The 72,089-nt window shown below is 41.7% G+C and overlaps 2 protein-coding genes across 2 annotated transcripts; both read right to left on the bottom strand.

Annotated features, from left to right (window-relative positions):
- Nucleotides 1–57,009: 57,009 nt before the first annotated feature.
- Nucleotides 57,010–65,399, bottom strand: dhx35 (DEAH-box helicase 35). The gene is made up of 21 exons (XM_070909954.1): nt 65,360–65,399; nt 64,818–64,945; nt 64,582–64,674; nt 64,125–64,202; nt 63,889–63,993; nt 63,733–63,794; nt 63,355–63,424; nt 63,127–63,186; nt 62,471–62,583; nt 62,285–62,381; nt 61,974–62,132; nt 61,146–61,356; nt 60,835–60,959; nt 60,521–60,575; nt 60,164–60,354; nt 59,986–60,063; nt 59,711–59,840; nt 59,443–59,524; nt 59,243–59,314; nt 58,944–59,055; nt 57,010–58,745 (listed from the first exon to the last, which is right to left on the bottom strand). Exons 1-21 carry the CDS (start codon nt 65,397–65,399, stop codon nt 58,707–58,709), a joined length of 2,100 nt encoding a protein of 699 aa, XP_070766055.1. The 3' UTR covers nt 57,010–58,706.
- Nucleotides 65,400–66,490: 1,091 nt separating this feature from the next.
- rab5if (RAB5 interacting factor) lies at nt 66,491–70,518 on the bottom strand. Its single transcript, XM_070910200.1, has 4 exons — nt 70,341–70,518; nt 69,292–69,395; nt 69,041–69,170; nt 66,491–68,149 (listed from the first exon to the last, which is right to left on the bottom strand). The coding sequence occupies exons 1-4, from the start codon at nt 70,446–70,448 to the stop codon at nt 68,108–68,110; spliced, it is 384 nt and encodes a 127-aa protein (XP_070766301.1). The 5' UTR covers nt 70,449–70,518; the 3' UTR covers nt 66,491–68,107.
- Between the last annotated feature and the right edge of the window lie 1,571 nt (nt 70,519–72,089).

Below are 72,089 nucleotides of genomic sequence, written 5' to 3'. Positions count from 1 at the left end.
TTCCTCTGCTGCCCAACACTCCAACCAGCTAATACTTAATGACCCTTACGTAAGCAGGAATTGTGGGAAACGCATTTTAAGACCTGGTTCCCTATAGAGTCCAAAGGTGACACAGAATAGAAAAAGGATATAATAATAATAATAATAATAATAATAATAATGAGCAATAAAAAGCAACCACTTTATCATACAGAGCAAGTGTTTTACAGCTGTTTTGCAACAAACATGGCACCGCTGTGGCAGATGATTTTTCTCTGGCAAGGTGCGACACAGTGTGAGCCTGTGTGAATACATCACTCCCCTGCTTTAATGTCTCAATCTCAGGAGATTAAAGGCCTAATCAAGCCAGCGTCTGCCCTAATGGGGGGAAATTGAAAGATAGATATGGTAATTTACACAGCTGATTAACCAGCAAGCTGTGTGTGTGTGTGTGTGTGTGTGTGTGTGTGTGTGTGCTTGTATGTGTGTGTGTGTGTGTGCGCAAATATCTTTCACTTCAAGCTCATTAAGCTTGCCATGTTTGTATTTTTATCTAACAACAGAATAAACTGAACACTTTATTTGTCTGAGGACATTAATAAATAGATCTACACATATTGACAGTGTGTGTTAACTGTCAAATGCATATGTAGATTTTAGTGTAGCAATTCTGCTGCTTCTGCATGGTTGAATGGTTGATTATCGGGAGCTATTAGCTTATCACAGATATATTGGTGTTAACATCATTTATGTTAAAAAACTACAATCTAAAATCAGTCAACATATCATCAGATTTTTAAACCCTCAAATACAGTTTGAACGGTACTGGACTTTTGAGGACAACACTGATAGATATTTGAGAGTTAAAAAAAAGTGCTTATAGTACTTTTCTTTTCTTTTTTTACATAAATACATAACATAAGAAATCTTGATACAGATCCTTTAAATCAATTGTGACCAAGACACATACTGAGTGAGACATTTTAAGTGAAACCATTTCTGTACTGAAATTTTTTGTTACTTATCAGCCGACATTTAAATTGATACCGATATATCTACAATAAGCTATTCATATTGGCTGATTTAACGGTCTAGCTTTACTCTCAAATATTAATATTGGTATCAACCTTGAAATTGCATTGACCAGATTGGGTGCCTGTCCACAGATTTAGAGAAGGGAATAATGGCGCTAAACCAAATATGGCCTCAAGCACAACAATCTTTTCTATATTTCTTTTCATTTTAACACATCTGTTTAGTCCAATTAGCCATTGAATAACTTTCTTCAGAGCACATTGCAAACAATCAGACCTAAGGGCTCTCTGGCAATATCTGAATTATGCATTGAATGTTTGATTGATGGGAGTGGGCTCCAAAATGGTATCTTGATTGAGCGATAACTGCTGTGTCAATAACAAGTGTTTGATAGATTGCTAATAAGTGCTACTGAGCCTGTAACAAGTGAGCAGTGGCTGTATGTGCGTCTCCGCAGGGACCTGTCAACCCATCAGCCTTATCAGCTGGGTGAGAGGTCTGCATGGCATCGCTGAATATCTCTTCACCTTCGGTGCAAACACAGTGCTATCGCAGCGTATCTCCTCTCCAGGGAAACGCAGAGGGGCTAAAGAGGGACCTGCACACTTTATGAGGCGAAATAAAGAAACATATGGAAAGAGGACAGGCGAGGAAAGTGTGTATGCGTATGTACATGAGGGTGGGAGTGTGGCAGGGCAAGTGCGAAAGTAGCAGAATGTGCATATAGGTGCGAGGGGGTGCAAAAATAAAGTGTTTTGTGTCAATAGGTGCTGAAAATGTGGCGAACAGAGTGGGATAGCAAAGGGTGCATGTGAAAAAAAAGAAAGCTTGTGTGTGCATGATTGTGTTTGTGTCTATGGGAGTGTGTGGAGGACACACACAGAGAGCAGCGGCCTATGCAGTGTGGTGGAACTTCTTTCATCTCAGCGCATTTGGTTTGCTCCCATTCTTCATTAACTCCATTAACAGATGAGCCGCGGCGATTAGCGAAGCTTCCCGCTGATTCAGCTCTCACACCCCCACCCGCCACCCCACCCCCCCCCACCCCCCCACCCCTCTGTCGCTACCTCGTTCCAACACTCCTCCTCCTCCTCTTCCACCTCATGTCTGGGGGGCTGTAAGACAATTCAAACCAAAGTCACAGGGAGAAATATACTGTACATACATTCACGCTTAAGCTGGCACACGTGAAGAAAACATCACGCAAAAATAATGGGCACTTCCTAGGATTTTAATCGCAAGACCGTTCATATTTTGTCACTTAAGCCACAATAAGTTAAACACCCGGGTGTGCGCAGAGTGCCATAAAGCCGGTCTATCCCTCCCTGCAGTGCCTCTTTATTCAGCTAACAATTTTTACTGCTCTGTGCCATCTTAAAGCCCTCTGCTCCTCCAGCGGGCAGTGCCAAGGGGGCAGTCTGCCTGCCGTACACTGTGCCATTAGCCACGGCTGGCTCTTTAGCCAAGAGGAAAAGGGAAAACAGGCACTGATTGCCAAAAGGTACTTTAGAAGAGGGAGAGGGGAAAGTAGAAATAAACAAAGAGACAGACAGGCGAAGGAGATTTTCCTTTTATTCCCCAGCATCTGTTCTATAATAGCCCCAATTAACAGATTAATTGGACTCACATTCCTCTGTTATCCCTCCTCCCTGCCTCCTTCCCTCCCTCATTGTACCTATACTCACAAGGAGCTAAAAAATGGGGGAGTATCATGTTGCCAATGACTGACTCTTTTGGCCCAGCAGTGATTTGGATCTACTTAACGGCTGTTTCAGGTGCCTAGACACGCAGATGTGTCACAGTTCAGATGACAAATCTCTCTGACAGAAGAAAGACAGCATTTGTCCACCTGAGAGTCACAGAAGACCGAGGCCTCAGTTTCAACTTTTGATCGGTAATAAATCATGCAACAAAGAAGCTGCCACTCAGAGATCTCTCCTCCTCTTCCATCTGAGATCTGAAAGGTCGTCGCAACAGTTTTGGCGCGTTGGAAACAACAACAACCACAACAACAAAAAGACTTTAGAATGCATAAACATGGGTTTATTAAGGGGCTTGGTGGATGGATCAGGACACACACGGTTACACACCACGCTATTTTTTTCTCTCTCCACCTTCATCTCTAGTGTTCTGGTTTTGCATCATGAAATTAATGACCTGCCAGTTGACTGAAGTGAGGCTGTTATTGTGGTGTGCATGTTTGTGACTGTGTGTCTGTACAGCTGTGCACACGGGTAAGTATCTGTGAATGTGTGTGTGCATGTGCAAATGCTCATTTCCATATGCCTTTGGTTGTCTGTGTGCGTGTGTGTGTGTGTGTGTGTGTGTATAGAGTGTGCATTTTTGTGTTAACGAGAGCCTGGGCTCCAAGCATGGTGGCCTGAGGATCCCAGGGTAGAGCTCTTTTTGCCCTTTCTGTCGCAAGGCACCTGCTATAAATTATTGACACTCCCCACCTATCTTGTCATTTCCCTCCTATCTATCTCTCTCTGCCCCCCGCACTCAACCCCTTCACCGCTTCAACACACTAACACTTAAAAGGGGAAATCCACCTATGTTTCCTTCCACAAAGCCATGTGTGAGGCAGAGAAACAGGAGGCGAGAGGCCTGCTGATTACACGATACTCCTTGTCTTGTTACTCTCCCTGCAAATCACAGCGGTGACTCCGAACACCTAACATAGGAAGCTCATAACATACATTCTCCCGACAAATTAATTTTACCTCTCTCCGAGCCTCAGTCTCCATCACCCTCTCCCTGTTTCACCGACTCTCTCCATCACTCTTCACGCTGAAGACGAGAGGAGCTGTGCCATCTGGCCACGTGTCAAAATAATATCATTTAATTTGTTACATGATTAAATGGCTTCTTTTCACTGGGAAGCTCTGACTCCTAAAAAAGTACTTCTAGGCTCTGTGTATCATCTGTTTAACTCTCGCTCGCTGTTTTCCTTAGCGACACTATAAGCTTTCTTTGTCCTGCTGTACACGACAAAACGATCACTCTTTGTCTCCCTCTTCTTTGTCTTGTTCTGACTGTCTTGTCTCAGGCCATTTTCAGACAGTCTAACCTTCTCCCTTCACACAGGCTCACATTATTAGGATCCTAAATACAACAAAAGGCCCATACAATAGAGGGAGAGAGGCATATTGGACAGTGTAAGAAAATGGAGCAGGCTTCCATTCTTCCAGTGACTCTTGCCTGTCTCCTACATGAATAAGAGGCATGGCTAAACGTGCTGCATAATTTGTACTTTTAATGGCAGAGCCTTCCATTCCTGTGACATGACTTAATCAATAACCAGGCCTGTCGCAGTCTCAGCCTAGACTCGGCTGGCGTTTTATTAATTTTGAACAGGCACACTAACTAGGCGTCTGCTAGCGAGAAGCATTTCACACGGGATAATAGGCACCCTGGATTGATAGGTTCATTCCATGTATGCTCAAACCCTCATCCCTCTCTTTTTCCCCTATCTATCTCTCTACCCCCTTTATCTCTATCTCTATCTCCCCTTTCTTTCCCTCTTTCTGTCAAAGAGTGATTTAGGGAGGACTCTAGGACGTCTGCGAGTGTGTCAGCTGGGGGAGGAGGGAGAGATGGATAAATAAGACTGGAACAAGGGATAAATAAAGAAGTGGAAAGAGTGAGACCCAGGTTGTGACAGAGAGTCCTTGTCTAGATAATAGAGAGCCGTGACCTACGAGTGTCCACAGTATCGCTGTATCTGTCTCTCAGGTGGATCAGAAACACACACACACACACACACACACGCACACGCACACGCACACGCACAGCTGCACCTCAGGGGTCAAGCCTTAAAATAGAAGATGAAATAAAATGCACTGCACATCCAGAAAACACATACAGATGAAATATGCACAGAGAATACATTAGCCAGCCAGACACCCTGATCTGTCACCCTTTGACACCGATCAATTCAACAGTGTGCACGCCCAGAATGACATCACTTGAAATGAGCTATGCACAAACAGTAAGACACACCAGCCAAATATATGTAATATATTTCACTAAGGGGAAGTTTAGATACTAGGACAAATACACTATGAGTAGATATCTCTGGTTGAATACTTCGGTTATGTGAAATGTACTTTTAAGTTCTCCACTCGATTCTCAGATGGCCTCAGTGTGTTTGTGTGCGTGTGTATGTGTGTGTGTGTGTGTGTGTGGCCTGGAGATAGATCAGAGGCACAAAGACTCAACACTCATCCTTCTGAAGAACCCGATAATGATGAATGCATACACGGACTAAAACTGAACCAGTTCACCAGTGAGTCTTATCGTCTGGCTTCAGTCACAAGGCAGAATCTCTTCATGGGATGACAACAAGCCTAGTTGACATCGTGACCATCTCTCAAAGTGAGTAATAATGGGCAAGGTGAACTGATTTGTTACTAGTTTTACAGATTCTGAAGTGTCTTATGCCTGCAATAATCCAAGAATTGACCACAACACTGACATGTCATCATTATTTAAGTTGATACTGCAAACATTATCATTCATTTAGATTCATGTTTCTGGTTCACCTGGCGAATGTCCAATAATTTTTTTGCTTCGTTTTTGGTTTCTACCAACTCAACTCAATAACGTATTTCTGATTCTGATTCTCCTGAGTGAAATATCTTGCACTTTAGCTGCTAAATGCTCCACTGTGTTCTCCAGCTGGTCACTAACTGTGTCGGTCTGCTGTTTGGTGCTGAGCAGGTAATGTAGAGTGAGAGTGAACCAAAACAGTAAAGTCGCAAGCAGGACAACTAAACAATGAGTTGAAACTCACTGTAAAGTTTCTTCAGGCTAAGGGAACCTGCAGATTCAAGAGATAAGCCCTTTCACATACTATTATATTTTTTATAGCCACTTTAAGCATTTTAAATCACATATATATATATATATATATATATCAAATATTTATGTCTTTACATAAAAGGTTGTTGTTGTTTGTCTTGTTTGAACAATAAAGCAATGCCAGCGGGATCATCAAAAGCTGCTGTTTAAGAATCAAATAATCTTTGAAATCGTCAAGCACATGGTCGACAGACAACTCCATCTCTATTTCCTGCTAAACGTCATTCATTGCCCTTATCTCTTCATGTGGCCATGAGGATCATCACATCCACAATAAGCACAAAATGTCTCCGCTGTGTTGTTGACACTGTGTTTATCTCTGACCAAATACAGCATGGGACTGCTCACGATGAGGGTGGAAAGTTCCAGCACCATCATGTTTGGCCAGTTTGGATCGCTTTTCGCTGTGTATTTGTGCTTGGACGGCTAAAAGCAGAGGACTAAACATTTAGCCCCTGACACGGGCAGGCCTGTGACTCATCTTGTTGATAGGCCCAGGGACAGAGGGAAAGACAGATGGATGGAAAACAGCAAGGCGGGTTGAGGGGAAGGAGGGTGCGATAGATACTGTAGGTTTTGGTGGGAGGGAGGAAGAGAAAACAAGGATCATGTGTTTACCAGAGAGGCAAGAGAAAGAAGGAATGCATCTCTCGAGATGAGTCAATATTGTTGACAGCCTCTTCATTCTCCCCTTTCCATCATGACCAAACACCAGACAATGAGCAGCTTATCATACTGGCACTACACAATAATCACACATAATCACAATAGTCAATAACTCTGCACGCAGTAAACTATCTCTTACCTTGCAACGCAGATTACTGGAGGCAATATTTTGGGTTTCGGCATAATACAAGTTGTACTCTGCTGCTCTGTTATGTTCGGGTAAGTTATATCTGAGAAGAAGTTGCACAAAGATTGCCATTACGAAAGTGCATTCGTTCACTGTCCAAGAATTCCTATCATTCCTCTGCCCATATGAGATGTTTGTGACCTTTGTGTTCTGGTATGTACCACACAAAACACCCACAAACTTGCCAACACACACAAATGCACACACAATGGGCATGACTCTGGTTGTTCTGTGCTAGTATGAGTCACATTCAGCTTGTTCTCTCTCTGTGGAATAAAATGTCTCGGCCCTGACCACTCCGATTATTGCGCTTTTTAATTGGGGCAAAGTCAAGGTTTGTGTTGCTCAAACAGAACAGTCCATTCTCATGGATACTGGAGGTTTGCCACTTTCTTTCACATAGGCACTGATCCATCTCAACACAAATTACACTTTAAGGGTCAGTTCACCCAAATTACAAACAGGATTACCAGTGATATCTAGCCATGCAGAGAGTTTTGGTTCTATTTACAGGTTTTGAGATATCATCCTCTGAGATGTCTGCCTACACCCCAATACAATGGAGGTCAATGGAATTTCTGTTGTGGTGCTCAGAGAAGATTTGAGAAAATTCAACAACCAACAATGTCTTTCCAGAAACAGTCTCCTCGTTGCTCAGGATAATACATACAGTTCAACAGTTTTCACTGGGACGCTTTCTTCTGTAGAAAGTAGTTCCAATCAAAATTGTTCACAGTGAGACCTGTGGACTATCCAGAGTAACAGGAACACTGAACTTAATATTTCAAGGTTTTGAGTAGGGCCAATTTTAGATATTTAAGTGATTTATTAAGCACAAATACCAAACATTAGCTGGATAGGGTTAGCCTCTCAAATGGAAGGATTTGCTTTTCTCTGTTTTATATCATTTTAAATTCAATATGTAGGGGTTTTAGATTGCTGGTCAATCAAAACAAGCTTTTTGACGATGTTACCTTGGGCTCTGGAAAATTGCAATGGGACTTTTTCACTACTTTTTGACATTTCAAAGACAGGGTAATGAATGATTGTGTAAGTGACAAAAACTGTTTCTGACCACTTGTAACTGAACTCCCTCCTGTGTCTCCCAGCAGTCCTGAGACTTCATGTCTTTATTTAAGCCTCACCTGGCCTCCGCACACAAATGACACCCCTCCTATTCACACTTGGCTCTTCCTTCCTTCACCGGCCAAACCATTTGATCTGTCCCCAACCAACCCTTTCACTCCCCATCTCCCCATCTCTCCCTCTCCCACCATCAATATTTCATAAACGTACAGTGACAAATTTATTTGAATGCGGTCTCCGGCGCAGACGCGGAGATGGATGGGCCGATCGGGGTGGTGGTGTGCTGGTGAGCGGCATGGTAGCGAGCAGCTTTACCGCATACATTAGTCACACGCTCGCAGACTGCTGGTGGAAGAGAGGGGGCCTGGGAGAGATAGTGTATGGGGGTTTGGAGAGAGGAGGGGGGCATTGTGTGTGAACTGCATGCATGTCTATCAGAATGTGTTAGTGAGAGAGAGAGACAGAGAGAGGAGGGGGCTACTCGGAGAATTGAAGGAGTAAATTTATCATAGTTATGGCTTTCTAAGGCATCCATTTTCCTGGGGTCTGTTGACAGCTAGTAGTATCTGCATACTCCCCCCCACCCCCTCACCACCCTGTGTGATTCACAGCACTGGGCTTCAACCTAACAGGCCTGGTTCCACACTTCAGCACTGGACACACATGTGCACGCACACACAAAACCCGAGATTTCTACTGACTCTCAATATTCTGGGATCAAATTTACTGTGCGGGTCATTCCTCCTTCTCCTTTCAGCTACCACTGAGTCAAAGATGCAGTTTGCCTAAAACTCCTATGGCCTTTGATTGACACTAATTGGATGACAAAGTAAAATGTGTTGACGTGCTTATTTATTTATTTATGTTTTCATATAAGAAACATCATTATTCATATTGGCACAAGACTAATTAATTGTATATATTTATTTATTTCTAAGTTTTTGTAACAGGAATGGTGGACTTGCAAATAAAAAAAAAAAAAATCACGATAGAGAAAGACCAGCATGGTGTGTATGCATAGAGGTGACTATGAGTAAAATAATGACCCGATCATGACTTTTGCATTGTAAACAGTGGGCTGACTGCCCCAATAACACATTTTTACACATTTGAAGTTGTTAGATAGTTGAGTTATTGTCCAAAAGCATGAGTGACAGCATATATAAAGAGGTGATTTTTTGTTTTCCTTTGTTTATACCTTGATGAATTTACAGAACACATGAATAGACACTAAATCTGCAGCTACACAACAGCCTCTGTGAGACTGTAAGGTCCATTGTACTGAAAGCCAAATTGTTAGATGAATCAAAGTATTGGGCAAATTGAAATTTTGATGATGATGGTACTAAATGAAAAGTCAGGATTACCAAAGTTCACAAAGACTATGAATGTCTGCTCCAAATTGCATGGTAATCCATCCGACAGTCAAGTCATGTACCACCAAAGTCAGCAGGCTTTGTCCTCGGGGGCCCATGAATGTCTGTACAACATTTCATGGCAATTCATCAAATGTTTGTTGTTGAATTTCAGTCTGGGCAGAAGTGGTGGCCAGACCGACCAACTGACCGGCTGACCGACTGACAGACATTGCTAACAACAAAGTTTGTTAACTCCAGTTTTAAAAGAGTAGTTTAACATTTTGGGAAATAAGTTTATTCACTTTCTGGCAAAGAGTTAGATGAGAAGATTTATAGCCCTCTCATATCTGTATGGTAAATATAAAGCTACAGCTAGCAGCCAGTTAGCTTAAATGACAATGAAAACAACAATTTGCCATTTTATGTGGAGTTATGTGCAGAACTATTTCTTGGCCAGGACCCGCAACCTCCTGGAGTCTCCAGTGGTTCCCTGGCAACTGTTCAGAGCCAAGAAATATTTACCGTACAAATATGAGAACAGTATCGATCTACTTATCTAACTCTCTGCCGGAAAGTGAATAAAGTAAAAAAAAATAATGTCAAACTATTGTTTTAACATGGAAAGGAGTACATACCTCCATGACACATGGTGTTGCCAACATCTTTTTTTCACATGCAAGCAAGGAGCACCAAGAGGGCTTTGTGCAATGGAGGTTCACATAAACTCATGGATCTATTACTCAAACTGGCCTTCCTGGATTGTGTGTGTGTGTGTGTGTGTGTGTGTGTGTGTGTGTGTGTGTGTGTGTGTGTGAGTGTGTGTGTGTATATATATATACACATATATATACAGTTTGAGCAATACATCTGTGAGTCATTGTCTCACTGGTACCTGAGGCAACAAGCCACCACCGACGCAGCTCCTAGCATTTTTGTAACGCAGGGCTGTTTTCAGTGAAACAGAACGCTCACTGAGGTATTGACTGAGTGTGATAGGATGAGATGATGGAAAGAAACATCTGGCTGAGGAGAGGATGGACAGGGACTGAACAGGGTAGAAACAGTGACATCCAGACAGCGGTGGGACAGTTCACTGTGGAAAAGAGAGAAGGAAGCTAATTGTTATAATAATTATCATGACTACTGGGAGAAAAGAGAGGAAACTGATTAGGCCTATACCCAAAGAGAGAGGGGAAGAAAGAGAGAAAGAGAGATAACCTGCCTGTGAGTAGACTGTCATTAACCTCACTTTCCCTTCCTCACACACTCTCCATCTTGTGCCGTCTCTCTTGTCCAGTGGAGTGCCAATCCATATCCAATTTTTCCCCTCGTCTCTCCTGGACCACACTAATTGAAGGCAATCTGAACATGCTTCCAACAGACTCCTATCTCACATCTCCCTCATCCTGAGCAGGTACCCACAAAAACACACCACAACACCTGCACATATATACACACACAACTACAGTCTGCTCTAACGCAGAGCGCAGAATAGGCCTATATGCAGCTATTATGCCTCCAGAAAAAAAAAGTTGACCAATTAACAACAAAGGGTCAGAGACAGATACTAGGAAAGTGCCCTTCCTTGTGCTGTAGGGTCATATGTTTCACAGTAAAAGATGAATACAGTAGGAGATACACTATATTGCCAAAAGTATTGGCTCACCTGCCTTGACTCGCATATGAACTTAAGTGACATCCCATTCTTAATCCATAGGGTTTAATATGACGTCGGTCCACCCTTTGCAGCTATAACAGCTTCAACTCTTCTGGGAAGGCTTTCCACAAGGTTTAGGAGTGTGTTTATGGGAATTTTTGACCATTCTTCCAGAAGCGCATTTGTGAGGTCACACACTGATGTTGGACGAGAAGGCCTGGCTCTCAGTCTCCGCTTTAATTCATCCCAAAGGTGTTCTATCGGGTTGAGGTCAGGACTCTGTTCAGGCCAGTCAAGTTCATCCACACCAAACTCTCTCATCCATGTCTTTATGGATCTTGCTTTGTGCACTGGTGCACAGTCATGTGCACAGTCCTTTCACTGGAACTAAGGGGCCAAGCCCAGCTCCTGAAAAACAACCCCACACCATAATCCCCCCTCCACCAAACTTTACACTTGGCACAATGCAATCAGACAAGTACCGTTCTCCTGGCAACCGCCAAACCCAGACTCGTCCATCAGATCGCCAGATGGTGAAGCACGATTCGTCACTCCAGAGAACGCGTCTCCACTGCTCTAGAGTCCAGTGGCGGCGTGCTTTACACCACTGCATCCGACGCTTTGCATTGCACTTGGTGATGTATGGCTTGGATGCAGCTGCTCGGCCATGGAAACCCATTCCATGAAGCTCTCTACGCACTGTTCTTGAGCTAATCTGAAGGCCACATGAAGTTTGGAGGTCTGTAGCGATTGACTCTGCAGAAAGTTGGCGACCTCTGCGCACTATGCGCCTCAGCATCCGCTGACCCCGCTCCGTCATTTTACGTGGCCTACCACTTCGTGGCTGAGTTGCTGTCGTTCCCAATCGCTTCCACTTTGTTATAATACCACTGACAGTTGACTGTGGAATATTTAGGAGCGAGGAAATTTCATGACTGGACTTGTTGCACAGGTGGCATCCTATCACAGTACCACGCTGGAATTCACTGAGCTCCTGAGAGCGACCCATTCTTTCACAAATGTTTGTAGAAACAGTCTGCATGCCTTGGTGCATGATTTTATACACCTGTGGCCATGGAAGTGATTGGAACACCTGATTTCAATTATTTGGATGGGTGAGTGAATACTTTTGGCAATATAGTGTATATATCATATATTATAGAATATTATACTGTATATCAGGCTTTGTTGTTTAAAAAAAACTGACACCTGCAAACATACATCAACTTCAAACCATCCCAATATAAAGCTATAAATAGATACAAGGGTGTTCACCCACTCTACAGCTGAAGACCTGCATCTTATGAAGATATATCAGTTTACCATATTTAATATAAACACCAGTGTCTGGGGTCCCATAAGGGTTAGTTAATACACTGTCATAAAGGCATAATAGAGGTGTGGTGTGATCACAATAAGGGCGATATTATTAAAGTCTGAGAATAACGACTGATGTCTGACAGAGTCTGCAGAAAAACCTGCTTTACATATGACTGTATGATTCAGAGTCATGGGGAGTGAACTCCAGCGAACTATGGGAAAGGGTGACTCAAGCAATGTCACGCACAGTTCCCCGAACCTCACTCTTCTAGAAGAATGCACACAAAATGGTTTAACATAACAAATAATAACTCTTGCTCTGGCAACTTGATAACTGTAAACATATACACTGGTTGGCGCACATACCCACAAACACAACCTTTACATTTATCATCAAACTATGTGTTTCACAGCTAAATACATGGCAACAATACAAAATTACGTAATTAGAGGTGTAACTAGGTAGGTGAATACTTGGAAACGAGACATCAATAAAAGATAACTATAATAAATATAACTTTCACTTCAAGCGACTCCATTATTGTTACAGGTTTAGGATGGAAACGACCTGAATTTAACATCCCAGGGATAAAGACAAAGTTTCTTGGACAATTATCTATTTTTCCTGTTAATCCATGGAATCGAATATTGAGATTCATAACAAAGTGCCTATCCAGTTATGGTGTGACCATAGGCATAGATTTCGGGGGTGACACAGGGGACACGTCCCCCTCAATATTTACCTGCATTTGTCCCCCCCCTAATAAAACATTAGAGTTGCAGAAGACTAACCGCTAGAGCGCGACTCATAGACACAACAATGCCTCTGGTAAAGTAGGTGGTGGCAGTATGCAACCTCAAAAGCAGCGGTTGCAAGCTGCCATAAAATGGAAAGAAGAAGAAGCAACTATGCACGGTTGATAACCATGGAGGAGACAGAAGGAAAAAGGAGGAGGAGGTCTGATATTAGGAAAGTTTTTTTCTCAAAAGGCTCACAACTAAGTAAGTTGTGAGGGCAACTGATGAGCTACTAGGTAATGTTTTTTATGTTTACTTTTAGAAGTGTTGCTTGCTAGTTTGCTAACTAATACAAAATGCCTGAGAGCCTTAGTGCATTATGATCCATCATTTTTTAATTGTCACCTGGCACTTGAAAGGAGTTTTCCTTTACATGAATAAAAACGACATTTCCACCATAAATTGGTGCAAATAAATGACCCAGAAATTAAGTGTTTGACGCTCAAACTTTCCTAGGGGATGACCCCTTGACCACCCGCATAATATGTTTATGTTTACTGAACTTAACGTAGTAATATACTACAACCAGTAAAAGGCTAATTACACCCTCTTCAGCTCAAGCCCGAAATTGAAAACAACTGTACTTGTTTACAGTGAGGACTCTTTTTTTTCATAAGCAAGCTACTGAAGATCACAGCTAAAGAGAACATGTTAGTCAGCTCATCAAGTAAGATTATAGTTATTATTTATAAATGGCAAATTTGGTCATACCAAAAAGAACCAACAGAATGCTGTTAGAGAACAAATAAATTACTCTCGTTTCTTGTCAAGTATCTGTCTACTTAGCTTTTCCAACAGTTATTTCATTACAGCTGAAATTAGAGTCATTTTAGTTCTACCAAGTATTGTTTACCGGGTAAATAACCAGAACTTAAAGAGGCAGTGAGAGGAAGGGCTACACACAGATATTATCAGCTATCCAAACTGATATAATTGAGAGAAAGAGTGAAATACACAGAAAAAAAGAACAGTAAGAGATAGACAAAGAGAGGTAGCCTGTGTGCCTTGGTGTAATTAGAGCACAAGAAAACAACCACTGTGCTGGGAAATTAACTAAACACACACACACACACACACACACACACACACACACACACACAGTAGTTGGACCACTGAGGATAGGCCGCCCTCTACTGACGGACGAGAAAAGGTCAGCAGCACATCTGCCCAATCTTAAACTCTTTTCTAGGCCGCAAAACACACACGGGGCTTATGACAAATACATTTAAAAAATATTTTTTTTTAGGTTACGCTCTAAGGCAATCACAGTGACAAAATGTCTTTGAAATCATTCCTGTGATTTTAGTGCACTTCTCTGCTCTGGACAGCAGATGACTGGAAAAGCTCCTGATGTCATCTTCAGGGGTAATTTAACTCTGGATTCTAGTTTGTTCCTGAGGTCAAAATGTTGCTTAGTTTTACTTTTGATCTAAATATTTTGCCAAATATTGTAGCCAGACGTGCAAGTTAAATGTTCAGGCAAACCAATAGTGACAAACAGGATTGAGTTAATTTATCATATTTACCATTTTCTCCACAGTGGGTACATCACGCAGTATTTTACAATCACTGTGTTGTTAAGTTCCTATTTGAGTGACTGTGTCTCCTATCTTTATTGTCAAATAACCTCATTGTGGGACACCGCAGAGACGGCCAAGTGGCACAGACTGCCAACTGTTGACTGTGAGAGGATGGATGTATGTGTTCTTCCTGGACATATTGCTGCATCCCCTCACACCTCTGCTTGTGATGAGGCGATAGTGTGACCACTTGGGTGCCAGAAAACGCAGGGAGCGTTTGGAGTGTTGTGTGGTGGTGGATCAGGTTGCTTTAGGGTAGGATGGGGTCTTGAGAGGAAAAGCATATTGAGAGAGGTGATGGAGATGATGTGTGGGTGAGAAACAGACCTCATCTGATAAGCGAATACTGACACATGGGCCTTTAACATTAGTATGTGTGAGTGCGCATAAGAGCACTTCTGGTTGCACTTTTTTTGTTTTGTTTACTCTTCTTGCCCTACTAGTAAATGCACAGATTCAACACCAAGGCCTTGGTGGGTACGTGTGCGTGTGTGTGTGTGTATGCAGGCATGCACGTGTCACGTTTAAGTGTGTGTGCGTGTGCAAATCGATATGAGGCGTCATCGCGGGTTCTCTGCTCGTCTGAGAAAATCACACTTGCTTCCAACCCCCTGCCAGGGACAAGACCTGCTGACAGCAACGCATTGTTATTTCTTCATGTTTGTCAAATGTGGCGTCTCGATGCACACACACACATGCAGATGTTGTCAGCAGTTCCCATCTTTTCAGACACCTCTCACTCCCAAGTGAGACAGAGTTTGTCAACTCGGTGCAGACGACCCCCATGGAATCCACACACTCTGTTTCACAGTCCCATCTCAAAACCACCGACTTTCTTTCTAATTAATCTCTTACGACTCTTCACTCTGTTAAACTTTTCTTGTTTGATAGGGAGCGTTTACCAAAATTTCAACAGCCTTAAAAAGAGGATTGCTTTGGATCACCACAGGAGCTCTATTAGCACAAAAGCTTTGCAGGCACACACTTTAAGAAACAAACACACACATACACATTCGCAGGGTGGAGGAGTATCGTCAGTCCACCTGCGCTCAGACAAGCTACCTCCTGTTCCTCCTGCCTGCAGCAGGCTGGCCCACCGCTTGTGTCTCCGTCTGCAAGCAGCCACCTTTTCCAGCTCAGCAGCCGAGAAAGTGCCAATCCCACAGTTTAAAGGCCCCACTGGCCCTGCCAGCATGATAGATAGTTTAGAAATGAGGACGCGTGTTTAAAAAAGAGGAGAGGAGAGGGGGAAGAGAGGGAGGGAGAGAGAAAAAAGGCACGCGGCAGCAGCTGTCAGACAACACAGAGCCCAAGCTTCCATGACCAGGCTCTTAACAGAGAAAAAATAAAAGAGAGGGGCTTCTGAGAGGTGAGGCCTAAGCTGACAGGTACGAAGTAGGAGAGGGCTCAAATGGATGAGAAGATAAAGACATGCAAATACAAATTGCTCGGTAGATGAAGAGATTAGATTACAGAGGGTACATGACAGAGAGGGGGCCCCAACAGTTCTCTACAGCCAGTACACCGACATGCACACAGCAGCCTGATTGCTGTAGTTTAAAACAGATTAAGATTAAGTAGCAGTTGACAAATTCTTCATAAGGTTTGTTTGATCTGGTTAATGTCTGGAAGGATGTGTGTTCACCAAAAAATATCAGAATGAAAACTGACATTAATTGGTGTTTAATATTATTTTCATTGGAATTTACAGAGCACCACAACACATATGATGTTACTTGAAATGCTAGATGTAAAATCTGCTGTCACTGCCCTGTTTTTACTCCCACCACTCAAACATCACTTTGCATGCATTTGCCACATTTCTTTCTAAAGTACAGTAGCAACCACAGTAGTTCAAAAAACTGATGAGTAATCAAGGTCTGTTATCGGAGTTATGTTCACTCCAATCTTAACATCAAGATAAAGATGTTCCCATGACATCTGCAATTCCTGTAACATCTGCGAGTACTGCATTAATGTAGATGTATATGCACTGATTGACATGAATGTGTTAATGCCATATGTACAGTACATGGTTATTAGCAGGTTGTTTGAGGTGTCACCTCTGTCTGGGTTATCTTGACAGACTGTCAAGTTGACTCCTAATGTTCACACCTCTGACACCTTCAAACCCTCCCTGCAGATTCAACAGGTGAGACCACACCAAAAACCTGTCATATGATACAGTCATGCATATCAGTTGACACACAGTTGAGATTAAAAATGTATGTTTGCACATTTAAAAAAGACAAATTTTCCTCAGCCTCTGCCACATCCCAACACTATACCCCTCTCTCTGCGTTTTTCTGTGCTCCCTTCTCTTGGTGAGCAGTGTAAATGCGGTCAAATGGGCTGTAATTCAGGCCCCAGTGAGTTGGGCTCCATTTGCAGATATGTATATGCCTCCTTCTTCCCCATTGCTCTCACAGGGGCCCTGCCTAACACTTATTAAACAGATCTTAAGAACATCTCCATTCATCATTGCCACCTCGCTCATGCATCAATGCTTCTGTGTGTGTGTGTGTGTGTGTGTGTGTGTGTGTGTGTGCGTGCGTGTGTGTGTGTGCGTGTGTGCGTGTGTGCGCGTGGCCCCAAGAGGCCTACTGTCGGTTCAGAGAGGGGGTAATGTAGGAAGATTAATACTGGTGTGACGGCAGAACCATGCCAGGGAGGAAGGGTCACTCATTACCCATCTGACCAGCCATCTCCAACCCAAACACATAAAAAAAACGCACACACAAAACACACACGCAGATGGCAGCTGCAATAAGAAGCTTCTGTAAACTTTTCTCTCTTAATTCACTGTCCCCTTTTCCTGCTTTTGTTAACTTTGTCCACACTTTCCTCTCCTCCTTTTCCTGTTTGTCTTTCGCCTGCTTCTCGGATTTTATCAGGACTGATGAAATATATCACTATAGTCTTGTTAAGTTTAGGGGGAAAATGCCTGGTGTATAAAATGAATTGACTGTCTCCAGCTCATCTTTATGGTCAGAGTGTGGAGGATGTATGGACAGAGAGGAGATGGGATGTAGTGGAGACAGGAGAGGGGTCAAATACTGCAATTACCGCCCAATTGATTTCCATTGGTGTGACGGAGAGAATAAGTGTTACTCCGTCAATGTTCACTCAACCTGGCAGAGGATGCTCCTCTGAGAAAGAGGAAGATAGGAGGGAGAGAAAGGGCGAATCCTTCTACCAGTCTATTCCTTCATTCAGTCATTAATTTGGCTGTTCATTCAATTTCTTTCATACGTTTGTATATTCATTCATTCAAGTTGCAGTTGATGATCTGTAACAAGCCTAAAATATCTGGACTACTATTATTTAAATGCATCCTCAGATCTCTTCTTTTCAAATTTTGGATGTACCTCTCACTGCAGCCGGACATTTCCTCAACTGGGCAAACTGTGCAGCAATGAGCCTGAAACCACAGCTGAAAATGTCGGTCGAAACATGTCATTTAGTCTGATTTAGGAATTCTCTTAAATCTGCTAATGGGTGGCGATAATGACACTTGCAATTTCCCATGTTTCAGGATATATATATATTTTTTAATACATTAGTGTACATATCCTGAAACCAGACGGAACAAAACTGATCACTGTACTATTAAGAAAATTACACTTGATTCTAGAAGAGTGGAAATGTGGAAAATTATCTCACCCCACTGGCAAGATGCAATTTCAGGACTTTAAAAAATGGCTTGGGAAGGAGGACTTTTTCTTTTTGCAGTGAGAGGAAAAGCGGAATACTTGGAAGATGGAGGGGAGGGATGGTGCTATCAAGCCAGGCTCATGCTTTCTCTGAGGTTTTACAGAAGGTACTCAGACAGGCTATCATAAAGTGAGTGAGTGTGAGCAGGTCCCACATACACCGCCAAGGCTCCCCATGAAAAAAACTACAACCCACACATACCCCGTCACTCCTCTCAGCTCCTCTATTCTTCTAGCACATCCTCTTTCTTCCTCTCCTCTCTGTTGTCCAAGTTCCTCTTGTAGTCCCCCCCCCCCTCCCCCGAGTTTCCCTCTCTTCTCTTCTGTCTCCTTTCTTAAGGGCCAGACTGTGGTCTGTTGATAGAATCAGTGGAAAACTGTTTGGAAACCCAAACCTCAGAGAAATTATTTGATTACAACCTCCCATTACTTGCTGGTTTGGAGGCATTAGAAGCTCGCTGAGAAGTAATGATTTCCATTTTGTGTTTGAGTTGTAATACAATATTTGCTGTGGTTTTCTTTCCAAGGACAGCGTGTAACAGTTGCTTGATTTTTCAGTTGTTTGGACATTTTAAAATTTACATTATCTCCATGGAAATACAGATAGAGTTGAATGGGTGAAAGAAAGAAAAAAAGAGTCGTGCCACTGTTACGCAAAAATGGAAAACTTGTATAATTATTTACCAAACTGCCTAAACTCGTCCGCTCGCCAAACCAAGCGCAATTCCGATCCTATGGGGAAAGTATGAGTTACGGCAGCAGTTGACTAATTAGTCCAAAGTCACGGAATTATGACCCTGCAGAACAACAGGAGTGAGACGAGGACTAATTAAGGCTACCTTGTCTCTCACCAGCAATTAAAAAACAACAAAGCTCGGCATTTTTTCACCCCAAACCTCTCAGTCTCTTTGTCTTTTCCTTTCAATTTATCCAATTAATCCTTTTCATTCATCTCCAGAAATACATGTTCCATGATTTGTACGTCAATAAAGGTTATGAAAATCACGAAGCCGTGGCAGAGGGGACTGGGATGTGAGAGACCCGTATAAAAGGACTTAAAGAGGAGGAGAGGATGAGGGGCGTTTGATGACGTAGTTCATCTGGTAGCAAGGGATATTTACAGGAGGTTGCGTTTGTACATGTGCATATACACTACCGTTTTTGTGTGTATATAAACACACTCATTTATGTGTCTATGTATATGCGTGCATGCATGTGTATGTGTGTATGAGTGTGTGTGATTGGGCTGTTTGGCAGGTAGAAGGCTGTGAGTGCAGCCTGTCACAGCCCAGCCCTGATTACTCTGCACCATTCATCAAAGTGTCACCTCCCTGACAGCCGCTAATAAATATACTGCCACAGACCCCCACTCGCACCTGGCAGCGCACCACACTCATACACACACACACGCACCATACCCCCCTCACCCCCGTACACACACACACTTATACTGCCACCCCCAGCACCCCGATGCAGCACCAAACACGGCTCGAACAGCAACACATCCTAGAGCTCATTTGCTAATTGCTGCATTTCCCATCAATTCTGTTTCTGTCTTGTTCAATGTCAACAGGAGCGAGAGGATTTAAATAAATTAATGAATTATATAAATAACCAATGGGGAAACATTACATTACTTCCCTCCATGTCTTTTTGCCCCGTACTTTTTACTGTCATGCTATGACATGATATATCTTCCCCGTTTTTAAGTGTGAGCACACACACACAAAAAAACAAACGCACTCACAAAAGCATAGTTTTTTTCTAGCAAGACTTAATGAACTGATGTTTAATGCACTGTATCCCAGCTGTTCCACTTTTTGCTTGAAAACTTCTCAGCATGTATCCACACTTTCTGTATCACACATTCCAAAATACAACTACATTGTTTTTGCTCTCATGTTCTGTATCAATATGTCTTAGTCCCAGCCACTGAAGATGTTATTGCAGTGCAAACTTCTGAAATGATTTTACAGGGTATGGTATTGCAATGTTTCAACAGGCCGCAAAAAAAGCAGAGATCGTCGCCTCAAAAATGTGCATTTGCATGTAATTGCTGGTTTGCTTTCTCTTATTTTACTTCATTTGTAGTCAGTGTGGAACACACACCCATGTGGTCATCTTTCCTCTGTTTGTCTATGATTAGGCAGTATGTGACTGCTGTAATGATTCGCTCTCTTACTGTACGAGCAGCCTCTCATCTCCAACTCCTGTCTCGGCTCCGGCAGATGCTCCCCGGCTCCCCCTGTTGGGAGACAGATGAAGCGTGTGACTCATCAGGGCTGTGTGTGTGTGTGTGTGTGTGTGTGTGTGTGTGTGTGTGTGTTACACAATGCGTGGGACTACGGTGATCTGGTGGCGGAAGCGTGGATATCGGTATATCCTGCGCTGGAAGGTGTCCTTGCCAAGCTGTGCGTGTGTTTGTGTGCGTCTGTGGGCGAGTGTGTGTGGACACGAGGCTGTGGGCATGCTGCGCTGGCAGATGGCATTACTGCATTGCCGGGCCACCCTGGCTAACAGGGGGAGGACAGGGAGAAGGTGGGAAAGGAGGAGGAGATGGGATGTGAGTCAAAGAGAGAGATGGGTGAGGATGGTTGTAAAAATGAAAACTGTGAAGGGGGAGTAAGCAGTGGGTGAGGAAAGGGTTGAACGCATGAGTTATTACAAGGAAGATAGGGTTGATGAGGTGATGAATGAATGTATGAAGAGGATGAGTAGAGGACAGGGAAGCAGTCCTGCCAAAAAAGTCTTCACATTGTTGCCCAATTCATCCTCCCACACACTTTAACTTTTTAAAATACTATACTGGAATATTATTCCATTCTTATAATTCTGATCCTCCAAGCGCAATTCTGTGGTCAGTGTTGCCAGCTGTGCTCCGGTGTGTGCTGTGTGCACATATGCAATTGTGTGTGTGTGTGTGTGTGTGTGTGTGTGTGTGTGTGTGTGTGTGTGTGTGTGTGTGTGTGTGTGTGTGTGTGTTGATGTGCGCTGCATGCCTGCTGGGCAGCAGGGCTGGGCCAGGTGTGGAGTGGGAGCAGTGGGAAGATTGGGAACAGTGGGCCTGTTAATTAGAGAGGGGTGATTAATGGGACAGCAAAGAAGGAGCACTGTGTTAGGGAGGAGAGATGAAGGAAGGTGGGAGGGGTTGAGGGGAGAAGGCAGGTGGGGGTGCGGAGGGAGGAGGTAAACTGTTTGGGAAAGGGGGGAATATGTGATCATGTAAAAATTAGCAACATTTAAATACTTGCGTATAAAGCCAGTTGCCTCAGTCGGTACTCCAAAAGCTCTATCTGCGCTGTCTAGCATGTCATACGTTACAAGCGAGTTTTTATCAATGCCCATACACGTGTGTTGGTGTGCGTCTTTGGTGACGTCTGCCTTGGGATCCTGTGTGTTATTGAGATGTAAGAAGTGGCGTTGTGACAAACACTCCTCGGGGGATGTGGCGTGTAAACACCAATCATTTGGCAGATGCGCTGTGAGCAAATTGGCAGTGTATTCCCCGCGGCCAAGCCACACACCATTATCAGGATTGAGACTAATCGTGTGCCGTCTCCCATATGAGGAGCAATTAATTTACACCGAATCAAACTACAAGAGAAGAGTGAGGAGTGGAAAAAGTAGAGGACGGAGAAGAAAAGAGTGGTGGTTTGTGAAGCAGGCGAGAGAAGCCGAGGTAAATGAGAGAAGTTTGTGTGTAGTTTGATACATTTTCACTGGGATCAACACACACTGATAAATAAATGCTGCTTTTAGTTTTGCTTTCAGAATGACTCATAGAATTCAGTCTTGTTTTTAACCAGGATAAACTTTCTACAAAAGCTCACAGAGATGAGAATAAATGACGAATGAGGAAGGCAGGACGGGGAACTGGAGTGCAAAAGCAAGAAAAAATTGACTTGAGAGGGCCTCCTGTGAAGCAGCCGAACATTTATAAATGTATTTCCACAAAGATTTGACACTGTGATAGTTTTAGACTATCTGTATTTCTAGAAAGATGACACTTACAAGGAATCATTAATGTGAGGCTTCCCCATTCTCACCTCAATCCAGTCTTGAGGCAGTGTAGTGGAGAGCCTGCACAGCCAGACGCCAAGCCATTATTTCCTGTCTGATTGCTCTGCGGCCAGTGCGATTAAGGAAGAAGACTAAAAGGTAATTTTTCACGGTGATGGACAGAAGGAGAGAGAAAAGTAGAGCTGGTCTCGGTTTAATCTCCTGCAGATGGAGGGAGTGAGGGAGGGACAGCAGCGAGAGGAGGGAAGCCATCGTTTCCACAGATACAGTACCTAAATTAATCGTCCGGCCTGATGGCCTTTTGGATAAGATAAGTAGCATTATAATAAGGAAGGCCATGTAAAAGACCAGACGGCGCTGACAAGCCAAGGGAGACTATTCAAAGTGTCTCTCTCTCTCTCTCTTATACACACATACACTGTAAAGATCGGTCATTTAACCGTCTTTATTATTCCAGTGAAATAATTTTAACCCATCGAAGGGCAGTTTTTGGCAAGTGAAAAGACAGAAGGGAGGAATGAAAAAAAGAAGCGGACACACAAGAATTATAGGCAGAGGACAACAAAGTGAGACTTCATGGAGCCAGAGAGACAGGAAAGAGGCAGAGCAAAAGAGATGTTTTTGAAAGCTCTTGTAATTCATCACCTTGTCACAGGAAAGCCAGGTTGTGTAGGTAATTCTAAGTGGTGATCACAACTTCACAGAAGAGGTGTAGCTCGATGTGTTTGTCAACTTTGTGGAAGATTTATTTCAGATACCATAAACTGCCAGAGACGATCTGCTCGGACAAACAGAAAGGCAACAAAACTATAGTCGTAAAGCAAATGCTCAGAAAAAGGGCTGCTGGTATTTATGCTCTTTATGGTGTCCGCAGGCAACATGCACAAGTGTGCAAAATCATTTTGGCACATATGGTGCATTAAGGGGTACAAACTGCTATTTTCATTATCTAATATTTTGTTGATTAATCAGCTTGTCTATTAAATCCATCACATATTCCCAAAACCCCATGAAGATCTCTTCGAATTGCTTTTTTGTTTTTTACCAATCAACAGCCCAAAATCAAAAGATATTCAATTTACAATGACATTAAACAGAGAAAACAGATGTTTGGCTTTTTATATTCAATCTGTCAATAGACTAATCATTTAATCTATTAATAGTTTCAGCCCTGCATACATTAACAGTGTGGTACATGCAACCAGGCAAAATGTTTTGTGTATGCTATGACCAAATATTAAAATTTTCAACCATCATTACTCATTAGTAGCTTAAAAACTTCCAACTGGATTGAGATGAATCAGTTGAGTCAGGTGCTTTTCAGATGGATTTGTGATTGATTACAAGCCTTAACATCAGTATGTGCTCTGCTCAGCATCATCATTACTAAATATGCTTGAAATCAACTCTGTTTTGTTAATACATTAATATCTTTCATCACCAACAGACACCAACATCTTTCCTCTCAGTGCTGTCCTGGCAACTTAACTGGAGAAAGAGGTTTATCAGCTTGTTATGTCAATCTCTGCTACCCCCTGCTTTGAACTTTTTAGCTTCTGTGTGTGTGTGTGTGTGTGTGTGTGTGTGTGTGTGTGTGTGTGTGTGTGTGTGTGTGTGTGTGTGTGTGTGTGTGTGTTGTTTGAGAACTTGTGCGTATCAGCACACTCTTGAATAGAGTCTGTCGGCTCTCTTGCAGTCCCAGTTTCGCTCCCACTGAGTGATTGTGTGTGTGCGTTTCCCGCAGAGCAAACATGTTAGTTCGTCTGTTCTCACAGTGGGCAAACAGCGAAGGGGGGCTCATGAGCGGTGTTAATGGGGAGAAGAAGGAGCGGGGTAAAGGGTAGATTCAGGAGGCAGCACAGGAGGTGAGAGACGGGATAGGGGTTATAATTTAATGTGGAGCAAGACTTGCATCAGGACTTAATGCAGGTGATTGCTGGTGTTTATGTGTGTCATGTAGAAGCAGAAGTGGGTATCTATGCGTGTGTGTGTGTGTGTGTGTGTGTGTGTAGGGCCACAGGGCAACCTAGGAGAAACTCCACTAATTGCGACCACTGGGTTTTACCTGAGGGTCTTCTCTGGCTAATATCATTAGCTAATCTGCTGTGTGTTGTCCCCCTTGCCCTCTCCGTCGGAGCGCCCCGCTTTAGCAGCACAACCAGCGGCATACACCCCCCAAAAACACCCCCCACTTACACCCCATGCCTGCTTGCCTGCTTCCCAGAGCCCAATGCAGACTGCTGAGTCCGGGCTTGTGCTGCTGGAAGGGCCCTGCATCTGGGCTCCACTGACAAAGAAGATTAATACCTCAGCCACACACACACACACACACACACACACACACACACACACACACACACACACACGCGGCCATACTTGCACACATCCGTGCCCACGCAGCAAGGTACCCTCATAGATCCTCTTCAAATGCACAGAAACACACACATTCCAACCTCAATCAAAACCAAAAACAGAGGGAATCGGCGCATCCTACCCTCCCGCCACCCATACTCCCTCCTTCATCCTGCCCCCCTTTCTCCAGGCTGTGGACCACTCCAAGTCTGCCTCCCCGTTTCCCCTCCGTACCCCCCTCCTACTCCCCACCCCCACTTTAAATAGAATCTCCAGGCCACAGAAAAACAACTTTCTGCTGATGCGACTACTCCTTCATCCTTCCCATCTTTCCCCTTTTACTCCCACTCCCATCACACACCTATGGTTATGGAGAGCATGGCTGAATATGAGCCCAGAGCTCTGATGCAGACGTTATAACTTAGTGGGCTGCAGTGTGCTCCTGATGCCCCCTGTGGGGAAAAAGTCCACAAGGCAAACATGCTCTCACAAGTCTGTTTCACTTAAAACCAACTGCATCCGGCTTGTCCCCCAGTTCAAAGTAACAACACATCAGTGATGCGCAGGAGCACGGCTCGATGAAAAATAATCAATAAAGTTTGAACTAAGGAAATAATTTACTGTACGAGACACATTTGCATTGATGAATGAGACAACTAAAAAGTCATTTAGAACTGAAAAAAAGTGTTGTTTCATAATTTTAAGAATAAAATGGCCTGTTAAGTTCCCACAACTTCCAGACACTGATGTCCAGCTGAGCACTTATCTGTTTCAGGGACTTGTAAATGTGAACCGCTAACACGATAGCACCTAAAATAAGGCAAAGGGGAAGCACAGAAGAACTGGTGAGGAAAAAGAGGAGAGGGTTATTTCCAGATGTGAATTATTTCTATACCTCACCTCTGCATGTTCATAGTGGAAACTCCCCGGCATTCCCCCGGGGGCTGCCAAATGTGTGGTTTGGCCCATGAGAGAGAGGGAAGAGGGGTGTCAAAGGGGCTAGAGGTGTTGACATAACCTTCTTCTTCTACCACATTCACCTGTGATGGCAAGCATGACTCAAGCACCACACCTGTAACTGGAGGCCAGGAGTATGTGTATATGTGTAAATGTATGATTAAAAAAATTGTGCAACACAGTGAAAAGGAGGGGGAGGATGTAAAACGGCAGAGAGAGAGAAAAGGAAAGAGAGAGGCAAATTAATGGAAAAATATCTGACCGTAGCGTTGGAGCAAAGGATCAGATAAAAGAGATCACTTAGTCAGGGACTACTCTGGCACATCTCCGCACGCCTAAACGCTTCCCCGTGTCAGCACATTGGCTGCTTGTCAAAGAACAGAAAGAGAGAGCGACAGAGAGACCAAGACAGAAAGACCGACCAACAGAAGGGAATCTACATCTGCACAGAAATCAAAAGCGGTCAGGAGAAGACGCAAAGGATGAGTGACGAAGCTGCAGTCCTGCTGAAGTTGACGGCGCAATGGTTCATCCACACGCTACATCTCAAACAGAAGATGAGTGAGACACAGGTGAGTGACACTTCACTAAATAAGCAGAATCAACCAGTAGACACTTGTATAACATTTCAGTTTTAAAGAGAAAAACTGAAACCGAAAAATCAATTAAAAATTAGAAGAATCCAGATAAAATATTTAAGAGAAAGAGAGGAAGATGGGCAGTTTGAGGGACGTAGTGTGTGCATGTACACACACACACACACACACACACACAGAGAAAGACTGACGATGCACATCCTGGCCTAGGTATTTGAGAACTCTCATGCAGTAAATGCCAGTGCAGTGTGCAGATGCTGAGAGATAATAAATATTGCTCGTAATGTATTAGCTTTTTTTGAACTGCTTTTCTATTACTATAATGGAGGACGAAGAGCAGGATCATCCCAGTATACAACACTGGTATATGTTCTCATTAAATCCTGTAAAAATACATTTACAAGCCCTGGCTCCTACATTTAATTCCTATGGAAAATAAATAGCTTTATTTAGCTTAATTAGGATAACTGATTCTTGATTCCTATTCCTACATCAAGTGTTACCCAATTCATAATAAGGGATTTTTATGTTTGTTAAACCCATGTATCATTTTTAATCTACATTTTATATATTGTATTTCAATTTCATTCAAGTGTGACTCATGTTCCAGAGAGGGTTTACACAGAAATAGCGACAAAAGTGGTTTAACTGATTTAATATCAGGCTTTATAGCTTCCATGAAAATATATCAAACTGTCTTTTAGAATGTGTGTGGGGGAAAAAGCAGAGAAAATATAGGTAATATCATTTAAACAAAAATAATAAAACACTTTTACCATGTAATTTTACCATGAGTCATATTTCAATATCAGAATATAAAGGGGAACATTTGTGAGCATTATAAAAATGAATAACTACAGAGGGAAGTGTCATGATCAAACTTGTAATGTTGTTTGGGGTATATTGTAGGTGTATTCTTCCACTCTCTCCACCCGATCGGACCGGCATTCCATGTCCTTATAAATAATTCATTTTTTAATCTGATTTCCCAGAGCGATTCTCAGTGTGTTAGTCACATATTCAATAACGGTGCGTGGTGAATAATCTGGCTATGTGTTTCCGTGATTTTCCCCCATGTTCTGGGGGGGGGGGTTCTGTCGGAGTCTGAAAGTGACTGCGGGGGAGGAGGAGGAGAAGAGAGGAGTCAGGTGCATCATCAGTCAACATCCCTACAGGTTGACAATGAACAGATGCATGCATTTCTACTACACATCCATGTTTAGGATTACTTGTCTCTGTCATCTGGAGCCTGAACATCAGCGCCGTCTCTCTCACAGCCACACATCTGGAGGGCTGGGGATGACTTGTTCTATGATTAAACAATTTCTCAATTGACAGTGAGAAACAGGACATTATCAAGGAAAATGTGAAAATACCGGGCATTTGTATAAATATTTCTATCATTATATATTGTAAAATAAGTCTTATATTCCAACAGTCTTATTTTTTTTTATTGCTATTTGTAGAGAAGCAAAAAAATAAATTAATTTACATGAAAAATCTGAATAAGAAAGATGTCATATTTCCCACAGTTTGGAATTCTGGTTCTGGGATTATTTCCAATGTTTCCTCTCAAAAATAAAAATGTGGCAACAAGACATGATTTATAGTTGAATAAAATTTATGGAAGAATTTGTCTTTAATAATATAGGGCAAATATTCCACGGCAAAAAAAGCTACATATATTGTGGACATTTTTTCCCCAGAAGTACCACAAACTTGACAGTGTGACACAAATATTCAGAGTGGTGAAGGAGTGGAAATGCCTCGCAATACCAATGCCACTGTCCTTAACCCCATAGTGCCCTGGGCACTGTTCCTTACAGCCACACTGTCTGGCCACAAACACACAGAGAAACATGCAACTGCAGTTCACCAAGACCTCACAGCACAGCAGACGCCGATTTCAATATGTTGCCATTTTGTAGCTCTTTCTTTCAAAAATATGTGTCTAATTTACCATCCTAATATGATTTTTTTTTTCAGCCGCAGGCAAGTGAATCCCACAACAATAGAGCTGGAGGTCGATGAGCTGGTTTGCTCTGTGTCAATATAAATAAAAGCGAATGCATCAGACGCCACAAAGATGGAAAATTCCACAACAAGAAACAGTGCATCTAAACAGTGTACACATGAACTTCCACATGAGTGTTGTGCATCTACGAGGACAGCTAAATCACAGTGCATTTCTGCTAAAGGCTGCATGATTGAATGACTGTCTGTAACCTAATCTTGGTAATGAAACCAACAAGGCCGACACAGAGAGTTAATAGGTTTGGAAGCAGGATTTTTTTTTTACACACTGCTTTTAACTGTGTTGAAACTGAGAAGACACATCTCAAACCTCCTGAATTAGTGTGTGTATGCGTATGTGTGTGCGTGTGCAAAAAGAAAGGGACAAAAGCAGAGAGGGCAAAAAGTGTATCAATAAAGACAGAATTAGTGCATCTTGCTAAGTCTGAAACTGCCTAAGCAAGACTAAAACGATATCTCTCAAACATCCAATTAGTGCATTCACTTATGTCCACTCAGCAAGTTTGTTCATATTCAATGGCATTAAGTAACTAAATATGAAGTGATGGACCCAACTCCTGAAAAACCCTCATCTATTAACTCTATTATCACGCAACACTTTGTAACTAAGAAACTTAACCTCTGACCACTCGGTGACATAAACAGAGACACAGAGTTAATGATAAAGAGGTCTTGCGGCAGGATGTGGTGTGACTGTAACAGGAGAAAAGGAAGACTGACTCTTGGCTTCAAATTGGATTGCTCTCTGGACAGCAAGTGCACAACACTTTCACATCTGCATGCACACAAACACACTTATACACACACACAGAAACAACTGGAGCTGTGAGCAGTACGAAACCTCAACAGTTGGCTGGACAAACCTTGAGCACCCCCTAGTGTTGTTTTTTCATAATCCACAGGGCCACAATGATCAACAAAGAAAAATGTGCTTTTGACAATAACACACACACTTGCGCACATCAAAAGGCTGCAACAAAGCTATTATTCCTATACTATATAGACTTTTTGTCCGAGCACATGGCTTTATGTATGACTTAATGTTTTCTCAACGGAGCACAGGGGCATGGCTTTCTCAAACAACTTTAATGTTTTGGATTTTTGATCCAACTAAGCTACAAAATATTATTATAAACTGCAAGAGAAGTTAGTGCTTTTTATGCAACTTCCCACAGGCCATCACTTAAAATTTCTCCTCAGTTCAAACCTGGGAGAACAGATTTGGATGTAGGTATATATATGTACCTACTGATTTATACAAATGTTATTGGCCAGAAAAAAAGTAAATAAGTAACACATTTACTTATTTTCTGGCCAATAACATTTGTATAAATCAGTAGGTTACAGCACCCCAGACGGAGGCTGACCTGGGGTCTTTCTCTAAGGCTAGCAGGCAAAGATCCCAGTTATGTTTTGGAGGGTCGAGTGTGATCCAAAGCCTTGCCCAGCGTCCAAAGCAAACCCTTGGCTAAAGCCTAATGTGTGTTTCCATCCAGGCTCATGTAAATGTTTGTGATTAAAAAGGGAGATATGAGAGCCGAGGCGTTTCTGCAATCTTGCACATCCTAATTTGGTACTGGGGGAGTTAACACACCTGCCAGCTTCTTGCTGACAAGGGTGATTTCTCAACTGTTGTTGTTTATGCCGTCAGTTTAAGGAGAGGCAAAGACAGTGAGAAAGGGAGAGAAGTCCAGGGCTGGGCAAGACAGAGCAAACACACACACAAAATACACCCTGTGTACACACACACACACACACACACACACACAAACACACACACAAACACAGATCCCAGGCTGCCAATAACAGGCCAACCTAACATGAACATGAAAATGTTGACTGCTTGATGATTTATGGTAGTTATTTGTGGCTTTCTAGCCCTCCTCTTTTACCTCCACTACCCCCTCTTCCTCCTCTTTCTCCGTCTTCCTCCTCCTGTGCTCAGTCTCATCTTTGTGCTTTGTTGCTCCCCTTCTCCCCCACTCTCAGACAATGTGCACATGATTAATAATGTGTAATGTTGTGTAAGCGGCCTGGTGTCCATTATTCCTGCATGTCTGACATTCTACTAAACCTGAACTCTGAGGACAGAGATGTGTGCTGCAAACGCTGAGTTTCAGGTAATGTGTCAAACTCAGGACACAAACTTGATCTAAATTAAATCAGGTTATATGTAAATCATATAATAATCCAGTAAAATGTGAATTTCTACAAATTATATACTACATCAAGAGATTCACAATGTAAATACTTTCGTATTTGAGTATATTGTGCACGATAAGGCCCATGCACGTTTTAGTTGAGACAAAACCTGAGTTTCACACTTTTTGTGAGAAAAGCTCAATTTGTCATTATGTATATCTATATTTAGATGTTAGTGTGGTGACAGACATATAAATAAAGATGTGAATACGGAGACAAATGAATAAGTGGCAGTGTAGTTCTGGGTGTCTGCTATTACTGCCAGACTGCCAGCTCCCCATCCATCACCCGCTAACACTGTGCGTCTGCGTGTGTGCGTGTGTGCGTGTGTGTGTGTCTGTAAGAGGAAGAGGAGGAGGATAAGGAGAGAGGAAGAGGAGAGGACATCGGAGGCCACAGTGCAAGTTCCCCATCCATCATTCTGTAAGACCAAACTTCAGATGCAAAGGAAAGGGAGAGGGGAAAGGCAGAGAAGAGATGTTTTCTCAGAATGATCCTTTGCTTCCTTCCCCTTTTCCTCAGTAATCAATGAGGCAACACGGTGCCTGCGTTGTTTCTACAGCACAGCCAGGAATTCCTCTTTTTCTTTGACTCACCGTCTTTGGCCAACAATCATCCATTTCATCTCTGTTCTTCCTTTGGTCAGTCTACAGACAGACAGGGTGGAGGGACGGAGAGAGAGAGAGAGGGAGGGAGGGAGGGAGGGAGGGAGGGGGGAGACAAGACAGGACAGGGCCTTTAGTCTAGAGATCATTACCTTTACATTATTAATGTATGGCCAAACCACAAAGGACATTCACAGACAATGAGGCAGAGAGTGAATGCTTCTTTGCTCTCTACAGTGAAACGTATAGGGAAGGTAGATTTCTGCTGCGCACCCTAACCGACCACACAAAACCACTGCTGAACAGAGCATTCGGTGCAAAATGTTTTAATAAATGCTTTGTCATATGTCATAATATCTATTATTAGGGCTGGGTATCAATACTTTTTTGGATCAAAATGTGTCCATAAAAACTGCCATCTAAACTATAAAAGGAAGGAATCTCTGTCTTTCTGTCCATACCTGTATTTCTCGACAACCGCACATCCAAGCGACTCCACATTGTGCAGGTGTATTGCTGAGCACCCAAGGGAGTGCTGGGTCGAGTTTGCAATTTGCAGTTTGTGCAATTTGGCAAGATGGTGGCGCTATAACAATGAACTTTATATTTTCGCCTGTAACTTTGAACCGTAAGTCTCAGAAACTTTTCAACCAAGTTTAACCCGGTTTTATCCTAGATTGCTACGTCTGATGGCTAGCCATCTAGCCTAGATGATGAAACTAAAAAACGTCTAGATGGTACATAATCATCTAGGTTCTAATCGGATACATTTGGTATGATTAGATGCCAAGCAATCGGCCTGCTCCGAACAGTCGCACTTTCTGAACGGCCACAACCCAAACGGGAATTACACATTACATCATACCAAAAGCTGACAACGAAGGTCTGGTCAGATTTATAATATTATTCTTTGGTCGGAAAGCTCCTGATTTCAATCACAATTTTAGTCTATTTTATTCAGCATTTACCATCTCAGAAGTTTGGCTTCTTTTGTTAGCATATATGAAATAAATATTTTTTATGAAATAAAAAAATATGTTAAATGTGTCTACTGTTGGTACCAATACCAATTGGTATCATATTGGCGCTAGCACAGAATCATTTCAAATAATAACCAGCTCTATTAATACAATCATTGTTATGATCATTAGAAGAAAAAGTAAAAAATATTGCACTGTAGTTATGAAGATACTTATTTTATGTACTTATCAAAGGATAAATACTTAAAAAAAAATGTTAGCATTAAATGAGACAAGCTGCAAGTGAATAAATAATCAAAACAAATGTGTACGTGTCAGTGTATGTGTGTTAGGCATAAAGCAGGTTTGGCTGACACTCTGGTGAAGCTGGGAGCAGAATTAAGGAGTGTGCTGTGTGTTTCATTAAATGCTCAATATATCTTGTGTTTTCTGCATCATTTAAGCCCCATTACAGAACAGTGGCACTGCTTTAATTTCTAAAGTGCCTTTCAAAAGGCATCACCTCAGGCGCTTATTCCTGCTCTCTCTCTCTCTCTCTCACACACACACACACACACACACACACACACACACACACACACACACACACACACACACACACACACACACACACACACACACACACACACACACACACACACACGTATGCATACACATACATTTGCAAGTATACATGCGCGTGAAGACATACACACTCTTGCACATATAGACACAGATGCAAACATTTGTGCTAACATGCAAGAAATGCAGGTGCCCACACACCTGCATTTATACTCAGACATATAGCAAATAAAGACACAAAGCCTATACTCTCCTATCTTTATCACCTCTCTGTATTCTTATATTTTAAAGCTCTATTTCTCTCGTTCTGTACACTGTGCCTGCCTTTGTCCCTCTGTGTGTCTTTCTGTGTAACAGATGACAGCAGCCTTGCAGTGGCTGGGGCCGCTGTCTTGGCTGCCGGATCCATTTGACTTGCCAGCTTGGCCGGAGGATGAACCCCGGGACTAACTGGAGCCAAGGTCAGATTGTCTGAGTGTGTGTATGTTTGTGTGTACACAGGGATGCATTTGTCCATTTAGTTCAAGGTGTTAGTGCTGATGAAGACTGCATGCTTAGTTACAGTATATTCACAGTAATAAAACATTACAGAAAAAATCCTTCTGCGCATTTCCAAATTTGAGTGCTTGCATGTGAAGGTATGTGAGAAGTGTGTGCTGAGCCAGCTGCAGATTGAAGGGAGGTGGAGGTAAGGAGAGTGTTGTTCAGAGCAATTGATACATTGCAAATAGAGTGGGCTTCCTGTCCGGGTTTTGTGGCTAAGGTGCTAAACGCTTCAGGAAACCAGATACACTTGCACATCCTCTGAAGAGATAGAGGGACAGGGTGGGAAGGTGGGGGAAATACAAGGGGTGGGATGAAAAAAGAGTAAAAGAAAGGTAGAAACAGAGCCAGACACTCTGAGGAAAGTCTGCATTTTCTTTTCATCCTTCCAACTTTGTTGTATTACTGTCGCCCTCCTATACCTCCCTATAATCTGAGATTATTCAAACTGGTGGCACTTCAGTAGTGATGGCTGTTTGAAATCAAAGAAGGGTTCATTTCTCGGAGAATGCCTTTGTCGTTTGTTCTCCTTCTCCTCTCTAATGAGATGGAATGTGGCTAAATTAGCAGCTGAGAGGCAAAGCTTCATTTACAAGACAATCAAATGATCCTTTACAAAACACACTCAATATGCATTAGATGTCGGCTTTGTCAATATAGGATGGCCCCCTTATGCACTCAAATGGGGAGGGGGTGTATTTGGATGTTGCGCGATGGTGAAAAATGCCAAACTGAAATCATCCATCACAATGCAATAAAAAGGCCTGCAGCGCTCTGAGTGGGTGAGAGGAGTGAGATATTTGTATTGGCCCACTGGGTTTCCCCTCTGTGAAGGAGGGAATGTGTAAATGAACGTGTAAATGTTAAAAAATGTTCTTTTTATTAGACGAATTGCATCATTAAATCACATTATAAAAACAAAAAATGCACCATTAATTTCCTCCCCAAACAGCCGTAAGTACATGTCTCTCTGTCCCTGTGCCCATCTCTGTGTACCCCCATGGGGCGGCAATTCCAAAGCTATTCCATTCCATTATACAGATCAATCAGGTTGGGGAGATCTATGAACACATGTTTGGGGCTGGATGAGTCAGAAGGCGAAAACAACCTCCTAATTGTGAGTAGGCTTGTTTCAGCCAAGCAGAGGTGCCAGCAAACAGGTAGTGTCTCCTTTCCACTTTTTGCCCTTCCTCCATCAGGACATGAAAGGTAGCATGAATAATAGATGAGGGAGGTGATGAGATCAATCAGAGGCTATCAGTCTGGGAGATAGGAGTGGACAGAGTAGGACGTAGATCTGCACTGGACTAGAACAGCAGACCTGCTGTCAGAGATTGCAGCGAGAGGTGGAGATAAGCACTCTATAGACCTGGGACAGCTCGACTAGCGAGGCCTCAGAGCAAATATATATACAGAGAAGAATGAGGTGGAGAGAAAACTGCTCGAGGCCCAAAAACACACAGAAACATCTCATCATAAGCCTGCATCCACACCCATCCCTGCATGCATTGACCCCCTGCACCTCTGCATCACACGTTCTCACATCTGTGACAATGCCACCGCAGCATGACAAATGCAAACAAAAGGTTCACCTATTCATCACTGCAGCGAAGAGGGTGGGGCTAATTATACAACTGTGAAAATTATGACTTTCTGTTGTTTTGTTTGTCCTCTAAGAAATTACAATGCTGAGGATGGAGGTGTAGAAGGGGGAAAGAATTGCCTCGCAGCTTGCCTGTGAGAGGGCACATGAAGGCGCGGACACACACACAAAACAAACTCACAAACACACATAGACACACACAAATGCAGCGTGTGTCCCTGCCGCCTGTACCTCGCCTCTGCTTGCAGGCATGATTAATCCAGTGCAGAATGGGAAGATTTTGACCCTAAACAGAAAAGTCCTGTTGAGGCTGTGAGAGGCACTGATTTATTTAGGTACAACTCTGTCCACATTAATTATCCCTGTGCAGGTGCAGGCCCAAATTCCTCTTCCCCCAGCTGTAGCCCTATGCTGTGATACAAATACATACACACAGACACATGCACACACGCAAATAAATAAATAAAGCAAACACATACAGCCTGCCCCCATTGCCTTGCCAGGCTGTACTTATAGTGTCTGGGTGGCACAGAGAACACTGGTCGTCACAGCAGTGACGGATTGCGCACCCAGATTTAGCACAAACGCAAATAACAAACCAGAAGCAAACACAAATACATGCACACAAACAGAGTTTGTCCTGGAGTGTCCTCTCATGCAGTACAGGTTTTCCTGCTTCCACTTCTTCTTCTCTTTGAGTCCTTTACTCTAGTAGCCAAACCACAATGTAACCACACTCTATTACAAATGAGTCCTGCATTTAAATATTTAATTAAGTAGAAGTAAAGAGGATTAAACTCGACTTTAAGGGCCAAAAATATTTGAGGAGCTATTCTGGAGCTACATAACTTTCTACTAAAGAATTGAATTAGTGACTTTCTATTGTGTAAGCAGTATTTTAATATTGTGGATGGTTCAGGTGCTGCTACATCTAACTACTTCCAATTCTCAATAGTAGTTTAAACTGCAGTAATCTGTTGTGTTCTTATTATATCATCTCATGATTTTAATGTAAAATCTGTAGAAGCAACTACAGCAGTTAGATAATTACTCTTTTTTTACTAGAGTAAAACGGTATACAAGTAAACATACTTCCACCAAAACTTATTTTTCACTTTCTCCTCCCCTCTTAGTTTCCTCCTTATCAGTTTTGTTGTCCCCAGGTGACACCAGGCTGGGAGTTACACCTGTTTTTGTATCTGTGCGTGTGTGTGTGTGTGTGTGTGTGTGTGTTACAAGTAGCACCACTGTGCTTTCTCCTAACAGAGCTGGTGGTGTGTGATGTGTCACTGAGAGCTCCACTCATTATGGCCTACATTAGCACCCTACCTCGCCCTGATTAGTCCCCTGCTGAGCTCAAATCCACAGTGCAAGTGTGTTTTTTGTCTGTGTGTGAGTCAGAGGGAGCCAGGAAGAGAGAGAGAGAGAGTGAAAAAGAAAGAGAGACACCTTTCTCCTCTTTAGGACGAACATTGTCTCTTCATCCCAGTGACAGCTTCCTCATTTCTCTAATACAAATGGCTGCCGGTGCTGGTCGGCATGCATCAGGGGCTTGGGAGTGGGCCCCATCACTGCTCCTCTGTCGCTCTCATTTATTACCCAGTTTGTTTGCACTCTTATCTGCGGCCTTGCCCTGCTAGCCCATCCATCAAACACACACAGACACACTTGGGCTGACATACACACACGTCTGCCCGCTGACTGTCAGCACCTTGCCTTCCTGGACATTGAGACACATACCAACATACTGCTCTCGTGTTTGCATGAGCCCTCCCTCACTTATCTCTACACCCACATATGCTGCTCTGACAATTTGACAATTCTCCCACGCTTAATTTTCCTGTCACACCACTCCATCATTGTCGTTTGTTCTTTAGCTCTATTTCTTCCTCTCCTCTCATTTTCATTCTACCGTCACTTTCCCCCCAGAGAACGAGTGTGTATAAGAGCGTGGCATTGATCAAATCCTCACTCATCAATATCAGTCAATATGCATAATCTTATAGATTTATCAATAAATGCTTTCACGAATGCCTGGCCACAGCCCATGCTACCCCCCAAGGTGTCTGTGAACGCGCCAACATGGTACAGAGGAAAAGAAAATAGTGTGTAATACAAGCTGATAAAAGAGGAAACAACTCTATTTCAATTATTATTATTATTATTAAGCAGAAGTGCAGCGGTGATCTTGCTGGAAAAAGCATTACTTTTCAAATATACAAATCGTACATTTAAACAATGCAGAAATAATAAGCACTTCATAATTTAAAACTGACGGCAGTTTTGGGAGATGTACACCACCCAGATGTTTTAAGGAGCTATACATCTATTCAACACATATCTGCAGTACAGTTAATATGGAAAGATCTATGAGAAAGAGGATTGGGCAGAGTGGATTATGAAAATACTATATGATGTATAATGCAAAAAGATCATAAATACTGTTACCAACACCAGTATCAACACTAATATTAAATTACTGCTGGACTACTGGGCATAACAACAGTGTCATTTCTTGTTCAGTTCACCTCTAGACAGCACTAAGACCACAGCATAGATTTTTCACACTGTCTCAAGGTCACATCACTGACCACAACCCATTACCTTCCTGTAAAATGCTACTTCACTATAGCCATATTTTTCTATTCCAGGGACGGGTCAGCCTTAGATAATCAATACTGTTAATTATGTTTACTGGAGGACTCACTTATATTGGCACGTCAAGTGGGAAATGATGGAAAAATAAATGTTAACATGTTGAGTGAAACAATTTGTAAACTCCATACAGGATAAAACTCTGGAGTGTAAATCATCACCATCTATTAAAGTATTCTTTCTGATATTCGTTCATATGCTAATTAAATACACCAGCACATTTAGATCAAAAATACTCTTCATTATGCAATAAGAAATTTCCAGACACTCAAACAAACCAGTGTGTGCCCACACACACACACGCAGACTCACACAGAGCATGTTTGGGGGCCAGCTGCCAGAAAATGAAGGATCTCCCTCCCAATTCACTTGTTATTGTGCTGTCTGGGTGACAAGTATACCTATAGAGTGAGTATTTATTTCCGGAATGTTTTGTTCCGTTTTCCTGCAATGATGAATGTTTCTTTTATAAATCCATCGCCAGGCCTTTTAAACCATAAACAATATTTCTCCAGCCCAGATTCCTTGTGCAGCAGTCTTGGGGAACCTTGAGATTTCCAGGCTCTGATTTAATGGCTCGTAATTCTTGAAAGGCAATCCTTCTTCACCCTTCGACGCTCAGATGCACCATCCTTCCGGCAGCTCACCACGCTCGGCCTCTGCTCCCCTCTGGATCCCCAGGCCAGTCCAAACGCCAGTTAAAACTACTCAGCTGGAAACAGCACCATGCCCCTTCTGTCATTGGCATTGGATTATCTGCTATGGGCTGACAGGACTGAGCATCCTGTTACAGTTTCTTTGTAGATGTGCAAGTAATGCGACTGAGACCCAGGTTTGCACTTAGGTCCATTACAGAATCAGTGCCAACAGGAAGAGGTTATTTGTATGTCATGTTCTAAGGATATCTTGTATTCTCTTCTGTTTATAATATTGAAAGATATCAATTAACAGACTTGATGGTGACTGGTCAATTTGATGATTATATATATCTGCTCTTTGTAAATTAAGTTGTAATTTATAACTTCAGTGGACTTTGTTTCCTGTTTGCTTATGAGTACTGAAACAACATGACATAATCTAGTACATTAAGGCTCAGATATAGATTTACCTCATGTGGACCCTTGCGGACGAACGCGGCCACATGGAAGCTAAAAGGATTTCAGTCATGAGGCTGACTGTCGGTTAGATGCTGCAGTAATGTGGCTGATGTGTCAGTTCAGGGTTGAAAAGTTGAGAACCTTGATCTATGGTTACGAACACTGCACAGTAAACAAAGAACTAGCGTGTGGACAAACATGAGATCTCGCTGCAGGGTGGTTGAGCGTTCAGGGGGCATAAAAGGTCAGAAATCCTGGAGGAGTTCAGCATTAAGTTTTCTTTGCTGCTGGCTATGAGATGAGCCATTTAAGGTGGTTCAGACACCTGAAATACTGTCCAGACGTCTCCTGTTGGAGATAGAATAGGTTCATACTAACCTGGAGGAGAGGAGTACATCCATGACAGACTGGAAGCACTGGTAATGCCTTCAGACCCTACATGAGGAGCCGACAGGATTCCTCGGCATACACACTATAAGAACATACTATATCTGAGAATTAATAGAAATTATGAGTATAGGCTGATGATGAGTTTTCATGATATCTAAATGTTTCCAACTATGCCACGAGCACTGATCCAAGGTCAAACCTTACTAAACTTTACTTAAAAATAAACTTTAACTTAACCACCTTTCTAGATATCTTTCGGTGTGGTGGCATGCAGAGGAGGTCAAGCTCACTTTAAAAAACGACCAATAAATGTACCCCAGCAAGTCAACTAAGTACAAGGGAGAAACAACAGCGAGTTAAAAAAGCAATCATTAAGCTGGTATCTCTAATTGTGTTGCTTCCTCTCCTCATGTATAATCCCTGGTTCCTCGCTTTGCCTTCATTAACAATGGATGAATTAATTAGAAACCTTCATAGGATTTCTGCACAGTGAACCCAGGAGATAAAACACATCCTATTCCTCAGACCTGCTCCTTTCCTTGTATTTTCTTTTTTCCGCTCTCTCCTCCCTCTGCTCTTAATTGTATTGTTTGCTTGTTGTGTCGATAGCAGGATTAATTTCACTATAGATCAGGATTATTGACCTTCTCGTCAATGTTATTTCATTTCTGTAAGGTGCTAATTATAGGGAACAGAGGAAAGCAAATTGCACTGTAACTTGTCTCACTTGCTTTCCAATAAAACAGAAAGAAAACAACATTAATTCCCTTTTAGCTGCCCTCCTTGGAAAGGTAAATTCAAACACTATCTCACTGTCTATCTGTGGCGTCTAGGAGGGACACTGTTAGTGACTGCTAGACTTGATTGGTCAACTTTATATTTAAAACACTGTTGACTATTGTGACCCATTACCCTTCACCAAATGCCATTCTTGTCACACTCACTGCTCTTTTCTTGGTTCCATCACTTCATTTGAGAGAGGGGGAGGGCACAGTTCATAAACAATTAACCGGCTGGATAAGTGATACACTCAAGTGCTAACAGACCTGAAAAACATTGTGTTATAAATTCTGGTAATTGAGTGGATGGAGGTGAGCATCGGGCCACTGAGACTGAGTCGGCACCATCTTAAAGCAGTTTCTGGAAGATCAGGTGGTCGTCATCATCATCATCATCTCATTAAAGAAGAGAGAGGGCTCACCTTTTGAATGAGAAGGTGTAGACAGTTATATATAAGTCTTTGAATAGACAATCACAGTCAACAAATATAAAGAGGTTTAGAAAGTGCAGTCATTTGCCGCCATTATGTCAGTTTTGAGATTGCATCTACTTCCAAAGGTCTACCCAAGTACAGGGAGCCCTAAGACCCTCTTATCCACCCTTTTCTCCCTCTCCCCACCCCTCCCTTCTCCCACAGTCCTCTAATGAACTGAAAGGTCAGAGCACTAATAAAACTATTAGCAGAAATGAATCTCTCAGATGTGTTAATGCACTTTTAATTCCTGTTAGCAAATTTCATCCCCCAGCAGTTTGCTGGCCGCTAATGAGAAATAAAACGCCCCGCTCTAGGGAAGGGGGATGGGGGGAACGGGTCGATGCTCCGGCTACTCCACAGCAGACTCCCTACACACACACACACACTGTTATATACACTAACATTGCACCTTACACACACCCTGGATGTGCTGGGTGTTATTCACGGACCGAGGCCTGTTTTCAGCCCTGTGATTCTGCAGGGTTAATTAAAGAGCACATCTCCATCTGTTCTCATTCAGCCTCAGCTCAGTGTCTCCCCATCAAGCGCACAAGACACACACACACACACAGACTCACACTTACTCTCCTTCCTCTGTCGCTCTTTGTCATCAGTGGAGGGACAAAAAAAAAAAACTTGACAGTAAGGTGTTCACAGGGACACAGATAAACATGCTCTGACTTTAAGGACACGATCTGGCCTCTCACCCCGCTTGTCTCGTGACCTGACTAATGAGGTACAGACAGGGCTTGACCCTGATGTCTAAAAGCCACCAGAGAATATCAAGCCATTGTAGGCAAGACGTTCACTGTGTTTGTGTGTAAATGTGTCTGTCAGCCTGCAGTCACATGTGACCCATCAGGGAAGTCAAGGTTCAAAAAGCATTCTGGGCCAAGTTTTTCCACTCACAAGGCGCACATGCTAGTGGAAAAAGGACAATTACAGCAACTTAATTCATTAGTAAATAATTAATGTATTTTTGTTCTTAGAACTGCAAGTAGAAGAACATGTGGTGTAGCAGTGTAAGTTCAGAAGTCTGATGTCCAGAATATTAAAAATGGCTCAAAATTATTTTTTAAAAATAGTCGTTAAAATGTAAAAAATAACTGCAAATGCCCATCATAGGTTACCAGAGCGCATTATGCCAAAATTGCCTACTTTGTCTGAAAATGCTTTTTTTTTTTTCCCATACAGATGTGAAACTGAAAAATCAAGCAGAGCAAGAAAAAAAAGATTTCTTCTTAAATTGTAACCTGCAAAGGTTTAGTAGACAGCATTTACAACATAAATGATAAGCGAAGTTAATTTGTAACAGTAACTTCACCCTCATTCTTCTTTGTGGAACACATTTTCTTAGAAATATAAAAACAGAAAACATTTTGTGAAGCCACATACCAAACAATTAATCCCGAAAGTAATAAATATGCTTGTAGAAAAAGTTACAAGTTAGTGATATTAAGTACCATTGCCCATATGGTACTTCTATGTCTAATGTACTGTTAGGTATCTGTACATTCAGTGCTGGTAATTCTATCGAGGGGAGCCAACCTACATGGTGGTGGTATATCATAACTGAAGTCATGCAGTTCAAAGCAGTGTGCTTCACGGTTAAGTGTTTTATGGTTGAGCTAAAATACGAAGTGGCTAGTGTCAAGTATTGTTACCTGTACTGCTATTGAGGCTTTGTTAACTCAGTGACAGAACATAGCATGCTTGTAGGTTTTTCACAATAAAAGCATCCTGCCGGTCAGTCAGGTATGTCAACATTACCAGTAACTTAACACTGTGTTAATATGTCTGAGGATGATGTGATAGTGTAAAAGGGAGAGGAATGTAAGTGTAGCCATTTGATTACTTCTTCTGTTTTGACATGTAGCCATATTCGTATCACTCCTGACTATTGTTTATATTAGGTTTGGCAATATTATGCATATTACTGCATATGGGTGAATTTAATGTATACATATGCTATCCTCAGTAGTATTTTGTTATCCTTCCTCTTTATAGAAACCACAACCAGACATAAACCCCCAGCCGACACAGGGTGAACGTAGTGACAAACACAGAACTAGCACTACTAGAACTACAATGCTACAACAATTGGAGAGAAATTGACCTTATGATATGACAAGTTGACACCAGTTTGAACAACTGGATCATGTGAGAAAATCTGGAGATTGGCTCTACCTTCATTCAACAAAAACTTCTGATTTATCCTGCACTGACTGTTGAACAGCAAACAGTGAAAAACCAAACAGGACTGCCCAGATTCTGAATGTGCGACACAGTATGGATGTGACGCCAGCTGCTGTCATTTAGCTTGCCTTTCACAAATAAAAATTAAAATGCAATAACTAAATTGTGTCATTGCATGCAATTTGTTTTTTTGCAATTTCACATTACAACAGCTGCTTACACACACTGGTTATATACATATTTTAGTTTAGCTGTACAGTTGAAATACTTACAGTAAAACATCCACTTTGTGTTATTCTTAGCTATTGAGAGGGAATAGAAAAAACAGAGAGCACAAGAAAGCAAAGAAAGGCCCAGAGGGGAGGGGCAGAGACATTCTATTACCAAACTAAGCCTTTTAATCAATAAAGAGATAAAAGATATTTTAATCAAAGACATATTTCCTTGTTTGTCTAATGCTTCTGCCTCCACCGTGCACATAATCTTTAAATGCTGAAAAGGATGCATAATGCTCTCCCAGAGAGCCACTCATCCATATAAACACAAAACAGGAGCAGTCAGCAGAAACACACACCAGCCCGGCCCAGCGCACAGACACTCCATAGACGCCAAATTACATTAGGATGGGCATATTAAGGGGAAATTGCATCCTGTAAACTAGAATATTATTTCTACACACAAACACACTGCTTGCGCACACACGCACACAGACCATTTTTCAACATCATATTCCCAAGCCCTGTGCTCGCTATTCAGTAACTGATCTATACAAGTATTGTTTTGTGCATGTGCATGAACACACACAAACCATAAACACAAAGCATGGTGCTATTAGTGTGTGGGCTGTTTGTCGGACATGCAGGCATCCGCTAGCCGTGGCTAAAGTCTTCCAATGAGATTAGAGGGGTAACCGGAGCCCTTCCAGGCCCACTGAACTGAGCTCACAGCGGGCTAACAAGTCCAGAGGTGGGGCAGGCTGGATCAGGTTCCAGGAGCTAATGGGTCAAATACCAACTGACACTTAATTGAGTGATAAAGTGTGCACATTTAGGTGTGTGTGTGTGTGTGTGTGTGTGTGTGTGTGTGTGTGTGTGTGTGTGCATGTGCGTATGACTCTGTGTGTGTGTGGTTAATTCACCTATACATTCCAGTATATGAGGATATTTTTTATTATACATAACCCAGGTGTGTGTGTGCATCTGTGTGTGGTCCAGGCTGGTACACTACTTAGGGTGCATCAGAGTTTGCGCGTCTGCCGAGCACCGGGGAGCAAACAGCAGCTCCAGTAATAGTGATTCATGCTTTCCGTCAGGCCCCCTGACAGGCTGTGTTCGATCCCCTGCTCAGCGCACTGTAGCGGCAGTAACAGCAGCCGAGGCAGGCGCAGGACCACGAACATCATCATAACTGCTGAGGGAGTGTTGGGCTGCTGACATATTGATCTACCCTCAGTTAGGAGATTTGATAGATTGACCTCGGACTCTTGACTTTAAACAGTAAAAGGAGGAGGGCAAATTGGGAAGTCACAGAAAACAATTGAGGCACACAGGTACACATTTACATTGATATGAATAGAGAAAAGCAGCAAATACTCACATTTTGAGAAGCTGTAAGCAGCAACAGTTTTTTCCTCAATAAATTACTTAATTGATAAACAATTATCATCATTGTTATGCTAATTTTAATTCTCATTTAGTAAGAGTGACCCTTGCTGAGATTCTTCATCACTTCTCAAGTTCTGTATAACATTTGCTCATTATACAAACATCCTAATACTGCCACAACTTCAATCACGTCTCATGACCACAATAAATCATTTGCAAATACAACAAGCAAAGAGACAAGATATAATATCCATGAGGCAACATTCCTTACTCCCTGCCCCCATACCAGGCCCAGCAACTCATCAGACCATCAAGCTAAGCCTAACCCCAAGCCTCCTTTGGGCCCTGTGGGGCTCAGGGGCCAGGAAGGACCAGAGAGGGTACAAGCTCACACTAACGATGGAGGAAACCGTGTCCAGTCGGCTGGAGCCTGAGATGGAGCAGAAGACCCTGCACCATTGTTCTGCCAACACGCTGACAGCTGGTGATTTAGGACCGGGGCTGCCCAGGAGCGTTAGGGGAGGGACAGGAGCGAGGGAGGTCAGAGAGAGGCTCCACAGGCACCCTTCAACAATCCTACCCGAATCCCTCCATCCATGAGATGGCAGAATGAATCATGACTGACCCAGTGCGAGGCCTGGGCCTGGCCTCTCTCTACCACCCCCTATCCCCTCCATCGACCCCCTCCTCTCTCTGGACAAACATGACAAATCTGGTGTTTATTTACTTAAAAAGACCTGGAGAAAGAGCAAAGGGGGGCAGATAAAAAACAGTGTAAAATCAATACAGAGTTAGTAGTTCCTGCCCTACTGGTGCTCTTTCCTGTCTGTGCGGCTGAAGAAACCTAAGCTCGGGTCTAATAAGGACCCCAGGTGGAAAAGGAACGCAGGTGGCTTCAGCAAGCTGCTCATAACAGAGGGGAAATGCAAAAAAAATGCCAGCAGAGAATGAGGAGATGGTACAAAACGCACCTAAAATGATCTTTGCTACACATCTAATCAATGACAAGATTGGACTTTATTAGTATTCAATTTTATTGACCATCTATAATCACTTCCCTCTCTGGATGAATTACACATGCTGAGAGTTTGATGATGACATAAAAATAAAAAAAACACAACAGCCAAAGTCTAAGCTGTGGGTGATGTATGTGCATAGTCAGAGACATGTGAGATAAAATTGGTCTCCAAGTTAGAGTCCAGACAACAGAGCATTGAATCTACAGAGCCGCTGCTCTCGCCACATGACAGGGAGAAAACAGATAAGGCTTGCTCTCAGGGGAGAGGGAGGGTGGCCATCAAGCTAACCCCCTAAAAAGAAATAGCAGCGGCGAGCTGTCAAGGTTTCTGTCATATCCTACATCAAGTCAGCCGCCCAGTCCATCCCATCGCTGGCAAACCATGCACGCTGTTGTGGCCAAGGATGAAAGTGCTGGAAAATGGGAGTCATTGTAAACCATTTTCTGCCCTGGAGCCCCCACCGCCGCCGCCACCACCGTCCCCTCCATCTCCACCCCTCTTCTTCCCTACTCCTCTTGAAGACAAATGGGTCCAGGGCAATGACAGAGTGCCTGGTCCACAAATCACCGGCGGCCGGCCTGCTCGTCCACTGCTTCCTCCTCCCCCGCTGCCTCCCCCCTGCACCCAACCTCGCCCCTCCCCGTCCCCGGCCCCTCCATTAGTCATGTGCACGCGGGCAGCAGCCAGCAGCCGTAATTAGACAAGGACAAATCGCCAGCCACGGACACGGACGAGTCCGGCCGCTAAATAAGGCCCCGTTTCCATACCGACCGGTGGGCGGCAAGTAGGGCCAAGGAGAGGACTGGGGTGTGGGAGAGAGAGGCAGGGAGGGGTCGGTACTGTCCAATACACCTTGCGATCCTCTTGGCCTGGCCTGGCAACTTATTTATTATCCTACAGGCCCATAGGTTGAACCCACCTCTCACTGATACACCCCCAAACTAAACCCCTACTCCAACACCACCATACCCCTCAACCCCATTCCCGAGGAACCTGGTTGTATTCATGTCCATGTAACGGACTGATCTTAGTCTTCCTTCTCACACTATGGTTAGAAATGAAAAGGCCTATGATATAATTTGTGTGTAGCAGAGTTTGGAAAGCTATCATAAACATAGATATTCATATTTCATGAATATTGAACTTTTTTGCTCACCTTTGTCAAAGTGCTGAAAGTGTAAAATTCAAGATAGCATGGTTTTCTATACAGAATTTGAACACAGTCATTCATCTTTCAAGACAAGGGCGAGACAGAAACCTCATACAACTCTCCATCACATTCCTGTCAGTGCAACACCACTACGTCACTTGTTTTTGTGGTGGTCAAACCAACTCTAAATAAATAAAGTAAGTAAGTAAAGCAAAGCTGGAGCAATAAAGAGGTTTCAGGGTACATTAGGTGTAACATTAGAAGGATGGAATTAGCAAAAATGAGAACCCATAGAATCAGATTACACATGGACGAAGAAACCGGCAGTCAACAAAATATAAATTACAGCCATATGAGGGGAGAGCAGACTGAATCCACAGAGGAGTATCAGTAACAATTGCTTTGGCCGGGTCAGAGCTGCAACACACTCCCTGTGCAGAAAAGGGTCGACAAGAAACTGACCGCCACACACACACACACACACACACACACACACACACACACACACACACACACACACACACACACACACACACACACACACAAGCAGCATGCTCCACCAGAGCAAACATTATTGATCTGCCTCCTAATTTCCTAATTAGTTTTTATTGGATTTCATAATCGCCATCAGGACACATCAAAAGAAACTCAAAACCCCAGCAAGATTTTCTGCCCTCCTCAACATAATTTTTTTAAACTGTGAAAAGGAAGCCATGTATTCAATTCCAAGTCCCCAGATGTGAGAGCGACCCTGTTTTCTTTTTTCTTTTTTAAACTTCACCACCAGAACTCCTTGGACAGCAAACACTGCACAAACACACCATTTCTCCCATGTGCAGTAACTGATGTTTAGCATTGCACATTTTCTGCATGATCTGCTGCTATTTGTCACACTTCTGCTCTTTCCTCAGTCGCCTCTCACTTGTAGCACTTGTTAAACATACTGCAGTACGATGCGCAGAAAAATGTGGAGATAAAAGAAAAAACTGACACTGATTCTGTTCATTGGGTGTTTAGTATATCCACTCGCTTCGTCTTCTATGGCCCATGTATCCTGAACTAAAACTCTGAACTATCCAGATTTTTCGTCATGCTCTCTGCTATCCGGCGACACTGCATCTGAACTACACTAGCCAGTTGGCATTTTTGCTCAACACAGGAAACTTCTTCTAAATCCTGTGAATAGCATATCTGCTTGCACATCAACATGCTGAAAGATTGAACGTCCAACAGCGACCAGAACTTCCCAAGAACCACAGCAGCTGGCTAGTGGTTATTACACATTTGAATGTTTTTGTAGTGTTATGTATGTGATGTTGAAAGATATACTGAGTACAGAAAGCAGACACAGTCTAGAGGGAGTTGAAAGACAAAGAACATCCAATGTCCTCATTCACACTTGGGGTGCAGTTAGCCCACTGACATCTGTTTATGAAGAACTAAACGCGCACAAAAACAACAGAAGAGATTTTCAAATTACTGGAATCAGTGTCCCTCTGGACCACAGGCCTCAACTTCTGTTAGCACCTCTGCTATCATATCTGTTTCAGAGAATCCTTTTTGTACCATCTGGTGTGCAATAAATGAGAAGAGAACAGGAGAGGAATTGGAAAAGAGTTAGAAAACTAGAGATATCCTGTCTATTTACACCACTGCTTCAATGCTAAAACACAAGAAACTGGAATAATACTAAAACCCTCGTTTTCTATGCCTTGCTACACTCGTTAAATGCCGACTGCCAGATGTTAATCAGCCACAACAACTGATTTCCCTGTTTTTTTCTCTTGTTATGGCCCATTTTGAGACAAAACCTCTGGCATGATGACACCAACACAGCAGCTTTTAAATGAGGGCGGATGAAGATTAAGAGGGAAGGAAAGTGCGAGATGTCGCAGGATTCTCATTGTTATTGACAGCTGAGTACCAGTAACGGTTGATGAGGCAAACCTTAAAACTTGCACAACTTCAGATCCCTTCACTTTTTCATTTAGGCTAATTAAAACAATTTTGCTATCAACACAATACCACATAATGACAAACTAAAAACATATTTTAAACTAAGCAGATAAAAACGGAAAGAAATACTTTGCTGTGCATATGACACTGACGTTGCACCTAAGATGAGTTGCATCCTGTTTAATCACTCTTGAGATGTTGATTGGAGTACATCTACACACCAAATTAAACTCAGAGGACATCATTTAGAAAGTCATGCATCTGGCTATATAAAGCAGCAGAGTGAGAGTAGATGTGAGAGCAAGAACAGAGTCATGAAGTCCAATGAACTCTCAGCAGATCTCAAAGATAAACCTGTGTTGAGAAATAGTATTGGAGAAAATTGCTGACAGTCATAGGGGAAAGAAACTATGTTGGAACAACTTTGGATTACAGCCTGGCCTGTATATTACTTTTGCTATGCTGGGACTTCCTAAATAAAAGGCATATGATAGCCCACCTGGAGACAAATAGCACTGAAATGGCTCTGAGAGCCTGGTTTGTTGCTTATTTACGTGTCTGAATAATTCCCCAAGGGATGGGTCATGTAAATGGCCAAACACAGACAAAATAAAACTATTCATTCATTCATTTAACTGCCACTGCACGCAGACTTTTGATCAAATCACTAGAAACTGTGATCAGAGGAGAATCCGGTCTACCTCCTGAGCTACAGCCACCCAAAACTGAAATACTGAAGAAAAAGCTGGGGAAGAGACAAAGTTTTGCCTTTCAAAATAGGCCTTTTTCAGAGGGGACATTTTTGACACAAAAAAGCACAGGTCTTATAATAATAAAATATCATAAAATAAAATGAATAATGGATGAATTCCATACAGCTGCTTCAGTTTCCACATACTGGTATTGCTGGCGCACTGTCATACTGTCATGGCATACTGGGAAACTTGAATAGAACGGAGCCATTGTTAATGTTATCAGTAACACATGCTTTTCCTACTGTGGCATGTTAAAATGTCTGTAGTGAAAAAAAACTGTTTACCTGACAGTGTCTGTGGAGGCATTTGTGATATCCAACTTGTCTAGTTTGGAGATCATTTTTCAAAAGCACAGACTTTGGGTTTGAAGAATGCAAGCTTCGTCTGAATGAAGAGAGAAAAATATGCAGAGATTATGGAGGCTCGTCTGGATTAAGGGAGAGACACAGAGACCCAAATACAGAGAGGTCCTTGGAAGAAACAAAACTGCTTAAGAGCACATATAACTTCAGAATGGTGCTGGTGCTGACATCTCAACACAACAGCTATCTAAATCACACAACTTTGGGACAAGTCACTGAATGTTCATCAAGCCAAAACCCTGACTTAAACCCCACTGAAAATATAACCCCAGAATTATGCCATTCAATAACACTACCCAATCTGACTCCAATTCAGAGAATCTGCCTTTTCCTAGCAGATTAGGAAAAAAGCAGAGAAACTATATAAATCCAGGTGTGCAATGGTGGCACAGGCAAATTCAATAAACACCTGAAGGTGTAGCTTCTACAAATTAGTGAATAAATAAAGCAGCACCAGTGTAAATGAGACATCGGTCACCATGCCAGACAGATAAAAATTACAGTATAGATTGGGAAAAAGTATTTACATCTTATATAAATTAAAGCATGTGGTTGTGTTGTGGCACATTTTCTCTATCTCATCCCATCACTCAAGTTCCCTCATCCACCTCACTCTCTCTCCCACAGAGTTTTACACTATTGGTAAGTCCAGCCTGACGGGCCTCTAAGTGACCCCACAACTTCCATCAAACCAACCCTTGCTCATACTGAGGTGTGTAAAGGGGGGCACAGGAGAGCAGAACAAGCTTAAATCCCAGTGAAGATGTTTTTGGCCTTGATCACTGTGCCCATCGATCCCTGGCTGATTCCCACTCAGATACGTCTTATTTTATTAGTGGCTTCGGCCTTCTGCCGCCCCATTCCGCTGTGATCAATACCAGCATGGGGATGGCCCATATTTTTCTCACTTTTAGTGCCTTAACGCTGTTTAACCGTGTCACCTGATAAACGACAGGCCCTCCCCAAACACTGATTTCCTATTGATTTCTCCCTCATTCAGCCATCCCTCCCTTCGTCACTCTCCCATTGTTTTTATCTCCAGTTATCTCCTCTCCTCCCTCTATACCTTCACCCCACCACCAACTTAAGTAGAGGATGGACCTGCCAGCCACCTTTAAACCATTTCAACCACAGACACCCATTCTGTTGTCAGCTTAGATCAGGCGAAAGGGGGACCTGGATCACCTCTTTTAATGAGACCTGGTGAAATATTACCCCAAAAAACCTACCAGCTCACCTTGTTACCTATAGCATGCAAGACAGACAAAATTTCAAACCTCAGTTTGTGGTGAAAGGCAGGTTTGTGTTTCTCATTTTCCATCATTACCCACCAAACGGCCTGCACATAAACATTGGTGGAGACCTATCTGTGAGCATGCAAGCATTATCAGAGCGCAATACAGTGAGCACCATGCAACAGATGCTATGACAACCTGGAGGGAGACAGCTCCATCCATCATCCACTGAGTCCTGAAGATTGAAGCAGGGTTTGGACCACGGAGCAGGATGCACTGGGAGTTCCAGCAGGGTAAACTACAATCCACTTAAAGCGCTTCTATTGGGCTATAACTGTATGAACACATTTGATATGTGCACAGTAGATGGCAAAATTAATGTGGAAATAGATGAACAGCGTGATGAGGAAACACGATTATGACAAAATGGGTGAAAAACATGCTGTGGACATTTGAAATAAAATTAAATAAACTGCATCAGAATATTGGAGAAAACAAATTACAAAAAAGAAGGATCGAAGTGGTATCTGGCTGCACTACTGCTATCTCCCTTCCTCTTCTCAGAATGTACATTATTTATGCAAAATTAAACCTGCTCCTATTCCTGCTTAGTCTGGCTCATCCACTCAGTTACCTCTTTATTGATCTCTCATCTAAGGCACTTCTGTAAATCCAGTCTGTTCACTCCCAGCCTTGCTGCCATTAATGCCATTAAATATGGGTCCCTTATCACCAGATACTCTGAAGACGTCTGGATCAGCTGTGACTGGATGAGTCCAGGTCACCATAGGGACTTCATTTTCTAATTTAAAGGATAACAGAATTATCTTCACATTGAAAAACACCTGTTTATTTGAAGTTAATGTCTTGTAGAAACATGAGCTATTGTAATTATCTGTGTTGTTAAGTACTTTACACATTACTCACAACTTTGCTGTTAACATTTTTAACCTCCTATAAGAGATTAATAAAAAACAGTTTTCGAAAACAAATGGTCTACTCTTGGAAATCTGGTGTAATTTGAGGTCCACGCATGAAGTCTGAATAACTATACCGACACCATGAGCATCTGTTAAGGAATCCGATAACATGACCTGGCATCTTTTATTAGGCCTCTCACCCTTTAACAATGGGTTAAGTGATAAATTGACATTTACAGCACGGCCTGCCAAGTAACACTGGGTACAGAGCACACTGAGAAACTGACCGTGAAGTAATAACGAGCGAGTGGGCAAGAGCAGAGATTTTCTATTAACACAAGGGGAGAGGAGTTGAAGGGGTTGTGGGCTATGAAATGACTGGTTTCTTGAACAAAACTTCCCCCCACCCCACTGCAAAGTTACAGCCATGGGAGAGCTTGAGCACCAGCTAGTGGTAGTGGAGTTTCACTGCCTAGACGCCCCACACCAAACACATTAATCATGACCAGGGGAGTGTAAAATTCAATCGGCTCCTTCCATCCATTTCATGTGAAGTAGACTGAAGGCCGGCCTTGTAGTGCCTGAGAAAGGAAGGATGAAAAAAGGGGGGAAAAAAGAAAGAGGAGCTCCCTACACTTCATCAGAACCCCTACTTCATAACAAATGGAGTGTCTCTCTGGCGGAGGAGTGCCATCAGAAACACGCGTTCTCTCTATCCATTTAATTCCGGCAGTGGAGGAAGGGTCAGGGAGGGAGCAGTGGGTGCGTGTTCTGCTCTCCGCTCGCCGCTTCCCCAGTCACACAGTAAACTACCTTTTAGGAATTGTTTCTCAATAAGAAATGATCAGTCCATTTATCTGCACCAGGCGGGCCTGTCTCCTCACCCAGACCTCCAATATTTTTCGTTTGACCTGATCAGGGCTATAAACTAGAGCGAGACACTTTCAATTTGTCACCCGAGGAGGCCTCTGCGAGTCCCATGCTACTGATTGCATCCTCCCTCCCAAATGTAAAAATTCCTCCCATGCTTGAAATCTTAGATTTTTTTTCATGCATACAGCTACTTGAAAATAAAGCCTCTCATTCTTGCTATAAAAAAATGTTCTGAGGGATAATCACATCTACACAGCATGTCCAGAAAATGATGTTATTTTGTGTTAATGAATATAATCAGGCAAAAGGATTTAGGATCTAATTAATTCATTACTCATGATTTTAAGTAACACTACAATATTAACTACCATTTTATCATTTTTTTCACATATTAATAGCATTCTAAATAAAAGTCAATATGTTAAATATAACAGCGTCCCTGCATGTTAATTTTTTCTTTTAAATATGCTTATCACTTTGCCAGGTTACAAGCCAGGAAAGATGTGCTTAACTGTTATTAAGTCCAAGTAGTGACTCCTAATGTTATCTCAATGACCATGCTATCTTGATATCATGATTACACTTAATGTGACATGGTCAATTTTCTAGAAAATGAAATGAGAAACAGTTTATGTACAAAATAACAAGACTGGAATGTTTGTTTTTGGCTAATCTAGCAAATGAAATACATGGCACATCAATATACTTCATCACATTGATGCAAAAATCATGTAAAAATCCTATATTGCCATAAAGCAGTCCTGTTCATTCGCTCACTGGTTTGCAAAATTGCCCATGATGGCCCAACACAACCAGAGGAAGGAATATATATTATATATATATATAGATATATATAGATAGATAGATAGATGGTCTCAGGGTATCTATCGTCATACCACACAATTCCACACTAACATCATTTTGGGATGAAGGAAATATAAATCTAAGATACTCTGTGGACCCCTTCAACAAACAAGACCATCAAAAAAAGTGGGAGAAAGCACTTATTACTGGTTGTTCATTGAGGGGAGAAATATTAACCACATTGTTTTCTTTCAAAACATGTCCAAACTTTGAACAGGGGGTAATTACAATTCACACATGACTTGCTTTCCCATCAAACCCTTTAAAACAGTTAAACATTCTTTGAATTGGAGGGAACATGTCAATGATTTTTTGACAGCACTGAAATATGGTGAGGAACACTCAACCACGTACACACAACCTGTTCAAACTGCTGCCTCGTCCGAGTCACATGCACGTGATTAATCACTGATACCTCCGGCTGTCACCTCGCATGTATGTGGTTACACAACACTAATGGGCAACTGACTGGAACTGAAAAATACATGTAGAAATGTACCCATTTCCTTACTTGTTTTTGTCCTCCTTAAAGACATCAGGCAGCGTAAAGCCTCCCTGTCAGATGACACAGATTATACTATAGACTGTACTTCCGCAGATCCCTAAAAAACAGGACATACAAGACACATAAGACAAATCCCATATTGAGACACTGCAAATAAGCAGACTATGGTATGAGCCCATAACAGTTTCCATGCTTTGTGTAATAAAAAGTGAATAAATTTGAATTAAGAGATTCAATAGTTCTTGTAACTCAGATTGGGTCATACTTGTCAACCAACAATGATTAGGCTAATTGCATTACTGAATAACAGACAAGGTGCAGCAATGGGATTTGAATCTTTTGGTTGTTTAGAGCATGGTGGTACTGTTTTCATTCTTTCTATTAAATGTTTATATTTGAAGTGACAATAATGTTGTGCAATTTCACTCCATATCTCAATAATAAAATATCAAGAATGATTAACCATATTTTCATGTCTTCGTTGGTTCTCTCTCACTGTTAAGGACACACCGGTACACAAAATGGATGTCACAAAGAACAAGGAGTAGATCACATAAAACCACATAAAACGGCTGACAGTAGCTCATAACTGGTTACTTGAGATAACCAGACAACTGTCAAGCTGCAAGAGAAAAGATAAGTCTTAAAAGAAGGTCCACATTTGAACCTTGTATTTAGTTAAGTCGGACATTCAGTCAGACTGACTAATGTGTGCGCAGCGCTTTGCATTGTTTCTTAATTGATACAGTTAATGCCTAATTACTGCACTTAATTGGGTGGTTACTGATAATTGACGCAAGAGGCAAATCATTATTTCTGATTTGACCACTAACGATTGCCATACTCTGTTGATAGTGGAGGGTAAGAGATGCTGTGTTGTAGTCATGCTGAAGTTTATGCAGATTTTAACTGACACGCCACAGATATGTTGAGGAATATGTGCTACTGTTACTGATGACCCAAGTCCCGTATTAATTTACACTTAACCGTCATACTCCATGTTGGAACCCAGTTCCTGTTAAGAAGCCAACTTCATGTCCACTGAGTGGTGATGGCTGGGATAGTCATTCAGATAACTGGCCCAAAGACAAAAACACAAGTCAACACTCACTTCTTGTCATCTATAGTGGATACCAACATTCACTGCTCTGAGATGATAAGCACTAATTTTCCAGTCTCATTGCCTCCTCTCTCCTCCTGTGGGTATACATTGACTTTGCGAAGGAACACAACTGCAGAACATACACAGGGAAGTTCCAAACTGATTCAATAGCGCAGCCATACTTATTTGTCAGTGTTTACAAGTATCTGCTTGTGCCACTGGCCAGAAAATTTGCAACAGCCCTGTTTTCTTTCCTTCTATTTCTGAATGCTCCTTGCCATCTATGTGGGAGTAGTTACCACACCTTCACTTTAAGGTATGTTTATGTTCAATGTGTACTGTCAGATTTTATGGTATGTTTATGTTAAATCTGTACAGTAGCTCAGTGAGGTAAGAAGTGGGTGCGCCACTGAAACCAAAGACAGTAGGTAGAATTTGCCTTGAGATGAGTACCTGTACACTGGGAGAGCAGAGATTCACACCTCCTGAAATGCCCACTAATATCAACATGCGCATATATGAGGGATCAGCTAAACCCATACATGTTGCCTTTTGGTCCAGGGAGACAGTCCCTCTACTGCCCTCCACTGGCTGGCTGCAGAAGAAATACAACCTCCACTTTCCTCAATAATACTTACTAATGTAGCCAATAAAAAAAATGTGTAAAAAAAAAAATGCTACTGCATGTATATAAACATTTACCCTTGCCTTCATTTCCTACACCAGTTCTACCTTTCACGCTTTCCACCACCTGTAACTGTGTGTATACTGGACGAAAATATTGTCCATCAGGCAGAAACATTAAGTTACAACATGAAAAACAGTGGCTACTTCTGTCTTGCTTTATCACATTTAACGTTAGCCAAGTAAATACAGGCAAACAGCAGCAACATTAGTTTGGCTAACCAGAAAGTTATGGCTAGCTAAAAAAAATAGTAGCATCGTAGCAGTGGATGTGAGTAGCTAGCTAGCTGGGTAGTTACCTGACTAAGGTGCATTTCAAGACAAAATCTGTCAGTGGAATGAGTTGTTAGTATACACACCTTATATACTTTCCATAGCACATTTGTGTTAGGGTTAACCTTGATGAAGCACACACTTTAGATGTATGGTGGCTACTAACTGACGAAAGTTTAAAATATGAACCCGTAAGCAGGGGGACTCCTCCACAACAGTTAGGGAGAAGTCACGTGACACACTCCGGTAGAACGCAAATAAAGTTGACGCGTTTTTTCTTCCTCAGTTCGGTGCTGCTTAGCAACCATCTGCTCAGTGCTTCCACTGACGGCTGAAAGCTGTATTGCAGCAGTCTGTACTCCCACCTGTAGTATCCTGAACACCTGCCCTCCGGTGGGCATTAGCTGGGTTTGGTGGGAGCCATATTGAGCCACATTTCTTCAACACATTTTCCCCTGAAACCAACCACCTTTTCTATGCTGGGATACTACCATGCAGGTTTGCCATATGTCAGTTAGTTTGTGATCATTTGATGAAACACAAATGTGTTGAAGGACATGTACCTTGTAAGCATAATATCATTTGAAATAGTAGGTATTAAACTTGATTTTGACACAGGGCCCCTCTGTAACACTCAAGATTAGGTGAAAAAAAATAAAAATACAGGAGCCAAGCCTTAAATTTTTTGGTAAAAAATAAATGATAAATAAATTTCCATGCTAAAATACTACCTGACCCCAGATTTGTTCTGTGGTAATTTGATTCAACACATTTATTTAGGAATACGCAACTTTTGAGCACAAAACTGAGATAATGAGTGTCTTAAAATGAGATTTTGATCTCAAGATTGGGGAGATTTCTAAGATTAAGTAATAAAGCAGGACCCACTTTAAAACCCTTGTCATGTCAGGTAATATTGTGCTTTAGTGTTGCATATACCCAAATAAACACACACAACAAAACCCTGGACCTTCAACTTCAACTACATCATCAATACAAATAAATGTGGATCTTGTGTAACTTTCAGTGGCTAATCCTGTGGTCGACATATTCTGACATTTGTGCAAAATATCCTTAAATATTTCCTGTACCTCCCTCAGTGTTTTTTTCCCCTGCTGTATATAAACAGATCTCTGCAGTTAGGTCCATATGCTCACCATACTGCATCTCTAAATGGATTAAAGTCATTTTCCCATGTGTCAAAAACAACCACTTTGAAGTTGCACACTACATCACAAAGGGAACTAATACGCACAGACACTCATAAATGCCCTCACACTTACTGATGATCTTCTGAATCATTCATGGGTAGGCACTTTTTGTGGTACAACAGTGACACCTCCTGGCAAAACTGAACACTACATAAAAAGTAATGAGTAACAGTTAAGTGAAAAATATAAATCAAAAGCTAACACTCAGTGCATGACAATAAGGCTTTATTTGAGGATGTGAGGAAGAAATGGCAGGTGACAGTTTTTATCTCAGAGGTAAGCAATTACACAGGACTAAAGATTACTGCTTTGGCTGCATACATACTCAAGAGTATCAGCACAAATGCGGATAAACAAGTCATCTCGCAAATGTTTTCTTTTGCAATAAGTCTACGAAGTGATCTCAAGTGTATACGTCTAAATCAGAGTACCATTTAACATGCAAAGGTACTTGATTAGTATATCCATCTAATTAAAGTTGGTTTACCTATCTACGGTATGGTGTGTTGTTCTGTGGTTTCATTACAGTTTCACTGAATCTACAGTAGTAATCTCAAGAACAAGATCTACAAAAAACCATGCAGACAGAAGTAAAATTTGGTGACAGTGAGATTGCTGGTTTGAAAGCAAGTCCCAGCAGAGTAAAACGACAAACCTTTAATGGACTGTTCACTGACGCTTTCGGAGCCAAATACCTCTGAAGAAAACCATAAAGTACAAATAAAAACACATGCAGTCAATGTGGAATGTAAATCACAACTAACTGGCCATTTTACTGAACACCTGGTAGATGATGTTGACGTAACAGGAAACAAAAAGTACAATAAGGACTTGCTCAAAACTGAAACACCCCGTTAGGGGAAAGGCAATTATGATGGCCAAAGAGATGGCTGAAATCGGGTAAATGCTACTGTTTCTTTGAGGCTCTGGATGCATGTCTGAATGCAATGTATGTCATCACAGGAACAAATGGCACTTTTAAGTTTTGATTTCACAGCTTTTCATTTACAATGCTTGGGTGCATTTACACATTCCATCTGAAATTGAAATGTGAAATAGGCTGATAAAGGAAATTGGCACAGAGTGGTGACAAGGCCACTATGTCTGAGCTAGACTGTAGTAAAGTGGCAATACGGAGTGGAAAACAAGGATCAAAAAGTAAAGCAGTCTTTTCACAGTATCATTATTAGATGTAGGAGGATGACTGAAACAGATACAGACATGCATTTCCTTCTGCAGCAAATTCCTAAAAATATATATCACTTCATTCTGTATGAAGCTACAGAAAGTTTAAGAAATCAAAAATAATTTGGAGATAAAGTGAACCAATTAAAACCATGAAGGCACCCAGGATGTGGGGGAAGCAAATTAGCCAAAAAAATTATAATAATAAGCCATAAGTCTCTCAAAGGGAAACATCCTCACATTCCATTGTCCATTTATCATGCAACAGGAAAATACAGCAATTAAAAAAATAATGAAGCCAAGAACCAGGTGTGGACGGGCCTGTGGCACAGGAGCCGTTCCCTGGACCTGAGCCTGCTCTGACTATGTACAAGTATGAATGATGTTAACTACATGACCATACTTGAATGGACACTAGGTCAGGCACAGCCTGATCTCATCTCACATTCATCATCATTTACTCTCACAGATCAAAACATAAACTACATCACTGCCAAAAAGCAAGACAGACGCTTTCAAATGAAGCAAGTCACATGTTAACGTCAACACTAAAAATGTATTCATTTAATCCCATTCTAGCATGGCCACATATTGTGATGGGGTTGTGCATGTGGATAGAGACAACAAATATATATTCCATCTTTATATACAATGAAATGGAGAGGGGCACAGTGGCAATTTGAGATGGGTCTTCTTAACGTGGTGAAAGGATGGCAAGATTTAGAGGACCCGGGACCTCTTGCTGGCCAGTGAACCATGCTGAAAGAGAAAAGGGAGAGGACGCAGTTAATGTCAAATCAAAATAATCTTGTTAGCAGACTATTAAAGCAGTCAATGAATGGTGGCGTCAGACGCTCAGAGAATATTACGAGCTAAACACAGAACTTATAGCAATATAACTGGAGCTCCATGCAAACAATAACAAGCAGGAGTATGGGGTTTCTTTCTTTGACCTACCTTAGCCTGCTTGTAAAAGTGAGGGGCCAACTCAACCAACCAGGACGACTCAACAGCAGTCACATCACGCATGTAGTATTTTGAAGTCTGCACCACTTCATTGAAAACAACCCTGGAAAGAAGACAATATAAGATACTTTAAGTGTAGCTTTGGAAACACTTTTAAGTAGGAGAGAATAAAAGTTACTATAAATGTCTGTATATTCTCTGCATACAAGAATAAGGGAACAAAAGAAAGCCATGTTTATTGTACAAGCCACCACATTAGAAGCAATGCTGCAGTAGAAAATGTACTGTACCATTTTGGAGGTTTCTCTCCAAACAGCACAGAGTTGGGATGGATGTGAAGCTCACGATCGTCTCGCAAAGTCCTGGCGGAGCAAATGAATACGAGTGTGTGTCATGTGATTTAAAAGTGCACGAGAACTGAAATAATTTATTTGCTTGGAAAAGTTGGACATCTAATAAAAGAGTGATAAACAACGAAGAGCACTCTCACCGGTAGGAACCAGAATGGTGAATGCGGGCTGCGTTAGCGAAAAACCCAAATACAATGCACTTCAAGATCACATCAGGGTCACCTGTGCAAAAGAAAATAGCAATGAACGTGAAATTACCATATCACTTTAGTTATGAAGAGACAGTGATGTAAAAGGTGGAAGGTTTTGTCAAAGTCGCACAAATTCATACGATGAAAAACAAAAAACAAGAGAGCTGCCTAGATGCGATCCCACATATTACATAAAATAAACATGACTCGTACATACCTTCACTGGAAGTTCGTGGCACCTTAAACTTGTTCATGAGGCGCCGGAGCTGCTCTCGTACAGTCACAGCCCGCAGCAGACCCTTATAATTAAGGAAGTGCTCCTGACACCACTGGGAGCTCTTCTGGTGCTGCAGGAAAGAGGAAAAGGGTTCAGAGTCTTGATCAGAGTCGACTTTTTCCCCTGACTTTTGCTGACTTCACAGGCCCCAAGTGTTGTGTTCACTGTCACTGACTGAGCTTTATACTGTACATATATACACACGCGCACTATACCTTAATGAATGCTTCATACACATTCAGCATGGTGAGGTGGTCTCCCTCAGCTACTGCAAATTTCCTATGCTCTCGGGCCTGCAGGGTGAGATAGCAAAAAATGGGATAATTGCTATGCTGACACAGCATTTCTGACAAATATACAACAGGCTGCTTTTGAAAGTCTGTTTTCACTTACGGCAGCTTTCTTCTGATTGGGTGGCACAACAAACACATTCTGAATCTGCATCATCGCTGCTATGGTAACAACCTCTTTGGAGCAGCCAAAGTTTCCCGACTCTAGGAGCATCTTGGCAAACATGGGGCTGAGAGGAAACTCTGCCATCCGCACGCCCATGGGATCAGTCAAACGGCCGTAATGGTCCAGACCTGCCGACAGACACACAACTGGTTAAGATTCTGCATCATGTGCAAGGACACCTTAGCTTGTAGATGCTTGCCGACACAGAATTTTGAACACTAGTCTTGCAGTTGAAGGACAGTTTCCCTTTTCCCTTTCCCACTTTACCACCCTGCTGACAGCCTTGTTTCTTACCTCCCAGAGCGTAGAGCAGCTCGAGAGCCTGAACCATGGTCTGAGCTGGAGGAGGCTGCAAAATTAGAAAGAATAACAATTACAATATTCACTCTGGAAGACAGAATTAAGTGAGAATCTGGAGTACTTGGGAAGTCTTGTCATTACATCTTTTAAAGCACAAATACATAACGACTGCATTCATTTTATGGTTTCCATGCATTTTCCCCCAGAGGCCAGGGGCCATTCTCGCTAATTAAAATATAAAGTACAATTCCTTTCACAGTGGGTGAACACATCACAGCCACCCTGTGGATGCAAAGAGACGTACTCACAGAAAGGAAGCTGAACCGCAGCACGTTGTCAATGCCTAATGCTTTGAGCTGCAGGATGACAGGGGCCAAATTGGTGCGCTGCATCTCTGGCACAGTAGAGGCAGGCAGTTTCTCAAAGTCCTCCTCTGATGAAAGGAACAGAGGCAATAAAAAACACAGGGAGGGAAAAGACAAAGTGTGACAGAAACACAGGCAGAGAGGGCGGAGGGAGGAGGATAAGACTACAACACTTTCCCACAAATGTTTACAATGCACAAATTCCTCTCACAGGCGTTACAACACTTCTTTGATTCCTGCACACTCACACAGACCTGTGTATAGTCTAAAGCATTTCCCAGGTCGGTTTCGTCCGGCTCTCCCAGCCCTCTGGCTGGCCGAAGCCTTGGAGATTGGAGTGACCACCAGCGATTCAATGGCAGTGTGAGGATTATACGCTCGCAGCTTCACAAACGCACAGTCGATGACAAATACAACTCCATTTATAGTGATGGAGGTCTCAGCTATGTTAGTGGCCACCACAACCTGGAAGAAACATGGCAGGAATAAGTCAAATGCTTGTAAATTACACTATTTTACCAGCTATTGTCTCTTACGTCAACATTTGTACTGTTGTCAAAATATTCTATAAGAAGGTTGTGTTCACTTTATTGATTCCAACATAATATGGTTGATTTACCTGCAATAGAGGTCATTTATGGAAGTCATCAGTTTGTGTGATATTAATTAGCATCTCTGCCATTTACATATAATATACATATAACCCACAATACCAATGTAAAGTATAACAGGGCTTTATGAGAGATACAAAAAATGGACTGTGATAAATGGATGACTACTAAATTTATTGTTCCATGAGTTAAAATACATCCACTAGAATCAATGTTAAGAATTTTAATCTTTTAGTATTTTTTGGTTAGCTGGTTCCAGACCTTTGAATCACCGTCCATATCTCTGATTTGTTCAGCAATTCAAATGGAATGAAAGCAGTGAAATGAAATTCAGTCTGATTATCGGGATACTTTTTGGTGTTGCCTAGATTTTGAAATACACACCAAATAGTGGAAATGCAAATTTCACCAACTATGAAAGTACATTTCCTCTCTCTTATCAACGCACAAAAACAAAGGCAGCACACTTACCTTGCGAACAGAGGAGGGCATCCGCTCAAAGACCTTCATCTGCTCGGCGTAAGGTAGACCAGAGTACATGGGCAAAATTCTAAGGTGTTTCTTCATGCCGTATCGTGACAGAGACCTGGCCTGTTCCTGCAGAAGGGACACCACTTTCTCCACCTCTTCCTGAGGGGAAGAATACAAGGGGCAATGATATGACAATGATAAGCACATGACTAAGACAAAGAAAAGAAAAAAAGACCGGCCACACTACAATATAGTAATAAAATAACAAATGGGATTAGTGGGGATGAGTAGTATTAGATGTGGTCACTAACCTGCCCAGTAAGAAAAGCTAGGACATCTCCATCATCCTCTGTCTCGTGGATCTTCAGCACTGTCTCCACTGTGGCCTTCACATAGTCTGGGACAGGACTGAGAACAGACAAATGCCTCTTCAGAGTTAAAAACAAATATGCAGATCATACACCATTTCCTCAGACTGGATTACGTGCGTTGACTACCTGACAGTGTAAAAGACATCCACGGGAAAGGTGCGTCCCTCCACTGTTAGAATCCCACACGTGTCCTTGTTGGGATCGCCGGACTCATTCAGGTTGAAGAAGTCATGGAATTTCTTCAGATGAAGGTGTTAAAGGGAATGTTAATGAGGCATTTCTAACTAACTTTTTAAGCAAAATGGAGGATTTACTATATAAGAACAGGTTACACAGCTTCCAGCTAAGTTGAATGAGAAATTATGAAAAGTAACATTTGCCAGTTAATATAGCAAACATGGCTATATTTAAAGTGGAAGTTAATGTTCTTTTTTATCAACTGCTATTTTGCAAATGTTTTGCAGAGCAATGAAATACTCTTGCTGCCCTCAATCTGACACACTGCTGCCGTATAACTAAATAATGTGCATGTGTAGATAAAAGCCTTTTTAAACACAAAGTACAGTAGATGTCTGATATGGCATTTCAGCTGACTTGTTTAATGCTGAGCACAGTCGTGACCTGATTGTGTCTTTCTTTCATCAGTGTATCGCAGATGTCAGTACAATGTGATCTGACCTGACATCAACTTTTCCTCTGTCTGTCTGTCTGTCTGTCTGTCTGTCTTTGTTTCTCTCCTCTCGCTAATCATGCATATCTGCTCATCTTAATGATGCAGTCACCTTGGCATCCAAAGTGGCAGAGGCCACAATCAGCCTCAGGTCTCGTCGCTTTTTCTGAATCTGGAGACGAATCAGAGAACACAAAAAAACTGTGGGAACTGAGAGGCAGAGTCAGGGTTAAAGTGGAAAGTGGAAGTCACAACTTTCTCAGATTATTCTCATGGCTAGTGAAGTATGAATTAAAGTTAAAAAGTGAATTGTTCCACTGACAGAATCAGCTGGAATTACCTTCTTTAGTAGACCAATGGCTATGTCTGTGTACAGGGTTCTCTCGTGCGCTTCATCAAGCATCAACACACTGAAGATAACAGCACAATATTAGAACATATTAGAGTGAATCCAATCCAGTCTTGATAACAAAAACAAGTTTTCATGTCCAATAACAATTGGCCTTTTTAACAGTACACATTTTGTCACAGCAGGAAACGCGTGAGGTGTGAATAAAACCAATTCCATTTAGCTTCTTCAGTTTCAGGGTCCTTGTATTGTTCACACTGGCTCAGTTGTCACACTGTTTTAAGTAACACCTGTGGTTTTCCTTCTATGACAGGTAAAAATATCCGCTGTGAAAATAGCCTATGTAACGCCTTAATTACAATCCCGTACCTGTATTTTTTCAAAAGAGGATCAGACATCATCTCCCGCACAAGCATGCCGTCTGTGAGGAACTGAAGAGCACAGGCACAATTAAGTACTGAAAGGAACCAAACACGGGACAGCTTGTGATGAATACTTCACAAATATGGAGGGAAGGGGGGATACCTTGATTCTTGTGGCGTGTGGATCAGAGCAGTCATCAAAGCGGATGGTGTAGCCCACCTCATGTCCCAACAGGGCCCCCCGCTCCTCTGCTACTCGGTTAGCTACCTATCAGCAGGAAAGAGGGGGGGAGGGGATATAGAAGCGTAAGCAGACACGTGTCCCTCAGTGTAAACTAAATTTCTTGCAGTGAAATGACATTGACGGAGCAGACCAGGACCATCAGCAAAAGGTCTTACAGAGATAGCAGCCACACGTCGAGGCTGTGTCACTCCAATCACCTTCCCTTCCGCTGCCCAGCCAGCCTCCAGCAGGTACTGAAAGGATCAAAAAAAGGAGAGGAGTACAAAGCATGAGATATAGAGACACTGATGTTGCAGAACAGCAGACTCTGCATAAATTAAACCCTAGCTGATGTGGTCCAAACCCTGCTAAAAAAAAAAGAGAGAGAGACCACTAAGCATCAAGACAAGGTCATGTAAAACCACTATGGGAGTTAAGTCACATGAAGGGTACCAGTCCACTGCGGCAATGTTGTGCTTTTAGCTGTTAGATGTGCTGCGTATGTGACGTATGAGTGTATTTTGCCCTTTTCAGAGAAGCCAGTTAACAAATTCAAGTGCACCAGTTCTCACTCCTTTTTAACCATTTTTTTTAAGTAGTGCCAAAATGGTGCATGGCCTAAATTATACTAACCTGAGGTATCTGTGTTGTCTTCCCACATCCCGTCTCACCAACTATGATGACAGTCTGGTAGCTCTCCACCAAGTATAAGATGTTGTTTCTGTGCTGGGTAGGAATAAATTAACAAAAAAAAGTTCATAATCATTCATTCAACATCTCTGGAAGACACACAGGCACACTAGACCAAGTTCAACCCACTCCTCCCACACTATTGTTACACTAATGCATGTTTAGAAGCGATGTGAAACCTTGAAAACCGGGAGTTTCTGCCGTTGTTTCTCTATGGAGAGGGCGGTGTGCGGGTTGAAGATGATGGGGGACCCGGTGGTCTCTGTGTTGAGCTCGCGCTCCTCTGAGATCCCCGGTGCCTCAGACCCTGGAGCAGAGCAGATGGTGAAGGCGAAGATAAGATGTTTTATTTAAATGTAAGCAGGTTGAGGATTTAAGAGGATGACAGCCAGGGTTTAGTGCAGTGCTTTAGCGTGAAATGAAGAACGTATAGGCGGTGAAAGCCCTCCACTTGAGCCATTTTAATGGCATGTATTCACGCAGCGTGTCGCACTTTCTGCCTCACAGCCTGTATGTTTTATTTTGGCAGGTTTTACTTTGATTCCGCAGAGCTAACGTTACACGAGCTCATCTGAACTTGCTGCAGAGATCACGTAGCTGCTGTGAACGCGGCTGCAGCCAAACAGAGACGGACTGAACTATCAGCAGCCGCACTTTAATAAATATAAACCCGGAAAAAATAACACCAAAAGCCTCATTTATACATTTTTTTCGCACTTACCCGGCTTCCAAAATTTCATCGTGGAAAGGGGAGCCGCCATCTTGGCCTCTACGTCACATTTTTTTCTCCTCTCTTCTATGTCGGTGACGTCATCATCTGGACTTTCTTCGGAGATTTTATGAATGATGTCAATGCGTTTGAAAAAACAGTCGGGTGAAAGTCATTCTTTTCCAGCAGGTGCCAACAAGGTCCAAATACAAAATATACAGAAAAAATACAGCAGCTAAACTTGGGCAAAAGTAAATTAAGGACAAGAACAAAAGTAGTAATGAGGGAAAAAAAGATAATAATAAAATGGATAAGATTATCCAAGTAAGGTTTTGACTTCGTATCCCATAAACAGTGGTGGAATGAAACTAAGTTAATTTACTCCAGTACTGTACTTAAGTATAATTTTGAGGTATTTGTATGCTACTTATTATTCTCCACTACATGCATGAGAGAAATATTGTACTTTTTTTTACTGCATTGAATTTATCCAACAGCGGTACAATATACGTTTGAAGATGAGGGTCTTACATACAAACCATATGATCAGCTTACAAAATATAATGCAACCAGCAGTAAATTAAGTAGCTGAAATCAGCTCAACAGCATTAAAATGCTGCTTGCGCAGCAACCCATCAGTAATATTAGTACTCTTGATAGGGGCATTCTGCCATCCAATTAATACTTTTACTTTTGCTACTTTAACCAAGTGTTGCTGCTAAGTCTTCTGTACTTCTGCATAAGTAAAATTACAAATGCAGCACTTTTTAAGAGATTATCTTTATTGTGTGGTATTGTTTTCACTCACGTAAAAGATCTCAATACTTCTTCCACCAGCTCTCATAACTTTAATAAGATCTTATAATTTTGACTTACCATGAGTATTTTTATTTTGTAATTTCTACCATTTCACCCATTTTTGTTTTGCAGAAATGGGTTTCCATAAAATGGCACAAAAAAAAGCAAGCTCGCTTATAAATTGCAGTACAATTTCAATAAAAGGAAACTCTGCTTCTTGGTAACACCAGCATACAGTTCAATGTGAAAACGTGCTTTTAACAATAACTGAATTAATCATCTGACAAAAACAACTGCACTAGAATGTCTTCTACATTTCAAGAAAATAACATAAAATGCCATCTCTTTGAAAATGGAGGCCAAATAAAGCCCATGTTTAATGATTCCCAAAAGATTTGATCAGAAAATACAATCCTTTCAAACACCAGCTGCGTATCTAATATAACAGTATCATTACAAGACCTTTGCAAGAACTGTTGTTAAAAGTTTGTCACTATAAAATACTGAGAAATATGTTACATCAAACAAGATATAACATAAGTACAAATAAATCTGTGTAATACAAGGTGGATTTGACAAAAGGGACATTGTACAGAATTTACAGACAAGTTTAAATTAATTTCAAAACAAGACAGGTAAGACTTTGATCTGGAAGCTACATGTGAGAAAAAAAAATACATTTAGATTATTTCTACCCTCCTAACTAATGCCATTAATAAATGACATCTAGATATACAAACAGCAAGTCATGGCAGTGCACAGACCAGTTTTCATCTCTAATCTGTGAACATTTGCATCTGAAAATGGCATGCATGTTTCCTCCCTCTTTGCTTTGAGGAAATAATTTGAATGGACACATGACTTCGATGGTAATCAGTTCCTGAATGAAGTAACAGTGCATTGACACTACTGGTAGATACTGGCATCGGGATTGGATATCAGCTGATATGTGTATCTTACCACCAGCATTTGTTTTTGTTGTTAAAATAAGTACGAGTGCGATTTCAGCTGCGGTTGGCTACGTTTCTTCAGATTTGTTGGACACCAGACCCTCTTCGGAGAAATAACAATTGACAGATTTCATTCAAAAATTATTTGTTTATATCCAGGGAGCAAAAAGAACAAAAGCGAAAAACATGATTCACATCAATATTTCATCAAAATAGATGACTCCACCCTCAAAACCACAGACACATACTGTAGCTAGTAACCTCTAATGTGCTTTACTTTAATTATTTCATCAGATTATTTTCTTAAAAAGGCAAACTCATAATTTTGGAGTGACATTTCAGAGAGATGGTTTAACAGCGAAGCCACAGAATTAATCATTTAGTGGTAGTTTTATACATCCAATATGGTGCGTTTAGTCCCTAAATTAAAAAGCAAACACTTCACACTCATGAACCGACTGAACCCTAATGACTATACGAAGAGACTGTTTTTATTGCCCAGTCCCTGCTACTTAATTGACAGTGAACTGGGACAAATACACATACTGGTTGTTATCTTTACAGTCTAAAATCTGCATTCATGTCACTCTCCTAAAGAAGAAAGGCCTGTAGTAAACCAAAAAAAATGATAGAATCCTTACACTGATTTACATCATGATAAATAGAACTGCAACCAATCTCAGCTGAACTATTTGCTTTCTGTATTTGTTAGTGTTTTATCAGAGATGACGACAATGAAGTGAGGAAGGAAATATAACATATGGGGAGTGTAATGGATGGTGCCTTAAAAAGGAACCCCCCCCAAATTAGACAGATGTACAGTATTTGAACATGTTCATCACAGTGGTCTTGTAGGATCTTATTAATCAAAACTGGGATTCCCATGATGCACTGCACACTGAAAAGTCATACTGTATGTAGGAGCGTTGACACCCCTCAAGCCATGGAGTTCCTTTGTCTTGACAATTTACTTCAACAGAAATGTTTGTATTTAGTGTCCTATGGATTCCTCTCAGTCATAATGTAGAGCTGTGTAAAAGATTATCCACACCACCTGGTGAAGAGAGAAAAAAAAGGGCCGATTAGACACTAATGATCAAATCATGTTTCACAAACAGCAAATTGAGTCATTTCATAGCACAGTGAACACATTACAAACTGACTGATCAATAGAAAATAAGAGACACTTCATCTGCTTATGTTTTGCAGATGTAGGAAAACAAATAACCTTTGGCCATAGCGCTGGCCTATGCATTGCAAAAACCTCCAGGGAAAAGACGGAAGGCAAGTTCTGCAGAGTGAGTTTAAAGTATCAATGTTTTTTTGGCAGTAGCTTTACGCTAGCTCGCCAATGTATTCTGACACCATTTCATGTCGTATTCAAATTAGTTGCAAAAGCTCTAAATAGGCTGCCAGTGGACTCAACGACCAAAGATTTCACCACATTTCACTCATGATTGTGACCTTTCTATGTTACTAATGCAGTGAACCACAAAGCATGAAGAATCACTAAATTAAACTTCTAATTTAGATTTAGATCTTTGATGTGTGCACATCTCCCTTTCCCCCTCAACTGTTAAAGTCGACACAGTGTAGATTTGAAACCTGAATTTGCAATTTCTAAATCAATATTTTAAAAGGTCACCCATTTAAGAAATACAACATTAATTTACAACAAGACAACATAATGAACATGAAAACGTTTTTAGCAGTCTCGCAGAGACTATACACTAGGTCTTGTTTAATTTAAAACTGAAGTAAGCATAAGATGCCAGTGCAGTTTGTAAATCATCACCCAAAACAGTGGTGCTCAATGCAACTGAATCTGACATCCAACATGAATTAATCATCATGTTAAACTCATCTTGGCACTGTCTACTCTGAGAACCCAAAGAAACAATTGGGTTAACAATTGTATGTTTCCATAAATGTTAGAAATTCCCACCAGAAACAGAGCAAAAGATGTCATGAAGCCTTCTTTGGTGAGTTCCCACGTGCCACCATACTCTTCCTCATCGATCTGCAGAAAGCTGCTGAAGTATACATACAGGACGCCAGCGTTGATGATGCAGAATCTAATGAGGCAAACACATGGAAGTATTAACTTTTCAGGGTTTCCTTTGGTACAATCAGTTTATGAAGAGACTTCTAGGCTCAGTTAAAGTAAGGTTGAGACAGGCTGCACACAATACTTACATGGCAATTCCCAGGAATCCTTTCAATGGTGCAACGCCCCATATCACACCAAGGATTACTGCAATAATTTGCCGAAGCCAGTAAATCACATCTAAAAACTCGTCCTGATAAAAGAAAACACAGGAACTTGATTGAAATGATGTAATGCCAATACTGACTTGAGAACAATGCCGCTTACAAACATTAATATTGAATAATGCATTATAATCATCTTAATTTCACATTCTCTTTCTGATGTTTCCTATTTGGGAAATGTATTTCATGGAGTGTGCGTTACGGAAAAGCATGCCCAAATCTCGTCCTGATGCAGGTAAGCAGGGCTATTTCCCTCCACAGAAAAACAACAACAGGCCTACTGTTGATAACAAGAATGCATAATCTAATGTTTTGACTAGACAGCGAGATGCCAATGATGTCGCCATTGTCTCTTGTGGCACTGACCTCTGTGGTGTTGGTTAGGGCTTCATTTAGGTAAACTTAGCTTATGGTTAGATAGTAAGATTGGGTTCTGGTTTAGGGGGAAAACACACACTGTTGTGGAAATACACTTTATCACAACAAGCTTGCAATAGTGACTATTAGTCAATTTATCAATCAACAGTAAATTTACTGAAAACTATGACTTGATACTCGATTCAGTCATTTATCAAGCAAAAGGTGAGGATTTTCTCCCTTTTTTGGCATTTTAATCTACATTAATTGATTAACTAAACAGTTAATCAATCAATAAATAAAGACTAATAGACAGTAACGTGAGAGAATATTCTGGCATTTCATTGCCTTGATCCCTTGAATTCAATGAGTAAAATCCAGCACCATTAGCATGTCGTCGGCTTCTTTGTATTTAAGTATACCCAAACCGCAGAGATAGTTGAAAGGTATTAATTTCAGATCAGATTAATCCTTAGCATGGTAGCTAGCTCAAGATTAGCCATCTTTATAAACACCTGACAACAAAATAGGTGCACTGAGAACTTTGGGTTAGCTAACTAATGGCAACTTCAACAATATAACGGCTGGGCTAATTTTTAAAAGGGCAACTGACTGACCTTCTCTTCCCAGACAGTATTACTGTTGAAGGCTTTGCTCCATGTGGACTGTTTTACACCCCCATTCTGCAGATGACTTTCTTCTTTCCGCTTTATACTGCTCGTCATTCTTTGCGGTTTCCTTCGGCTTCAGACGTCGAAAAGTTAGGATCTAAATCCGATGACACCTCGAGCTAGAGTTACGTCTCAAGCGTTGACTTGGTGAAGAAAGTACTGTGAAATATTTGAAGGTATTAAGGGAATGTACGCTCCGCTGATCTGACAGATTTCAGTCGCTGACCGAAAAAAGGCTATCTGAGCATGCGCAATATTGTTTGACCCCAGCCGCCAACAGCCAATGAGAGAGTGCGACGTTTCTGCGCCGCTACCTCAAGAAACTGCAGAAAATCTACAGCGACCCCCAGCGGTCAAGATCTATAACTGCTTCAAATGTCAGCCATAATCAAGTCCACTATTGCCAAAGTAGGTTTATGATAAGTAGTACATTCAGAATGTAAAAAAAAAAAAAAGGTACAACAATGGTTTTCACATTACAACATAGTAAAATAAAATGTGCATGGTATGGTTTGTTTTTTTTACTGTAAGCCAAATAAAATGAATAAATAAAATGATCGCCTTGTTATGGCAAGTACAATCTGATAGCAGAATTTGATAGTCACACATTTCCATCAGGCACAAAGCATTTCCACAAATATCACATTATATAAGAGCTGCAACAAGTGACTTTCATCAGTGATTCATCTGTTGGATTCATCAATTTTTTGTTTGGTCTATAAAATGTCTTGTTTTTATCAGATAGCAGTCCAAAACCCAGAGATATTTAGCTTATAGTCACAGAAGACAAAGAAAACCAGAAAGTACTTAAAAGACAAAAGTAAGGAAATAAATGAATACTAAATAAATCTAGATTTAAAAAAAAAGAATATAAAACGAGATATAGTTTACCAATATAATGCGATTGGTAATTGGTTTCATGATGATGAAATTGCAATAATAAGAAAAGAGATCAAATAAAAACAGGAGGCAGATTTTGAAGGCCCTCAGTGTGGTTTAATTTGCTGCTCTGTGGTTTTCCCTCAGGCTGTGACATACTCTGATAGAGTTTGCTGCTTCCATGGTAGCGCCAGTTTTTCTTCCCCCAGGAAGTTTTGAATTCATTTTTTATTTCAATTTTCTCTCTCATTCTCTCTCAGCCCCTATATTACTTATTATTCATCAAGTGGCTCATGCTGAATAGAAATTATATTTGGCATGGACTGCTGTCAATACATTGATTAAATTGATCTTTTTTTGCAAACTTCCTTTCATGAGAAGCTGTTGTCATTAAATAAATGTGTATACAACATTACCGTAGATGTCACTGCAATAGTGTTTGCTATGGTCAAGCATTTGATTAGATACCATAAAACCTAACATGAGCTGGGCATCCTTTGTGGTGTCAGAACAGCTGTTCAGTGGATGTAAAAGTAGTTCCAAAAGGGTCAGGACCCCTCCAAGGTGTCGAAAGAGAGATACATCTGAGCGATCATGAGATGATCGGTGGGACAGGAAAGAGGAAAAACATTGTTCTGATACTCAAATTTAGATTATTTATTTCTTACTTTTCTCTAATCTTTGCTTATTTAATGTGAAATACTGAACAGTTTGACTTTGTCAGGCCTCTAAATGAAACAATATTTCATTTTAAGGCATCAACAGCCAAAACAATAGCCATTTTGTCTCAAAGGCTACAAATATGCAGAAAAGGTT

This window comes from Enoplosus armatus, chromosome 8 (assembly GCF_043641665.1).
Source record: "Enoplosus armatus isolate fEnoArm2 chromosome 8, fEnoArm2.hap1, whole genome shotgun sequence".
Classification (NCBI taxonomy): domain Eukaryota; kingdom Metazoa; phylum Chordata; class Actinopteri; order Centrarchiformes; family Enoplosidae; genus Enoplosus; species Enoplosus armatus.
Note: the sequence above shows the minus strand (reverse complement) of the source record. Positions and strands in the feature narration are given on the sequence as shown.

What these genes read in the sequence shown, in the direction of transcription:
- dhx35 (XM_070909954.1), bottom strand. Translation starts at nt 65,399, where the DNA reads ATGGCGGCTCCCCTTTCCACGATGAAATTTTGGAAGCCGG. An exon ending in GATGTCTTTTACACTGTCAG is followed by an intron (nt 62,382 to 62,470) that starts GTAGTCAACGCA and finishes GTCTGTTCTCAG; the next exon opens with TCCTGTCCCAGACTATGTGA. An exon ending in GCCACGAACTTCCAGTGAAG is followed by an intron (nt 59,525 to 59,710) that starts GTATGTACGAGT and finishes TCTTTTGCACAG; the next exon opens with GTGACCCTGATGTGATCTTG.
- rab5if (XM_070910200.1), bottom strand. Translation starts at nt 70,448, where the DNA reads ATGACGAGCAGTATAAAGCGGAAAGAAGAAAGTCATCTGCAGAATGGG. An exon ending in ATACTGTCTGGGAAGAGAAG is followed by an intron (nt 69,396 to 70,340) that starts GTCAGTCAGTTG and finishes TTCTTTTATCAG; the next exon opens with GACGAGTTTTTAGATGTGAT. An exon ending in CATCTTTTGCTCTGTTTCTG is followed by an intron (nt 68,150 to 69,040) that starts GTGGGAATTTCT and finishes TCTCTTCACCAG; the next exon opens with GTGGTGTGGATAATCTTTTA.